The sequence below is a fragment of the Sparus aurata genome, chromosome 2, assembly GCF_900880675.1.
Source record: "Sparus aurata chromosome 2, fSpaAur1.1, whole genome shotgun sequence".
In the NCBI taxonomy this organism is placed as follows: Eukaryota; Metazoa; Chordata; class Actinopteri; order Spariformes; family Sparidae; genus Sparus; species Sparus aurata.
In genome coordinates, this window is record NC_044188.1 from 21,980,197 (window position 1) to 22,052,285 (window position 72,089).

The following is a 72,089-nucleotide window of genomic DNA, read 5'->3' on the forward strand; positions in this document are numbered from 1 at the left end:
CTGACAGGAAACGCATAAAAAGCAGAAACAAAACCTTGTCATAGAGGTTATAATTCAAAGCCCAGCATGCAATGCTGCTATGTGTGAAATATCTATCACATGGCACAACAAAATACACTTATGCATGCACAAGTGCACCAACAATGCCTTAAAGGTGTTTTGTAAATTAAATAAAGAATATACAGAGATATGCACACACGTACAAAAAGGAAATAAATCTAATAAAAAATTTAAAAAATCCAATCTATTACTCACACTGGAAGCTGAAAGGCCACATGGGCGTTGGTGCACACACACACACACACACACACACACACACACACACACACACACACAGGGGATGACAGAGCGGCCCGGAGCTGTCATGGGAGACTGGGCTGTCATTTGGGTAGGTGTGCCAGGGGACCACGAGAAGAGATGCAGCAAAAAGAAGAGGAAAGGCGGGTGGCAAGAGAGAGCAAGAGCAGGATCTTAAAAACAAGGGACCTGAAAAAAAAAGACCCATGTGAGACGACATGATTTTCTTGAACAATGGTACAGACAGTTAGAGGAATTGATTTGGAAACAGAGCCGTGACTGGAGTTGAGTGAGATCAAAAGGAGAAGAGACGAGGGGAGCAGGAGGAGATCAGGTTGGGAAAGAAAGCACAATTGATAGGTAGAAAATGGGATGTCTCAGCAGGACACTTCCCCACTGATATATACACTTGAGGGTATTGGATATTCAGCTTGATGTATTAGCCTACTGCCGTGCCACAAAAGTTATGTATTGACATCCTGAAGAGTGTGGAATTGAAAACTAATTGCAGACTATCCCCAACGGGGAAACCACTTAGGCCTGTTTCAAAGAAAATACTTGCTTTGAAAATCAACATGTTGGTTTTTCCCTTTTTAAAATATCCTGCACCTTGATACCTTAACAACCCTGTGATCAAAATCATGTCTCTTTAGCTTTGCAAGCTACTGGATAAAATGTGTTCCCTGATATAAAAACAGTAAAGGGGTTATGTCATAAATTGCTCACTTGGCACAATTCTTGCACTGGGCATTTCCAACATAAGCGTTTCTAACATCAAAAGCAGGACTATGATGAAAAACTGCATGACCATAATAAGCACATTATGAAGCGTTCCCTGGGCTTTATTATGGATCCCACTGGTTTTCTTGCAAGACCCGTTCTACCCTGCCTCTGATTGGCTTGTGGCTAATGCCTTTGTATGACAAATGCCTTGACAGCTTTGTGGTCTTGGTACTCCGTGCAAAATACATCCAACACATTTTGGGACATGGGAGAAGGCGACAAAAGTGAGTTCAACTGACAGGCACCTTATTCCTGTCAGAAACACTGAATAAATCTGACTGAGATTTTCGTGGCCGTGGTAGTCCACCCCACAACAACAGGAAGGGGGATTGGTGGGACTCTGGCCGACAGCTGAGTGCCTGTTCTCAGCTGTCCTCCCAAATCCACACCCCTGTGTGTCTTCGTAGTCCGCTGGACAAGCAGAGGAAGATTTACTATTAATCTTGGAAAACAGCCAGCCAGTGGTGGAACTGATGCAGTGAATTGTTAACTGAAGTTTCACACCATCCTCTTCAGCTTTTACTGCAGTGTCACTGGGCTAGTTAGCAGATGAGCAGTAAGGCAGCCCGCCCTGCTGACACCTGGTATTTTGGCTCTGCCAAGCCCAGAGACACGCTGGTATCAAAGAGCTCCTCCGGAGGATGAATGACTACTAGCAGAGCAACAGACTATTGGGAAGGAGGCTGACAAAGTTGGTGTGTTTACCGTGGAAACTAAATCCCATAAACCACAGTATTAGAGCTGCAAGGATAATTGACTTAACTCATAACTCAATAGTGGTGTCAACAATAATCGATTTGACGATGCATCGCAATGCGGGGCATGCATGATTCAGCATCGGTGCGGCAACGTGCCATAATCGATTATGTCACTGTTTATTTTCTGGCCTTGAGTGGACAATAAAGTTGTGAAGTTTCAATTACTTCCGGGGGCATTTCGGGAGCAACATTGCAATGACATGTGCAGCCTGTAGCTACATACTAAGCGGCAGCACTAGCTAGCATAACAACAACAGTAGCCTCTTTCCCACTGCCGTTTGCATGCGGGGATCCTGCGCCAATTCTCCACACCGTCCTCAAGCGGGGACGTGTCGGTCGTGCAGTCTGATAACTGCACAGGTCCTTCACTCAACTAAATACAGAGAAATGTCCCACAAAGCAACGTTACAGGACCGAACAACAGTAACGTAGTAACTGTAACTGTCTTTGGCAACTTATATGAGGAAAACAAATACCCCAGCTGTACGTGGAGAAGCGTCTGTCCTCCTGTCCGTCCCCCACCTGACCTCCCGACTCTTCCTCACATTTTTGCTAAAAAAACAGCATCTGTCAACGGCTAAAAACTTTAACTCACCGAGTGTTTGTGACGAAAACAAATCACAGCGACCGTCAGCCCTCCGGACCGAGACTTCAGGGAACTTTCCCCCAGAAAACAGCCTCCGTCCCCGGGAGTGACAGAGTCAGACAGCGTCCTGTTTACTGATGGTGATTATGTATAATTATGTAATTTAACGCAAAAAACTTAACTTCGTCACTTTCCAGGATGTTTGGTGGGTCAGGACCTCAATCACTACACATTATAACAGCATCTATATGATTATAAACTGTCAGCGGATTTGGATTAACAGAGGGGAACACCTGGGGAAACAGGAGAGTGATAATACACACATAGCAGCCAATAAAATCTGTTGTTCAGTATCTGACTGCTTGTATTGCCTCATGACTGATGAAAAGTTTGCCTTGTTGTGTGCAGTAGAATTTTGATGCATCACAATGCATCGCAATGCATCGTAGAATCGAATTGAATTGAATCGTTTCCTGGTGAATCGTAATCGAATCGAATTGTGAGGGCAGTGCCAATGCACACCCCTATAACTCAATATGTATTCTCAAAAATAGGGAAAAAGGCATTTGTGACCAGGTACATTAATTTCCTAAGAAAAACATATTCTTTTTTCTCTTGAAGAGTTAACCAACATCCAAAAGCATGATTTGGTAGTGTCTGACAACTCACTGAACTAACATTAATTGGCTGTGGAAATCTGCTGCCCATATTTGTCATTAGATCCTTTGAGACAGCCAGTTTTCTGGCCTCAGATCAATTAAATGAGGAGAAAACTAGGTTCGCGTTTTACACGGAATGTTGAGATTAAAATTAAAAATCTTTATTAAGGTTTGAAAGTTCAGCTGTGGCTGTGGGTTTATTGCTTTGTTTTGTTTTTTGGTTTTTTTAAAAAACTCTGCACACTCGCACAGGTCTTAATTTGTTTCCTGGTTAATCAGACTTCTCCACAGGTTGAAGCTGGGCAAAGTGGTTCTGAAGTCACCAAACTCATGCCTTTCAATATTGAACAGGGTCAGACAGATGTTAATCAATACATGTGCACACACAACCAACTTCTTCGTACTTCAAACAAGGTCTAATCAAGAGAAGTGACCTATGCTTTTGAAGGGCTTCTGATTTTCAGGTTGAAATTGGAGTGCAGAGCAAATAATCAATCAATTTAATTAATAGGTCAGCAATTATAATCCATAATTTTAATAGATTATTTGAGGCAACCTAAAAGCAGTCTTTCCTCAAACCCTCTGGACTTTCAGTTTGTGGGTCCAATATACTTCCCCCTGTCACAGAAATAAATAAAAACAGGTTACACAAGTGATAGTCAAACCAAGTCAGACTGAGACTTGCGAGTCGATGTGTTGACGCACGGTTCTGCTCTGTTTCTGTGGTTCCAGGCTTTTACATCACCTCTCACAAGCTTGAAGGGTGCAACAGCGCGGAACGTGCATCACTTGAATTTGAAAGTGGCTCAGCTCCCGGGTATACAGTTACATTTTGACGATTTCCACTGTCTTCTGTGGTTGTGAAAACAACAGTCACTTCAGATTTAATGGGTGTCTTAACTCCAGGAGAACACTAAGATGAGTTTCTTTGTCAGTGTGACAGAGTTGACATTCAGCCATGAAAGTGGACGCCGATTTCAAAGATTGTAAAGGGAAACTGGTAAGCGCGTCTCTCTGATCTGACACCAAGTGCGTGAATTTGTTGGTTGTGTGACTGTATGCAGTGTTTGTATTTGTGTATGCGATTGAATGTGTGTCTTAGTGTGGGCTATCTCACCTGTTATTTCATGCTTAGATCTGCAATCTAGGATGACCTTTTTACTTTATAAGGAACTTTTGTGGACTTTTTAACTTCAAATGAAGGGTTAGAAGCAAAGCCTTAAGCAACTTACTGACACAGTACACTCAGAGTATTTACTCACTGTAACTGTGAGCAAATACTGTGAGATTTGTGTAAGTAACTCTTTGTAAGTGTGTATGGATGTGTGTGCGTGTGTGTGTGTGGGCCCATTGGAGACTGAACCGACAAATCTTGCTTTTCTATGCAAATTCTGTGCAAAGACTTACGACAAGCACAAATACAAACAAATCTACCCTGGCAAAGATAAAGCCGGACTAAGTGCTGGATTGAAGTGAGGGAGAAAGAGGGACATCAAAGAGGAGATAAAAGAGACAGACCTGTCGGTTTCAGCTTCACACAATCCTCTGTTTCTAATTTGCACAATGGCTGCTTACAAGTCAAATGTGACTTACCGGGTCACCCATAAAGTGACGTGCAAAAGCAGGTACCTTTATTTTGAGTGAGAATACGGCAGCATGTCCTCATATACAGTATACACATACACACACACACACAGTATATAGATAGAGATATAGACACACAGACACAGAGACAGAGAGGGATCAGAGAGAGAGACAGAGAGAGAGACACAGAAGAGAGAGAGAGAGAGAGAGATAGAGAGAGATGAGAGAGAGACAGAGAGAGAGAGAGAGAGAGAGAGAGAGAGAGAGAGAGAGAGAGATGAGAGAGAGAGAGACTAGAGAGACAGAGAGAGACAGAGAGAACAGAGACAGAGAGAGAGAACAGAGAGAGAGAGAGAGAGACAGAGATGACAGAGATAGAGACATAGATACAGATGAGATACAGACATAGATACAGATAGATGACAGACATAGAGATATAGAGAGATATACAGATATAGAGATAGAGATATATATAGATAGATATACATATATATATACATATATATATATATACATATATACATATATATATATATACATATATATACACATATATATATACATATATATATATATATATATATATATATACATACATATATGTATGGGATAATGCCCAACGAGGTGTCCATAAACAGGAGTTAATGGACGACGCGGAGGCCTAAGAACCGTCCGACGGAGCGGAGCGTTTTACAATCAAAATATAAATTTTTTCACAAGCCATAAATTAGTTTACCTGGTAACGCCTGAGGGTTTGACTAATACCTGGAACAGTCATTACTCTCCAGTCAGATTCTTATGCAACGGAGACGTTGTTCACTCCTCCAGTTAATAGGACGGACCATAGCTACGACTTGGCAACGGGAGATATTCTAGTCCGCTCAGCCATGAGCCAGAAAGCTAACGCTATGCTAGCAAGATTCAAAGTCAATAACATTGCGTACGGTTGACAAACAGTAAATATAATTTGACAGTATGCTAGCTGACACGATTAGCGAGCAAACCAGTCATGTCATTGTCCCCAAATCAATAGCAAGATTTTCACGAACAAATGACCGGCCGTGTGTAACGTTACTGTGGCCGCAGCCTGAAGCAGAGAGCCGAACAGCGAACGGGGTGGTAACCAATAAGCCTCTGTGCTGCCTGTAATTGAACATCTAGTTCTGATTTTTATGTGAAGCAACAGTGATTTAATAATGTATCAAGGTTTTTACATGACCTTGCTAGGCATGTGACTGCAAGGTCTGCAAAGTTGTGGTAGTACTAGGAAAACCAACCTTATTTCTGATGATCTCAAATGTACAAAGAAAAACTGTAAAAATGACATGGATTGTTAGTCACTGTGTGGGGCTGGAATGTGGTCCTAATGTTTGCATTGTTTAAAAGTGTTTCAGTGTCCCAGTCTTTCAAAAATATGTATGTAAGGGATAATATGACAAGGTGTTCACTATTAGTTGCAGTTGTTCTGGCCCCCTTATCACGTTAAAAATAAAATAAGACTATTCATTCATATTTTCACGCGTTTGTGATCAACACTTGCAGGTTTGATTAATAGCTGAAACAGTCAGAGCCAACATATTGCTATAAAGATTCAGTGGAGGAACAGTAAATATATTCTGATGCACGTATGTTTGACAGTACGACTAGCTAGCTGGTGAGCCATGTCATTGTCCCTAAATCAATATTGAGATCTTTACAAGCAAATTAAAGGCCATGTGTACTTTTGGCCACAGCAACATCTGAAACATCAGAATTAATGTTGCTTGTGTTTTAAATAAGATGTTCACACTCTTATAATTTTGTTTTTTGTTTTCAGGTCATCATTTCTAAACTCAAGTGTCTGCAGCTAGCTGATGCCAATGCCATTCATTTTAGACTATGGTGCATTCATTTAAAACTCTGAACAGGCAGTTTCACGGAAACTACTCAAATAGTTCCATTGGTGTCTGTATATCAGACATTAATTGACATCCTGCAGCCATTCAGACTCGAATATTTGCCCAGAACATGGAATAAATTAGGTTCATTCTCCTGCCGGTGCCTTCAGTGCCTTCAGTGCCGACTCAGACTCTTGACACTGTATGGTGGCTGCCAACTTCTCCTCAAGGGAGGGTTGAATACAAAAAACAAGTTTCACCTCATTATACCCAGTGTGATTGTATGTGACAAATAAAGATCCTTCTTCTTTCTTCATCTTCTATAAAATTACAAGTGAGAAATTATCAGTCCATAATAACTACATTCAGACCTAATTTGAAAAATTATATATAAATATATTTGGCCAAAGAGAGAACTAAAAGAGAAATAAACATGTCGTGTGTGGGTATTTGAACACAACAGGGGTCAGCTGAAGGACTATTTGGTCAAATGAAGACCTTATTTGTTCTGCTGACAAGACTGAAGCTGCTCAACCAGCCGAGACCCTGATACAGCAGACAGCTGTATCGACACCAGATCACAGCACGGAGAGGATGTTCAGAAGAAGGATGATGAGGGGGAGGGGGAAAAAAAGAAAAAGAAACCAGGAGGGAAAGAAGGAAGAGCAAAGGATTCAAGAACTGTAAGGTTAACAAATGTGACATGGCTGTAGGAGAAGGAAGGCATGTGTGAGTAATGGGAAGAGAGATAGGGTGGGATGAAGAGGCAGGGAAGGGGGGGTGGGACACAAGAGGTCAAAACATGAAAAGCAAGAAGGGGAATAGAAGAGAAAGAAAACTTGGCTCACAGGAGTGTATCTAAATGAGCGTTCCTTCCGGCTAGTTGTTTGTAGAAATCACTATTACCTCCTTTTCCCGTCTCTTTTCCTCCTATCATCCTCCCTTCCTTTCCTCTCTCGTCAGCCCTTCTCATTTCTTTTTGCCTCTCGTTTCCTCCTCATCTCGCCGTCCGCTCATCCTCCGTCGTCTTAAAGGCTTCAAGATGACATTGGGCGCTGCTTAATCATTGGTGCCGTCCCCAAGCGAACTCCGTATATGACTTGACAGCCACTTGAACACTCACACGCAAACATACACGTGCGCATGTGATTCAGATGCACATTAACATACAAGGGCAGACAGACCCGGACACACATACACACACACAGCCAGAAGGAACAAATAAGATGAATGACAAGTGACATAAGTGGCTAGAAGAAGACGGGCTCCCATGAATATCAAAAAGACCTTGTTGCGAGGACAGTGGGACCCTTCCTTGTACATCCATTCCGTGACCAGTCCTGCCGACATTGTTATTCAGCTATCCAACGTGTTCATGAAGCACGGTTTTAAAAGTATGCCGTCTTAACTGGCAACGCACGTGTGTCCTACTTCTATAATCAAAAGCACTTATAATTGTGTTTATTTGAGTGTATATGCGTCACACAGTAAAGGCAATCAGACTTGTGAATGGAAACACAGATTAAGATGCAGGCTGAAGCTCTTTAAAAGGAAGTAGAAATCAATTAAATTCAAACTTTATTACACACTCAGGGTCCACATAAAGCAAAATCATTTACTATTAGAAGAAATCATGGGGTTGGTCTATTTTTATTTATTTGTTTATTAATTTCTGTATTCATTTGAGTCTACTATCCCATGGTTTCAAAGGTCAGAGCCAGTAAATTACTGTATTCTTTGTGCAATCCACAGATGAGATTTTATTAAAAGTAAAATCATGTTGAATTACTCTGAAACTCATCAATAGATAATGTCGATAGCAAGGTACATGCAAGCAATTCAGACATTAAAGATAAAAAAAAAGGTAAGCACCTCACCTATTCAACCCTTTATACCTTTAGCGTGGTTATAGTTGTGGTAGCACTGTGGAGAAGTAGCATTCAAGTTTTTGCATATTGTATTTTGAACATGTCTTATGCGTGACATCCATTTAATGTCTGCTGAAAATGCACATATCATCAAAAAGATGATAGAACTGCCCATAATCAATCCCATAAATCAATTACTAGTTTAAAAAAGTTGGCTACATCTGACAGCGACTCATAAACACGGATGCATTCTGGCATTGTGACTATCCTCCTTTGCAACGTGTTAATAACGTGCACACACACACACACACACACACACACACACACACACACACACACACACACACACAAACTGGCATTCTGACTCCATCCCTGGGCACAGCACATAAATCTTCCCTAATAACAGCGGTGGCATTTCAGCAACAATAGGGATTACACACAACCTCTGTCGAATGGTCTACCAGCCAGAACACACACAGACACGCGCACACACTCAAGATACACAATATGTTGCAAGCTCCTTAAGTTGCACTAGAGAAAGAGGGAGTCTGAGAGAAAAAGAGAGAGACAGAGAGAGTAAAAACTCTCCCTTGATTTCTCTTGTTTGCTCTTGTCGGACTGTGTTCACACAGCGCAGCCTCATTATTGGCAGAGCCTGACAGGGTTTTATTGTGGGGTAATGTGTTTGAATGTATTTTAATTTCTGCCAACAAGGTATACGTATGAGGTAATATATAGCACCTAATCAAACATTAACATGGATCAGGCATTATACTGTATAGCAGGAACCAACTAATCGAGATTGGCCTGAATCAGACATGATGTACAACATTTAGAACATGGAGATATTCAAACAGGTTGTAGGCGAGCTGATGCCCTTCAGGCTCTTGAAGACACCTGTGAGTAAGCACACCTGTGTTGTTGCTGATAATGCTTATTAGCAAAACACAACTGTGCCAGAACCAGCAGGACTGCTTCTATTATGTGATAAATGTTACCAAATTACTGTTTGGGTGATAATTTACATTTTGGGATTTTTTCCCTTCTATATGTATTTTACAAATCTGTTGGTTGTTTATGATGTCTTTGTTTGTTTCTCCTGTTGAACCTGTGTTGTTTAGTAATGCTGACACAATGTACAATGTTACAATCCCTGGTAGAACTAATGACACGAGCCACATAAATAAAACCCCGCAATGTAATTACCTTCAACTAACTGCAGTGAAGAATATGTAAGAATTAGCCACCTATCTGATTCATACTCTGAACAAATAGGGGGCAAAATATCATGAGGGTAACTGCTAACTGTAGCTGCCGTTGCTTAGTCAGCTCAGATAGAAGTAAAGCCAGCGGTCCCGATTGGAAGCTTGGAGCATGGCGGTCCCGACAGCATGCTCACTTCAGTAGATGTCTCACAAACACAACACATAGCCGTCAAAACGTCAGTACTGTAATTTCTTTCAATTCTGTTGTTTTTTTACATACTTGCCTTACAAGAAAATAATGGGATTACGAGTGTCTCACAATAAAATATAATATAAATATCAAATGTACCACACACTAGGAATTAAACATAAAAGCTTGTTTCAAACAGGGGCTTTCCTTTAGTTGACATAAATAAAAAGCCATTGAGAACTTGCATGTTCTACATTTATCTGGATTATGTTTACCTTGATTATGTAGAGTCACAGCATGTGTCCTGCACCAAGCCACACTTCCAGCACTCAAGCATATAGAAAACCTGTGTACATTTGAGTCTTCCTTTATGTTCTCCAACAGCTGGATGCTCTTGATTTAAAAGCCCACGGGAACCTTTTACTCCCAAACAGTTCTGCTTGTTGATAACAGCACTCCACTGAACACAGAGCAGCAGAAGGAAGTATCTTCAATATCAGCTGCCGGTTATTCAGCTGAAGTAGCACTTTAACATCAATTGATATCAATAGATTCAGCGAGGTGCCAGTTTCAAGGCAGCTCAGAAGATGCCAGCTCTGCTCACGCTGACTGAAATGCTAACCTTACTCTTCTGGAACACACAGGGTATTAATAAGCAGACCTGAACACACGATTGCATTAATGAAAACTGCAAAAGCACATTTTACTTTCAGTCTTCAAATGTAAAAAGCATTGTCAAGTCCAGAATAGCATCCCTGGCTGTGACAAAGACGTTTTCCTTAAACCAGCCTGTCCACCTGGCAATGCTTAAACAGACTGTTAAGAAAAAAGACAAAACGTACATTTTCTAAATGTTCTCTGCCCTGATATGCCCTCAACGGGTCTGCTGTGACAACAACACATCCCATAATAATGTACTAATGAGGAGTAGTGAACGAGAGTTTCTGAAGCATCACCACAAATAATGGAAATTTGTCAGGTAGTGTGGGAGACTAGTCACACTATTCATCACTGTCATGCTATCTCAATCTCCATCTGGCAGAGTTAAGTAAAGAATATGAGCTGCTCTGCTGCAGCAACTCTATATTAACTTCACTTTTAGCACTTTCTCACTGTATCGACTTCTGTGGCAATATAAATAGATGTTAATGACACAGTCTGGATCACTACAGAGAGCTATCTAGCCCAAACCCACAGAGAGATATTTGACTCATGGTCAGTGTTTCTGATGTTTTGGGAGGATAATTAAGGTAAAGACTGAGATCAAATGACAATTAAAGTGAGACCTGTTTATTTGCTGATTATATACAGCCCCTATTTGCGGTAATGTTAGTGATTCAAAGAGATTGCATGCTATATTACTGCTCACAGTCGCTGCTTTGGTGGATAGTTGGTGATTACAGCGTCCTAATGATTATGGTTTAAGATAATTTGCATGCTATTGCATTGACATTATGAAAAAATAATCAGGTGTTAAAGTCCTAAACCCCATAACCTACTGCCTGAACCTGAAAGTGTAACTGCTGTATTTAATTGATCTGTCATCGGAGCATTCATGATTAGATGCCTCAACTTATGAAAGCTGCGTCAGGGAGAGTTGCCGACCGTACCGGGCGTCCCTTAATGTGCGAGGCTCAATAACAGGCGATGGAGATGCACAAGAGATGTCCAGGAGTGATTTCCACACACCGCGACTCAAGACTCTCCCCTATAATTACAGCTATTGATAAGAAGCACCAAGCACTTACTCATAATTACTGGTCTCTCTGCTAGGTAACAGCTGTTGGCCAGACAGATTTCAGAATGGGATTTCTGTAAACTGAGAAGTGAAAAAAGAATAAACAAAAGAATGGAAGAAAGATGACAAAGAGGCTTGGCCATTGTGTGCAGATTGGAAAATAGACAGTTTATTAGTTGGGGTTTTTCTTTTTCATTGTTTTTTTGAGGCTCTGTGGTTATTTTGCAAAAGTCTGCTTCTTGTTGCACATTTAAACAGTGGATCCACTGGTGTACTTTAATGTGTTTTGACATTGCATATCATCACTGCAGATGAAACAGATACCTGCTGCCTTCAAGTAGCTGTGAGTCACTGGAGTAAAGGAAAAATCTTCAGTGTAGGATACTTACTGTCATAGATTACAGAGCTAGTAAGAATCAGTCATTAATCTTTATTATGACTGGCTGCCATAAAAAACATAATAGGAAAAAAAACCTTTTTGTCTGTGTGAGCATGGTTGAAAAATGTAGTATTAAAGTTGACAAAAGAAGACCAACAAAATATGAAAAGGGCTGTTTGATTTTAGGGATCCTTCACCCAAAATAACTGCCAAAATACTATGGAGCAAAAGTGTTCTTATCTGTTGGCCTACTCATGGTCGGTTGGTTGTGGACCATGCAAAACACACACTACTGACCAAACCTCCTCGTGCTGGAGCACATGGTGAATCACCAAGTTACCAAAACCAGCATCTAAGTGCACCCCTGAACAATACCAGTGCAACACTGGATTTGGCACCACCATCCAATGAGAAAAAACCCCATATGAAACAGTGAAAAAAACTCCTTCATGAAGCCATTACATCTTGAGTCACTTCCACTGAACATTGGGTAGTGTAGGTCAGTAACACCTTTCTGAGCACAATCATGGGTTAAATTTAGCTGGAGCATGGGCCAACACACTTTATCAGGGTAGATGCTTAACCTTTAACCTATACATTTTGACACTTTCCTCAGTCTTAGTGATTCAAGTGAACACTTAAACATTAAAGATCGGCAAAGAACATAGACCTAAATTAGTTTGTGTAAGAACTTCATCAGAACTTTCACAAGTTTTCCCTTTTCCCTTTTAAGCTACAGAGCAGATCCTCCCCTGCCTGTCAGTCAGTCAGTCAGTCATACATCACAGATGGCAGAGTGACAGGTGGATGACGAGGTGAGGAAAAAAATAGCTCACATAAAAAGTGACATGATTAATAACAATGTAAATTGCTCTGACATTCTGCTTGAACAATATTTTGATTTGGCAAAATGGTGCTATAACTTAATGTAATAGTTTGTGGCAATCTTTGGTAGCTAACTGTTACATTAAGCTAGCTGGCAAGCTCTAGTACAAGGTTTGAACAGAATATCAGAGCAGGCATTTGGGGTCTTTGTGTTGCCTCTCAGAGGAACGAGTAAAGATTTTTGTTCGTTAAGCTTTGTCAAGCTCTTATTTTCTCTTAGATAATGTGTATATGTTGCCTAATGTCTTCAAAACTGTATACTATATACTGTATACATACATTTCTGTCATGTTCTTCACTTAAATGTCACAGATATTGTACATCTTATATAAGTAGAGATGAGGCAAGCGTTATTGGAAAGTATCAGGGTGACCTGACCAAAAGCTGACTGTTTTCTTCGATGAAAGCACCTCGTTAAGCAGAAAGTCTTGTCTTCCTGTGTACCCCAGAAAGTCAGTTGATAGCTCAAAGCTGTTGACCTCCCTCTTAGATCTTCTTGAGTGAGAGAATACAACCTGAGATGAAATCACTAGTGAACTACTGAACTGCCTGCTGAATCATGGCATTGATGGTGTTTTTCTTAAAGAAGTCAGGTGGGATTTTGCTCAGATGAAGCCTGTGCACTAAAAAAATAAAATACATTCAAAATGGAAAAGTTCCCAGGCCTCATAGACTCGCTTTGTCTGATCCATAAGTTGAAATTGTTGATATCAGATGAAGTAAAGACCAACAGTTTCACTTAGTTTCTTGATAAGTTGTACTGTCCGTTAACCTGACTTCCCAGACGTCACACAGAACCATCTGAGAAGTTGCACTGGAAACTTTTTGGAAAGGGGTAAGCACTTTTTAAAACTACCTGGCAGGCTTTTAGATGAACTGTCCATCCATTAAAGGCTAACTGCAACCAATAAGATGAAAAAACCAAATGAAGTAGAAGAGGAACGCTGCCAGCAGAGCCAGTTGGTTACTAAAACTCTTGCCCAAGAAGAGCACAGACATCTCACATGTCTGCCAGTAGTTCAGAAACCTGCAAGATGGATTCTTGCAGAATCTCATGACCTCACGTGATCGCATGATCTTGTGATCCAGCTGTCTTGATCACTTAGCATAAGGTGTTTGGACTCATCTTTCAGAACAGTAAACACTGTTAAGATGATGTTGATGCTACAATCAGCTCATAGCCAACTGAAGATGCATGTGAGGAAGGAACAGAAAAGTTTAATTTAACAGTTATATTAAAAAACTTCGGCACATTTGAGGCGCTCAAAGGCCTGTCTAAGGCTCTGCAGTTCAGAGACCTTAGACTGTCTCAAACAGTCAATCTGATAAAAAGGCAACTCAAGATTTTCAGTACCATAAGCAGGAACCTAGACATTACATTTAAAGGTGTAATACTACCGAGTGACAGCAGGCAGACCATATTAGATCTCAGAAAGTTCTGTAAACTGTGTGTCTGTATCCTATATTTGATCCACAAGACACAAGAGAGTACTTACAGAAAGATTGTATTGTCATCAGCTATAGTTATGTGCACTGCCAACAGTATTTAGAATACCTTTCACAAGAGTTTTCATATTCTGGCCTTGAGATATTTTTCTTTTAAAGTATGTCAAATGATACCAGTCGGATTGTGTACCATGGCAACCCTGAAATCTCAGAGCACCCCATATAACAATGTGAAAAAATGTAGCCTGAGTATGGTATTTTATTGCATTAATATGATTTCTTTATTTCAGGAGCAAACTGTCCAAGATACCAAGATGTAGACTGAAGGGTTAATATAAACTCAATCTTTGTGCTTTGGGTGGACAAATTTGTCAAGGACTTGTAATGGTGTCAGTATTATTTAAATAAGGTGCTTGTCAGCACTTTGAACAGTGTTTGAACTGACTTCTGATATCAGAGTAGAGGTTAGGGAGCCCAAGTTTACCTATGACTTTTAGAAACCCATGTGACAAAGTTGTGAGAGTAAGCAGGATTTTAACCTCCACCACGAATACCTTTGAATAAAGACTGTCTGAAAGTGTGTCCCATTATCCCTATTTGAACAATTATTGCATCTTGCCATCTTTTATTAAACATTGCCTTTCAAGCCCCCTTTCCAAATATGGCCATTTGATCAGCTGTAAACTAACGGCCTTTAGCTTTGAACAGGTAATGGAGGTTGAAGGAGGAAGCTTACCACCGTCAAAAGATTGAAAAACACCCCTTCCAGAAATTCCAAAGTTGGCAAAGTTGGCAACACAATGGTAAGTTTATATTCAGATATTTTCCTGGGTCTTGTTCAGGCTTTGAGGGGTGTGTGAACCCCACAGTTTCACAGTTTGCACTTCTAGTGTGGTAAATAATACGCAAGTGATAACGGTTTTCATCCATTCTGTCTGAGTTTGGTCTTTAATATATTTTAAAAGAACCAGCCACTTGATACATCTGAACACCCATTCAGACAGATTTCTCTGCTTCCTGGTCTCTTTCCAGTCTAATTGAAACTCCATTCGTCATGTGTTTCGCTGCTCTGATTGGTTGTAGGTATCTGATTGCATCCAGTCTGCAGGTCCGGCAGGTGTAGAAATAGGTTGTCATGAGGCTGTAATTTTTTTACTATTTGAAAACAGACCAAGCTGCCCCGGAACTTGCATGTGTCACTCAGATTTACGTCACATATTTCATTTCTCTGACTGGTTGTGATTTACTTCTTTCAGCCGTAGGTCCTGTCTTGTTGCTCCACTTGGTCGTGGAAGTTATCCATTTACATCCCAGGCTTTTTAGTTTTCCAGACTAATAAACATTAGCAAACTAGTCTGGCGATGTGAGGCCAAGCAGCTACAGTGTCTCAGTTTTGTTTTGAAGCACAATGAGATTTTTATTCATGCTGCTGTTTGTAAAGGGTAGTGTGAGAAAGACGAGAGATGGAGACATGCAGAGAAGTGAGCCCAGACAGGAAAGGAGGATGTTTTGGGGACAGCAGGAACAATAGACAAAAACGCACAGGAATCCAGCTCATCTCGGAGGAGCAAGGGAATGCACAAAAAGCAAAATAGATTTGTTTGTTTTCAAATGGCCACCGTCGCAGCGGGCATGAGGGAGGTGCAAGGCTCTGCTCTGCTGGGACACAGAAACAGATGATTGTTTACAGCGAGGATGCTGCTGTTGCCTTTGTTGTTTTCCTTTAATTCACTTGTTCGTGCTTAGAAAATAACATTTGCTCTGAAGCATCCGTGACAATTACCTTGGGAAAACACTTTTTTATTTTTTCTGCCTCTCCATCTGAAGAAGCTATGGTGGAGATGTGGGAAGATAAGGCATACATTTCAGGGATATAATTGTTACGGTCCCTATTTTTTCTCTTTTTGCTTTACTGCGGTCTTCCTGGCTGTCTTTGTCTGTCTGGCTTTTTCTTTCCCTCCCTTTCTCCCCTGCTATCTTTTAACCACCTTGTCCTGACAATACCCTCTTGTCAAAACAGATATGCAGGTCCCGGTGTGGGTAATCAAAGGGTGAGAAGAGTTTGTGTCTCTGTGCAGGGGTGTGACAGAAGGTGGCAAGTGAGGAAAAGAGAAAGAAGCAAAAGAAAACTTTCCAAGACTACATAGCATTTACTGCTTTATTCCCCCCCCCACCCCCCCCAACTCGCGTAAATCTATTTTTTGTTGCTTTCCTCTCTTTTTCACCTTTGAGTGTCTGCTCTGCTTCCTGCTCTGATCACTGTTACAGCTGTGTGCAAATAAATTGGGGGGTTTCATTAAGAAACTGGCAATTAACCAACTCCATTCTTCAAAAGAGGCACAGCTCAGAAACACTTCGCTTAATATTAGACCTATGCTGACAGATTCCTCTAAGGTTGTCTGGTATGTTTGCACGTATGCGTGCAAGTGTGTGAGTCATACACTGCATAAAGGGCAGAGTGCACCTGCCTGGAAGGAGGATAGCGGTTCTAAAGAAAACACATTTTATCTACCTCTTGAAACGAGTGCATTTCAGGGCTGATGAGGGAGATGGGAGGGCCTGGTGTCACAATAAAAAACTGAAAATATAGACACTGGAGAACCAAATCTTGGACCTTGAAGTGCTGCAGAATTCATTTAAATGCTTAAAAGACGACAGAGAGTTGTCCACCGCGCTTACTCTATGGCATACAGAGCTACAGGACAGAATCCGACAATGTCTTCTTACATATTTTATCAACCGGCTTCCAATAACAACAGCAATCTCGTAGAAAAGAAAGAACTGCATGACAAAAAAAATAAAAAAAATAAAGCAATTATACATTTTTGTTTTGTTGATTCTTAATGAAACTTGTGGAAAACACGACACAGCAGCTTGAGTTCAAAATATAAAAATGAAGTATTTATGCCCAAATAATTGGAAAATTAGCACTTGGAAAAAAACAAAATCAAGGTTGAGAAGCACTACGAGTTGTTTACTCCTTAATTATCCTGCCTAATTTGATAGAGCCACAACTCATGATCGTGAAGTCTAGTTGCTTAATGTCAACTCCCATACGTCTTGAGTCAGTATGACTAAATAGCTTTTTTCACAACAAGTCTAACATTTTCAGATCATTAACAACTGAGAGACCGTTTGGCTCATATTGCAAAAAGCTACAGATTAGTTGCAGGCAAAATAAAATAGAAAATAATCTTGAAATTGGACTGCATACCATGACACATACATCATAATGTCAAGTGTTTAACCACAGGAAAAGAAAATACATATGTGCATGTAGTCATTCACAGCATGGTTTGTCATTAATTGCACCTGTGCTTTGTATGCTGTATACGTGTTCTCATTCCAAAACAAAATGCTTAATGCTTCTGTATTTTCTCCTTAAAAAAACAAAAAAATCTGAACACTTTACAGTGCATAACAGTGTAACTGTAATGCCAGACTTGAAGAGGAAGGGAATCATGTGGTTCAAGCTCACTCACACACAACTGTAAATATATCCACTTAGCTCAACCATGACACTCAATAGCAAGGCCGTGATACTGAGGAGAGGATACGATTCCTATCTGCACAGACAGCCAGTAACCAGTGTTTAGGAAGCAACCGACCGAAAGGCTATTACTCAGTCATGCATTCAGCCCTCCTTTACTATCCATCCTTTAACAGGCATTGACTTCCAAATGGGACACGCATTGACTTCAGAGAGGACTGTCTCTGAGAAGTGTGGCCTCGGAGGGGGACAAGTATCGACTTCAAAGCACACATGCTTTGAAACACATTAGATTCAAATGGGGTAGATTCAATACAGCATTAGCTTTAAATGAGTCATCCTCCGTAGGTTATTGACTTCAAACAGAGAGGTGGTGAGCGGCAATGCACCGGGTTACTGATATGTGATGTAAGTCACCCAGGAAAAGGGGTGGGACACCCGTTTGCTGCTGAGAGAAATAGTGGAAAAGTCAAACCACATTTTGACCTATTTGATCTAAAGAGCAGTATGGCAGATTTAGGCGAAGAACTACTTTTATCAGAAAAAGGATTGCTTTATTTCCAAGGCCTAATGTGCATACAAGAGTGTTTCATTAATCAAGTATATTTTCAGCAGATGTTTTGATTGCCAACGGTGCAAATTGCAAATTGCAAAAAAAAAGCCATTAATCCGAACAAGGTTTCTCGGGTAAATTTAAAGATCAAGGTGCTTAACAGCTTGTTAATAGAATGATGTGGAATTTGTAATGTTGAAATGGAGATAGCCATAAGGGTAATTTGTTTTCTTCATTTAATAACATGGTAGTTTGCAAGTGATTTTGGTGTATTTGCGTGCTTACATTTTTGCAATCTTATTGCAGGAAGACACAAGAGCGGACGCTTTAGAGGAAAATTTAATTTAACGAAACCATTCCAGAGAGAAAAAAAACAAGGCAAAGAAGCATAATGCATAGACCCACCCATTCTGGCGTTTAAAGTCGTAATTAATATTCCGTGTTCATGTTGCTTTGGTCTATTAGATAAAGCAAGAAATCTCTGCAGAGGTCTGTAAACTGTCTGTAACCCCTGTCTTGTTCTCATTTGAGCTGTCAATCACACAGAAAATCACAGGCACACATACACACACAAGAAAAAGAAACACAGACAAATAGCCGACATGAAATCACACGCACGGCACACTCTCGTACACACTCATGTTCACACAGATACGCACGCACAAACACAACACAGAGAAACACACGCTCGCATTCCTCACAGCTCTCTGCAGACTGTGACAAGATCAATGAACATGTTGGCAGACAACACAGCCCAGTGTTCGGGGCCACGTTCCCATCTTCATGAGTGTGTGTAACGTGAATCCATCCTTAAACCTAAAATACACAGAAAACCACTGTGCATTCACAGATAAATAAAGGGTCAGAGAGCCTACAAGCTCGCGATATTCCTCCAGCTCTGGCCTCTTTTCCTTTCTCTCGCCGCTCTCATCTTTTCCGTCAGTCACACTCTCACCCACGGCCCCTCACCTCCCTCTCCAGTACAGTAAATCTCCCCTCTCCTGTCTTCCCGGCTGTGAGGGTTCGTTGGAGAGGCAGATAGTCAGTGACACTCCCAGCGATGCGGCTGGCCTGATGCTGGCTCCAGCTCTCCCCCCGGGGGGATAAGAGACTGACTAGAAAACAAAAGCATGCACACACATGCATGGACACACAGACACACATGCACTTTGGATTACTACTCTAGCGAGAATTGTCACTGACTGCATTTGTACCCTGACCTCGGGCACAAATCTTTCTACAGACTAAACTTGACCTTCTCTGTTCTATCTGAACCAGTTGTACTCTCAACCCAAAGTCCTGGCTTTACATGTAAAAACTAAATATAAATAACTAAAAGTTTGCAGTAATAAACGGAATAAGTGCAGATCGGTGTTTGCATTATCACACATGTCACAACGTAAATTCAAAGAAGACAGAGGCAAACAGGAGTTGACCGCCATGCTACAGCACAGGCACAGTGGTGCCAAATGCTAATGTCATCATGCTCGCAGCCTCACAATGAAAATATCAACATGCTGATTCTCAGCAGGTACAATGTTCAGGATATTTGTTTTATCATTATAAATGATTAAAAAGTAAACACCAAATACAAATGAGGCTGATGGGAATTCCATTAGTTTTGCTGATATTTGGTCATAAATAAAAAGTAGAAATTAAAACATTGATTTGATGATTGTGCTAAATGAAAATAGAGAAGGAGCCACTACATTAATTATATTAATCCAGAGGAAACATGATTGAGTGCAGTACACGTCAGGACAATCAAGCTGATAGTTGTCAAGACATGTTTCTTCCATAACTGGAGAGCGGTTCAAGGTTCAAGGGGCCAGAATTTGCATTATGGTGTTTGTTGGCAGTGTTTTGCCGCAAGCGTGTAAAAGAAAAAAGTACCTACTAAGCGAGTTCAGCTTCTGTTTTCCAAGCTTCACACTTTGGTTTTCAACATATGATTGTGTTTCCATGAGCACCAACATCATAGCTGACAGGCTGCTCATGCATACAAAGCATAACCTTTTCATTTAAATTAGTCTGTGTGTCACAGCTATTGACTCTGTTAATGTGTGGTGACGCAACACTGGTTACCTCATTTCACATCTGACTTTTCAGCAGAGCATTGTGAGGATAACCAACCGGAGAACGAGGCTGACCCGGTCACTGGAGCTGCCCGTAGCTACAGTTACTAATACACGCTTTTAACTTTTTCAACCTTCACATTTATAATGTATACTGTTTATTCGTATTTTTTTCTTATCTGTTTGACCTTCATTTTAAAATGTACAAATAGACATTAAGTCATTGCTGATAGACCGCCTTAGCCAGTACCTATCCATCTGATTCACTCAACAATTATCATTTACATGCACCATCTAATTCACCCAAGCCCTAACATGGCCATGGTTATCTCGGCCTAATACAATAAGTGCATTCAACGTGTTGGAAATATTCCCTTTTCAGCTGAGCACTGTGAGGACAGTGTGCGGCAAACGAGAAAGAAGAGGTCATTGGAGCCGCCTGAGGCTACAGGTAAATTACTCATCTTTTCCTATTGACCCTTCCATATATGGACTCAACTGCAGTCATAGAATTAGAATTTAATAAGTGGATGATGAACTGCGTCGTACCTTTCGTTTCATCTGACTTGAAAACTGCGCATCATGACGACAGTCATGAGAGAATGAGGCTGACTGGATCCTTGGAGATGCCAGAAAGAGAGTTTCCGATGGATGGATAGATGGATAGATGGATAGATAGATAGATAGATAGATAGATAGATAGATAGATAGATAGATGGGATTCTACAATGAAATGTGACAATATCCATACTCACGCTCAGTAAAAGGTTTTCTAATAAATCATAAATTATCAACTTCCCATTAAGCACCGACTAATCTGAGTGCAGATGTGAATACATCCCTAGTAATCTGGTCACCAAATTCATTAGGTTCAATCTCTTGGCACCATGAATGTCTGTCATTGCAAAACATCAAATATCTGTAGACGTATTTCAGCCCAAACCAAAGTTTCACAAACACGTATCTGCAAACAAACTCGAGAACATCAGGGCGTGGCTGTCAGCTGGTTCCGGTTTGTCCAGGGGCCTTATGTTCACTGAGTCGGCTTCCTGTGTAGCTGCTCCAAATGGGATATGACAGATGCAGGGTCACTGCCTGCGTTTATGACACAGGCACCGAAAAAGCAGAACAAAAATCATGCCGCAATTACTGTCACTTCATGGCTGAGCTAGCTGTACGCTCACCCCAGGCTAGCCTAAGGTAGCCCTAAATGCAATGATGATTCACTGACTTTGAGCCTGTATGAGGACAGGAAAAAGAGCTGTGTGTATGTGTGTGTGTATGATCATTAGTGGCTGTGTAGGCTGCTGCCACGCCAGCGGGGTAAAAACATTACCAGTGGGGATTTTCAGAAGGACGCACTTAGAACCAGCATAGCGAACACAGACAGACTGCTCCGTCCACACCAGTGTGCATGTTGCACGATTGTTTATGAGCGCACAACCCCCGTGTGCATTTGTGTGAGTTCATCGATGGCTTAAACGAAAATAAAGTGAGAAGTGAGAGGCTGTTTTCAGGCGATTAGTCTGACCCCCAGTATTAGCTCTTTATTTCCCTGGGTAGCTAAACATATTAGACCATCCTCGAGCCCCTTGAGCTGTATACACACACACACACAGACACACACAGACACACACACACAGGCACAAAGGTAGGCTGAAAAACATGCATGTAGTAGATCGGAGAAGTAGAAAAAATTGTGTGGAAAGATAAATGAACGTCACATACATAGTAAATTTGATTCTTAAGGTTATCAGCTTGGAGGGTAACTCGTCTGCAAAAAAAAAAAGAGAAGAAAAAAAGTTGTAAGCCCTCGAATTCTAATGCCCGTCACTTTCCCACGGAAATCCGGCATTTTAATCCCAGATCGGCTAAGTCTAGTCGCCTGGAACAAATAGCATGGGAAGGCTGACAAGAAGATGGGGGGAAATGTCAGGAAATCCATAGGAATTCTATATGCTTGGAGTAAGCCTTGATGGGAACTGCCGATTAACACTGCACACGTAAAATACAGTCAACGTCGTGATGACGTATGAGTGGCACTTGGATAAACGGAGATATATATAGTGTAAGGAGTTCTTCTCAATATTACTCGACCAACTTAGAGGAAGAAAAAAAAATTGAGGATATCAAGGGGGTTGGTGAAGTCCCAAATGCATAATTTCCCTCCTTGAGCCTCACCTGTTCTCTGAGGCTGAAAGATAATATTAGGAACGCTTGAGCTGAGGGTTTTATCTTAAGGTCAGGTTTTACATATCATATCCACACACACACACACAAGGATCATGCAAACATAGTTGTTAAAAAGTTGTTGAGAGTTGAACACACAAATAGCTGCCCGTGTGCACGAAAAGCTGGGTACATTTTATTTGCAGTTTTATTGATGTGCGTACACATACGTATGTGCGCACACGCATGCTGTCTTGGTCAGACCGGCGTGCGCACAAACACGTGCACGCACACTCCCTGGTGACAGCACCTATCTGCCACCCACAGTAAGTGACCTGGGTTAAATATGTAATGACTGCTTGTCCCACACTCAGGATTAATGGGCTGTGGAGAGACGAGATAAAGGCACATCATTACCACACACACGCACACGCACACACACACACACACACACACACACACATATAGGGATAAGAAACATCATTAGCAGTGGTGGAATCTTGTGTCGAACAGTTGAGCTTTGCTAAAATAACAATTACGATATTTTACATTTCTAAGCAGAGATTCTCTTTTTAACAGACTACTTTGCTTTGCTTCTGGTGGTTTGGCAACACAGTAAACAATGTTTAAAAGCTGGATGAATCCACTGATTTGATTTCAAGGAATATGGAATGATTAATAACGATTACAGACAAAAATAATTGAAAGGTAATTTCCTATGCCAGGAGAGTGGTTCCCAAGGGTAATACTGCGGCAAATGTTACAATTAATTAACTTTCTATCAGCATACAGAAAAGGTCCTATTATTGTCAAATGCATATCTTTTGGCATAATTCTAAATAAATCTTGCAATGCACGCCCAATGGTAAGAACACAACTCAAATTACCTCGCTCATTTCACCTCTTTCCCAGCCGGCGCACTCTCTTCACCAACGTTGCCTCTTCCTTCCACAATATGCCACATCACACACAGAGTATGTGTGCCCCTGATGGAAACTGACAAGCCAGTCTACCTGTGTAACAGTTCAAACAAAAGGCTTGTTCAGAGAGGTGAAAATTGAAAAATGCTGCCAGCACTGCAGGGGGATAGTATTAGCTTTTCTTTGGCGGATTATGTGTTATGTTAGATATCACTGATTGAATGTTTAATAGTTGAATCGGCAAAGTTATTATCCCTAAATCTTCCAGAGAAATGGGGCCCCAGCAAGTTGTTCATGCAGTCAGCTTTTGAGAGGGTTTGTGTTTTTTGTACAGCCCGCTTGAAACGCATAATATGTCATTGCTGCAACTATCAAAACAAAACAAAAGACTTTTGCAGAGTCTTGTGTGGGGAGAGCTACTACCCAGTAAACAGCCAGCGTCGCATTGGATTGATTACAGATGGGAGGAGAGCTCAGAGATGATTTTTTTCATGTATGGGATTAAAAAATGCACTTATGTTGCACTACAATGTACTGTACTTTATGAACGCAACATTACAGAGAGGAGAGGGATAACAGAAGAGAGAAAGCCGGAGTCCCTGGTGAGTGCTGGGTTTAGCGATTGTCCTGAATGCAAACAAAGAGAGACACACACACACGCACACACACACACCCCTGATGCACGTCGTCGCTTGCTATCTTATGGCTTATGTACAGTAAAGTGGTAAAGTGTTTGGGCCAAACACTCCCGTGGGTAATGCATTTAAACACAAATGATCCTGTGGTCTCGGGTAATGGTTTTGAACACACCGATAAACAAACAAGCACTATTGCTGATGAAAATCTATCCAATGTGAATTACGCACGAATGTTCACGGGAATGTTTACGTTTAATTCACTAAACAGTGGTATTTCCTCCCTCACTCTCACTCTCTATCCCAGATGTTATAGCAACAGACCTTTACCTTGAGTAAACTTGGGTACAAAGTACAAGAAAATATAACGGTAAGTATTTAGTAGCTTTTAGACATTTAAAAACAGAATTCTTACATATAATATCTTTAAATTAAGTCCATCATTTTTCAAGCATTATTAAAACCCATCGTATAGTGAGAGCACAGTGTGGGCAGCCAAGCTGTTTAACATGGGCAGGCACAGTCTTGAATCATCAACAAGATGTGTGCCCTATCATATTCAATTATTCTCCTGTCTCTCACCAACTATTTTAAAATGCTTTTTTTTCAAATTCCAAACATTCTATTTAATCATAAATTTAAATTTCCATTATCATAAATAAACCAGGCACACACACAAACACACAACATGCATACCAAGGCACCTGTTCTCGCACATACATGCACTTTGTGAACACTTTGCACACACACACACACACAGTCCCACACTTTGTATTCTGTGCTTCTTCATTTGTCCCGGTAGATGTGCTGTGTGCATAATCTCGTTTAATGATATATAACAGAAATAAAGCTACTTATTGCATTATTAACACTTTGGTGCTAGGGGACTCCCATGGATTATTTTACAATCATAAGGTGATACACTGCATGGTCACACACACTTTACCAGGTCCAATAGGAAATACATGCGCAGGTATTGTTGCCTTTAGATGAACGCATATAAATATTCACAAAGAGTGATGTGACATGCTGATATGCACAAAGCACTTGGTCATGAATGAGAGTGACTGGCAGGTCTTTAACTGCGGCTGAACGACAGTAAATCATTCAGGAGATGATGATGATGTTGGCTGTCTCTCTGCACGACACCTTCTAATCATAAAGAGCATGTGAAATAACAGGTGGAGGAGACTGTCTTGTAAAGAAATGGAAGGAGATGGCTGCATCTCCAAGACTATTCAAAGGAGGACCTGTGTGTGTGTCGCCCTGCAAAGCTACTCAGTTACTGAACCAGCCGAATTTATAACAAAATACATTTACTTGTATTGCTTTGTATCTTGTGTGGTGTTAACTGGTTTCTTGATAGCGCATTTTTCACAGCGGTCCAACTTTGTAAATGAAGATACTGTCATAGGTGATTTAGGTGACATTGTCTTCCCTGGAGACTCCCTCTAAAGCCATGACACAGAGACACCTTTCACTTTATTTTATATTATCTATTACTCTATAAGGTAAAAAAAAAAGTTACATAATGTTGCTTTATGTTCACTTTTTTACATCTTAGAATATCGATGTGCAACAAGAAGGTGCAGGGTTCAAGTCCTGGCCCAGAGCTGGCGGTTGGTCCTGGCTGCCCACTGCTCCTCAGAGATGGGTGAAATACAGAGAACAAGTTTCACAACATTGTACTGTGGATGATTCTTCAAAAGTTTTGAATGGTTGCAAATTGAACCACTTCATTCGCACCCGTTTTTTTTTTTGTTACCTCAGAGGGCAGGTCCTCTACAAGCCAGCGACGTAGCAGCAGGGCCTATAATGTAGCACTTTAGCCACTTCAACTGTGTTGTAGTGTGTCGCTAATTTAGTAAAAGAGTTAAATGGAAACCTCAAGCACACTGAGACAATTTGAAAGTGCAGCTCATTCCTTTGTATGACACTATATCAGGGAATGTTTTTGTGAACCAATGAAATGTAGCCAGTCTTAACCACAAGCAGCAGTTCGAGCTATTAGGCTTTTTATTCTTACACTACCCAGAGGGACAGTAAACAGGGCTGCGCACTTCCGCTACAGAATTCAAGGCTCCTGGGAAATCTCCATGGTGACACTGACAATAAGTCCTGTCTTTTCTCCACCGTTTGCCTTTGAGTGTGTGTGTGTGTGTGTGTGTGTGTGTGTGTGTGTGTGTGTGTGTGTGTGTGTGTGTGTGTGTAACATGAATGCAACATGCTGGTGTTTATCACAGCTCATTAACACAACAACCAAAAAGTTAAATCCTCTTACGCCGATGATCTGCATTTAGATTTACCCGAGTGCTCTTGGGAGAGGGACCTCAAACACACACACACACACACACACACACACAGGAATACACAGCCTGATAGGTTACACTCAGTGTTTAGATTTATCCTAATACTCCGGAGAGATTCTTACTCATTATGCTGTGGATATGTTGGCTGGTGAGACGCTTAAGCCGAGGCCAGTGCCGTGAGGCCACCTGAGAATTTAGTCTTGGCTCCATCATTGCCTCTTATTTACCCAACTCAGGCAGGGACCGACTGCATCTGATAGCAGTCTGGCCACCTCGTCATTTTGGAGCTGCAAAATCAGACACATCAACATGTTTTATGCATAAACACACAAACAGAGTCACACCGGCAGACAGAGATACGCATACACCCAGCCACCCAGCCACACACACTGACACACACACACACACACACAAACACACACACATTTATTTGAATGATGAAAATGCAGACTCAGGAGAGTAGAGGTGGCTGAGATGAGATGAGTCGGCACTGCCGTTGCCCATGGGCCTCTCTTACGGCTAGATACGCTCAGATATTGAAGTAGACACACACACACGCACATACACACACAGATTTGGCTCAGATACGCAACAAGATGGCACCTCTCATTGAATTGATATCAATATTTGGCCAGAAAAGATATTTACACTCCCCTTTAATCATGAGGAGCAGATGGCCCAAGGTCTGTGAACTGTGTCCATCCCTTTAACAGAGCACCAAGTCCCGGCGGTTTTTACATGCAGTGAACTACGAGAAGGCAGCAGAGAGGGCAAAGAGAGACGAGAAAAGGGAAAAGAAATGAAGAAGGAGAGTGGTGCCCCACGGTTTCAAGGTAGACATGCTGACAGTCCTAACAAGCTAATTAAGGGAAGCCAATGTAGATGGGTGTTTTTTGTTTGGTTTTTTTCATCTCAACTCCGCAAAATAACAAGTAATCTCATTAAACTCACACATCAAAGAATGCCAAGTGACATCTTTATTTATGGAAGCAAGTTTATTTTTTAAGAGTGTGTTACATGAAAAAGAGTGGCAAACATACAGTCGTAATAGTATGTAGCTGAATCCCTTGGTAAACCATGGTACTGTGTTACCGGAGAAGTCAGAGGGGATTGTGGAGAACCTTTAACAGGGACCCGTCTCGCATTTGTTTCATATGCGGCTGAAGAATGGTCAACTTCTCTCTATTTTGCCTGTCACCGGAGGCTTGCACTCTTCTGATGGCAAAAATCCCCCAAATTACTCAAAATGTGTCACCTAGCGGATCTCTAGGACTGCTGCATCAACTTCAGATTGTACCTCTTTATTTCTGTATGCCAAAATAAATAGATACAAAGAGTGCTGTCAGATCTAGAGAGAAATCCACCTCTCTCGCTCGCTTGGATCGATTTAGTGGCATCTAACCAATCTGTAATCAAAATGTCTAAACTAGGCAGTGCTCATAAACCAAGATTCTGTTACTACACTGCCTTTTTCTGTTTTCAGAGACGGAAAGATAGAGAAAGAGAAAGTTTGTGAACCACAGGAAGTAGTTGCCATACTCTTCCTGCATTGTGAAAATGGAGGCTGAAAAAAAAAATCTGATCATGCTGTAAAACCACGCAGTGCTGAGCAAGTCAGCAATCAGCAAAACCATGATCCAGTTCATTGTGTATTTCTTGCCTAAAAAGTTTTCAGATTACACAGAGTGCAATTACCTGGACATGCCAGGTACCTTCTGGCTCTTCCAGGTTAGGAGGAATAGCAGGAGCCCTTTTCTCTGATTTCTTTGGTCATGTTGCGACAATTTCAAGAATGTTCTTGCCTTTCTACTGCATAGACAGCCCAGTTTCATAAAAGGGCCATCTTTCCAACAGTGAGTCAACGCACTGGAGTTTTAAACCAAGGGTATCATTCATCCGACTGCAGAAGATCTGGAGCTCCAAAGAAATCGGACAGAAGATAAAGCTGGGACGCCTCAGCTCCAACATCAAACCTATATCACTGTAGGGATCAGAGATGTGGAGGACAGCCAAGATCACCATGACCATCTGCCAGATATTATCTGCAATTACGTTCTCTGGTAAAGAACGGGGCAACTGTCTGTAGAGATCATGAGAAGAAAATTGGGATGGATCAGCCAAACACTCCAGAACACTTAAATTCTAGCACAAGCCCTCAGATGGCACGCTCAAGGCACAAAGAAGAAAGGTCGGTCCAAGAACATCTGGCACAGAGACCTGAAGACAGAGAAGCAGAGCGGACTAACATGAAAACAGCTGGAGAGAAAATCTCAGGACAGAAGACTCAGGTGGATTGGGGTCTGGGCTCCATGAAGAGACTGAGACGTGTAAGTAGGTAATTAAAACTGCAGTTTCTTTAAAAAAAAAAAAAAAATAAAAAATTCTAGTGAAGATGCGCAAGTTTGTTTTCACACCACCACTCATGTTACATCACAACCACGAGCTCCCCTTCTTCTATCGTCAAAATCTTCTCTCAGTTTTGATCTTCTGTCTTTCTCCGCGCATTCTTTGGTCCTCTTTTACTTTTTTGCCACGCTGAAAAGCTGTCCCTTTGCAATATGCCGTACCCTTTATGACTTCCTCACTTCAGAAAAGACATGAAAGACGAAATGTATTCATGCGTCAAGGTTTTAATCTAGAATTCACATGCTCCCCCCTCCCGCTCCCCGCATGTATGTGCACATGCGCGTGTGTCTATATGCGTGTACCTGACCTGAGGAGTTCAGAAGGAAGAAGGAATTTCATGTTTCCATCTTTTTCTGAGGCGCCCTCTCGCACTTTGGGTTGACAGTCGCTTTGAGGTATTTGCCACTTCACTTATACTCACAAACCAGACCAGACCGATTTCCAGACACCACACACATGAACACACACACACACACACACACACACACACACACACACACACAAATGCTCACAAATAGATGCCAACACACACTAATCCTAGCCCGGGTGTTGAAATTGCAGTGATACATTTCTATAGAATTGCACTAGAAGGCAAAATTGCATAAATGCAACTTGGGAGAAAACCTTTTCACCGTTCCGGGGATTAAATCTTCCTTCTAAGCCCAGATCAAATATCTGATTGTTCAGCCTGCTGCTGCTTCAAGGTGAAGCAAATGCACACACATGCGCAAACATTCCGATGATATAGATTAATCCATTTCATTTTTTTCCCTGGAATCCTTCATTCTCAACTTTTATCATGATATACGTTTCATCCGTTTCATCCGTTCACAAAAATCCATGATCATTTCCCCTCGGGGGCTGCGAGAGAGCTTTAATTGCACGATCTTCAATTAAACATAAGCCAATATCCCTGAACAAAATCCTCTTTAGTTGGTCTAATACAGGTATCTTAATGCCTGTACAGAGGAGGAGGAGATGGAGAAGAAGAGGATTTCATGAGGCAGAGAAGATCAGGGTTAGATCTCATAAAAAACTTATGGATTTAACTACCGTCTCTATATCCATCTCTGTGGAAGTCTCTTTTTTTTATCCCTGCCTTTTGTCTCTCTTTATGTTTGTTTCAGTCTTTGTTGTTTTTTTCTCTCTCTCTCTCCATCTCATTGTCACTTTCTCGCCCACATTGTTTTTCTTCTCCACAAGCACCATATTTGGCACAGGATAATGAACTCAGCCTGCATTTGACCCATTCGTACCAGAAACCTGAGATCTACGCCAGACTTTGTGGAAGTACGAAGAAGATGCTGCTATTCAGTTCATTATAACTAGAGGAGGAGGAAGTAATGCAGGGTTCCTGTTCTATATTTGGTCACTGTATGAAAAGTTAATGCATCACCCTATATGTGAACTCCACAATCATGTTCAATGTATCTCTAAGATTGAGAGAAGCTGGAAAAAATCACTGCGATTCTTGTAGCAATTCCTGATCCAGTAATCCCAACCGAAACATTTTTACAGTTTCACAGCGCTGCAGAGCCAGAAATAAATCCCAAAATAAGATCAGATCAGAGCAGGGTCAAGAGGCCAGGTCAGCTGCACTTACCCTTTTAAACCAGCAGCTAATTGTAGAATTGTTTTTCTTTTTTTACATTTTGGACCTCTGGAATTGATGATTTACTTTTGTGAACCAGTCATTCACTTTTCAAAGGTTTTCTGCAGTCTTTGAAGACAGGTGGAAGCAAGATGGCAACCAGGCAGGTAAATAGCTACCATTTCCATCAACCCAGTCACCAGGATTAACATTGGGATCATATGTGTCTGCAAACCACGGACATGTTGAAACCATGTTTTGTTTTGCTTTTCATGTCAAATTTTCAGTTTTATTTTGCGACAACACTGCTTTTGGGCTTTTTAGGGTCACTCAGGAAAAAACGCTTGGTCACGGTCAGGTAATGATTATGTTTGTTGCCACGTAGATGGTTAGAAAGTGTCCCATGGTTTGTCGCCTGCAAATTTAGATCGCCCTCTTAAATAGTGGTCTTACGCTTGACAACCGCAAAACCTCGCTGAAATATACCAATGTAACATTTTGCTGACACTTTATTTCAGCGATTGCCGTTTCCATGGTTGTCCTATTTCTTTTTAATCAAGGATTCATTTCGATGAAACTCAAAATTTGTTTTGACATAAAGAAACTGAAAAGTCTGAAAATAGTAGTGAGGAGTGAGGTTAGTCAACCAAGTTTGCACATTCCCCTTATGCCACTGTCTAAGTGGCCAAATGTATGAGGACTTTATGTCCAGTTTCTCAAAGGAAGACTGACAGATTGTCCAGGTTTGTATGGGAATTATACCAGTGGTGTGGTTGTAGTGCAGTGCAATGTTTTTATGCAGTTCACCTTGGGTTGATCATCCAATTTGTCAAATAGGCATAAGCAATAAGACTATGCAAAACATATCTTGTATATTCAGGAGAGATGATTAAAATTCATGACTTGAAAGCCATTTTGACAAAGAATTAGACTGTGATGTGATGCATGTACTGCCTGCACCATATTTCATATTTAAAAAAAGAGCAAAAATCAAGCATAGTGTTAGCAACAAAACATTTAACGCATACACACCAGGCACAGGTAAATACATGGGTTTCAACACATATATAATATACAACATGCACGCACACAGACACACAAATACAAATACACCAAAACACCCATGATGCACAGTATGTGTGAGGGTGTAACAAGATGGCAAGTGGCGGGGAACTAAGTTCCCTATTGAGAGAAATAATGAACAGGTGTCCAAACCACAAATGTCAATTACTGTGTTTTTGTCTGTGTGTGTGTGTGTGTGTGTGTGTGTGTGTGTGTGTGTGTGTGTGTGTGTGTGTGTGTGTGTGTGCGCGCGTGGGCACGTGTCCTCCACAGGTACGCCTTTGCTTAGATTCACTGTCTGCAAGTCTGTTCTTTCGCATGTCCCTGTTTTTGCTTGCAAACTCCCCTCACGGGTCTGAGAGAGAGTGCAGGCTTGTCGTATTGTTGTTGGCAATGAGAAGGGGGTGACCTAAACTTCCCATTCATATTCTAAACAACATTAGTATGCAGCCAAAACAAAGGCGGATAGACTATAAAGGCTGTCAGAGAGTCTGGATTAACAGCCAGTGTGAGGAAGCCGTCACCTTGCGGAGGGAAGATTGACAGCCTTTGATTGCATTATTATGCATCAATCACACATTCATCTTCAGGCACAAGTTATGCCGGCGAGCACAGGGGCGTAAACTTTCACAAGCGCAGACAAATAGATAAAACATACAATCTCGGACGCTCGCACACCTACACAGACGCATTTAACCAGAGTGCATTCACCACAATATGCACACACAGAAACACAAATAACTTGTAGGTCTGAGTCACGTTCACACCTCTGTGTCTCTGCCTCCTCCTCCACCTCTTATCACTACCTCTGCTCTGTTGATCAGCCAAGTCCCATTGCCAATGTACCAAGAGTGGACTGGCAAAGTTCCCCTTAGTGCAGCGGGCTCAAATCGAGCCAGCAGCTGACACTCGACAAATTATTGGATGCTTTAATATTTAGAGACTAAAAGTGAAAGAGCAGGGTGTGTGTATATTAAATGTTTTCTCACTGGTTTGTTTACTCGCTTGTTTAGACGACGGCCCGAAGAAATCTTTGCCAATATGTAAAGCCTGCCTGTCCATGCTTGACCAGGTGAAACAGCGCGTGCTGTAAAGGCACACAAGGTGACAGGTATCATTATCATTGGCTCGGTAGCACAATTATAATGAATTTTTAACAGCTATTCAGCTCACAGCAGAGAAGAGATCAGTAGGCAGAAAAATAGGACTTGGTGTCTGGCTGCAAAGTCGGAGGACAGAGGCGCAGGTTTGTGAGTCACCACATTACATTTTGTAATTACCTCTTTAATTATTTATATCACCCATGATCTAAGATTGTACACACACGCATTTGGAGGACAGGGAACACGTGGGGGTGTTTTTAGTGATTATCTTAGCGAAAGGACAAATTGGGGTGCTCGGATTTCTTTTCTCGAATCATTTTTGAAAACACAGTCACACTCGCGCTGAGGCTCCCCTCGGTCTTCAAAGTGGGATGTTGAACTAACTTGACAGTGAAAGTAAATTGGTGCGGACTCGGAGATGATTTTGGAAAAAGTTTGTCCCAGGTCTTCATTTAATTACTTTCCCTTTCGATAATCTTGATAACCCATGACAAAATTAAATTACTTTTTCCACTCAACTTTGCCATTTTGGATCTTGGAACTGGGGAATGTATGCTTAATAGAGTATATTCACTACCAAGTAAAGCAACTTCCCTGGTCTTGCTACTTCGATGGTTTGCAGGGCTTCTTCCATTAGAAGGGAACTTAATCTATGTCTACTCAGAACTCTTGTACAACCATGTGCATGTCTGTCGGGAGAGATTCTTTTGCTGAATTCCAATATCAAGACCGTTATGACCCCAGACACCATGTACTGTGAGTCATCTCCCTATTTAACGCAGAGTTTTTTACATTTCAAAGCACATTTTTACACATTTCAGTGGCAGTTTACTTCTGCCGTTAACCTTTATTGCGATCATTTCTCCTAATGAGTTGCAAACCATAAAATCGGTTTGACAAACAACTGCAACAGCATCGCACGACGAGGTGATGGGCAATGTCAAACTGTCTGCATAATGTCTGCGAGTGTGTTGGAATAGACTTAGTGTGAACTTTTGATGAAAAGCTTGAAAGTTCAGGTCACCGTATTTCCTCACCAGGCACATGGAGTATATCAGCAATCCGGATTTTCCAGATACATATAAGTCCAGGAGTAGATAAAGGCCCTTAGGTGTTAAAGAGGTGGATGTAACGTAGTCAGAAGGGGCCAAAGGTTTAATAGGTAAAGCGCTTAAGCAAATGATAAAACAAACCCTCTCTGGTCTTAATGCCACCAAGAGTGGAAGTCATCAAATGGATCCAAATGCTAAAATCATCTTGTGAAGGGCGTTTGTAAGCTTGACACAGAGCCATTTCTTGCTATATGCGGACTATGCGAGTGCATAGGGCACCTGCACCACTAGAGGGCCCCCTCGAGTTGTGATTCCGACCTCAATATCTTAGGAGTGACCCGATGGAAAAGGTGTGAAACTTTTATTCGTAGCACCTCCGCTGCAGTTTCGGCAAGCCAAGGCAATACGTACGCCCGCTGATTAGTCAGATCTAGTCTCTACAGTGCCGCGTTGCTATGAGGACCAGTACTACTAAGCGAGGAGAGGCGGGGCGAGTTACGCTGAGCCGCCGGTAATGGCGTCAAAACGAACCTATTCATCTGGTTCAGAAAGAGATAAAAGAATAAACTAGATGAAGGAAAACACTCACAGGATAAAGGTAAGGTTTTCTTTCATGATGTGGGTTGAGGGGGTAGCTTTAATGTCGACTTTTTAGCGATCTTAAGTGTTTGCTTTAGGAAAGGTCTAAAATAAAAATGTATGTGTCACATGTGAATGCCATAAGATTGATTGACTGAAGTGACACTCGTTTTAGTGAATTATAGCAGGTCCAGAGCGTTGGCATTACATTTGGGAGGGAGGGTTTGTTGTTAGGCAGATGTCTGTCATGTCTGCTGTATCCTCGTCCAGTGGGAGCTGCTGTTCCCTCATAGGCCTCCTATGCATTTAAATATTTGCCACATAACATTACTTTAGGATTATTTTAGTGTGTCCTCAGTTTATAGGTCTCTAATGTGAAGTGTGCTAAACAACACACATATACATATTATGCCTATTGTAGATTATTATGGACAATTGTGGCAGTGGATTATTGCTCTGAGTGGATTATTGTTAACTCTACTGAGTCAATTGCGTCTTTCTTTACCACATTTATTAGAATATTTATAGTGACAATATACTTTGAACAGATTTGCCTACATTCTTATGGTTTCGTTATGTTTTTGATGTATTACTTTGTTTTATTCAAAAGAATCATAATAACACAAATTAAAGTAAATTTAAAGTAAACTATACTATATATGACCGTTCTTCCCACAGAATATAGGTTAAGATTATTTAATCAGTTAGGCACAAGTAGTCCACTTTGTAATACCCTGTGAAATAAACACAAAAACATTCCTTCAATATCACATAGTGCTCATCAGTCATATATCTTCATTTTATAACTCTAACAAGTACAATGTGTCAAAAACTGCTTAAAAGTGACAACTTTGAAATTGGGTGCATGCTTTACAGGGACTATGATTATGAATTTCTGCATTAGTGTAAAATAACTTAATTATATAGTATGAATATTTGCTTAGGATCTATTTTGCTTGGTAACCTGAGGAGTTTTGTCTTTGCAGGAGCAATTCTAAAATATTTTGGAGCCGGAAGCAGCACGGCCACCTTCAGCACCACCGGACCAGGATGTTTAAGTTTAAAAATGTTTTACAATTTAAAATAAACCTTTTTGAGGAACACTGCATCAGTTGCATTTATTGACCTATAGAGGATCCCCATTGTTTACCCTGTATCATTATTTTAATCAGTTCAACTTGCTTGGGTGGGTCAACTTAAGATGTTTGATTTAATTTGAGAGAGGTTTTCACGACTCTAGCCTGTTTTCCTCTTAAAATGTAATAGATTGTTGCATCTTTGCGGATCACCTAAAAGGGTTAGGAATCTACCCATCATAGTTTGACAAAAGGGCCCCCAAACAGCATCTTGCATAGGGCCCCCAAAAAGACAGAAACGGCCCTGGCTTGACACCACTGGATGTTTATAAGGAGAGCTCGGGACATTCCAGCCTAAAAGGCCTATTTTCAAGGCAAACCATGATGTTTTCCAACCCCTAACTAAGTGATTTTTGCTCATAAACATAACCAGAGCATACACACAGAAATAGAAAATTAAGTAGCAATGTAGCACCATAAAGAAACACGCGGTTTGAACTTATCTGTGGTTTTGCAGAAACTCCATCCATCCTGAGTCTGGCAATGTTTAAGGAGTGCCTTGCTGCATTTGTTGAGTACAATTTTGCGGTGTTAATGCTTTTAATTGTGAACGAAACTGGAATGTAAACACAGTGGGATGAAAAACAAATTCTGTTATAGTCTCCCCACCCATCCTCCCAATTCCCTACTCATTGGTTTAATCAGGGACAGTGAAAAATACATTCAGCTGTAATTAACCATCCTGTTCTGTGCACCGCATTGATTAGACATTATTTAAGTACACGAGAGGGAGATGCAGGATAAGGGAGATGGGACAGCGAACAGAAGGAGGAATAGATTCAGTGGGCCTTGCTGATGCAGGTAGAGTCAAGTCACTGAACATTAACCAATTAGGAAATGGGGAAAGCTCAGGAAGCCAGCTAATTCGCAGATAATCACTGTCGATATGTGCAGGTGTGCGCCATACATATAATCCAGCGCTCCACTGACCATAGCAGATCAGTAGAACTGGAGAAGTTGTAAGGAATGAACAAAGTAATAGTGTCAATCTGCATGAAAATGCAATAAGATTGAATTGGGAGATGTCGCAACTCTTCAGGCAAGGAACTAAACTGAGGCGGTCATGGTAGAACGAAATGTATCTGTGATAACCCCTAGGCACCAAGGAGTAAAAAAAAAGCCCAGTTCACAAAGGACTAGTATCACCAAGGGACCAAAGCAAGGTCTGTAATTTATTCAAATTTACTAACACGTCATCCCCAGGATATGATGCTCAGCATGACATCGTTTCAGAAGCAAAGCATTTCCTCTTCGGGAGCCACATTGATAGTTAAGAGTTGTTTTGCCCACTTTCATTGTCACAAAGCTTCAATACAGCTGATCTCACAACATAGCATTTGTCTGCTGCTCCCCATATTATGAACCGTGAACAAATTCCATACTTGCTCAGTTTTCAGAAAAACTATATTTTAAAGAAAATCACTGAGATGCCAGTTCGCACAGGACACATGAAGCTCATCTTAAGACTTTCTTTATGCGGCTCGTCATTCATACAGTATTTCTCTCTCTCTCTTCTCCCACTTCCTTCATAACTTCGAGCTAACCATGGGTGTTTGCTCTATCAGTTTACCCCACCAGATCATGCCTTGATCTTCTAAAGCAAATCATACTGTTGGGGTCAAATCTGTTCCACTCCTCTCTCTCAAAACCCGTCCACCCCAAGCGCTGCAGGTCCAAGCTTATCAGAGGCCCAATCTTCTTCACATCTACCCAGACGTCAACCATTCTCTTCATCGGGTCACCACCACCACCACCAGTGTCAAGACTCCATCTATGATTGCCTATATTGTGTACAGGTTAATAAACACTTCTTAAGCTAACTCAAGCCTCTCCTGATTGAAATGTTAAAATGATAAAGATTCCTGTACATAAAAGAAATTGTACCAGGCACCCTCAATGGGCCCACTTATGGCGTGGCGTGATTGGCACATGGGCGGTCCGCTGCAGTTTGCCAGATCTGAGCCACAAGCAGTTTATTCGCCTTAGTCTTGGCTGACATCTGGCTCAGCTGTGGCCTTTTTGTGGCGAAATTGTGGAGATGACAGATTTTCACAGGATTACCTTTGCAATTATTACAAACGACTAGAGGACTTCTAGCCCTGTGCTAACAGGGCATTAGAGTGTGAAAGCTGCTAAATGCATAGGTTAAAAATGGCTAATGCTCTCAGATAAATGATGTTGTTACTATCTCACTTGCAGATCAACACACACACACACACACACACACACACACTCAGTCATAATTTGTAGCCTGTAGTTCTTCCTCAGTAACAACCCCCATGCATTACACACTGTACATGCGCCCCTCTGCCAACCCCGCTGTAAAAAAGATCTGATGCTCATTTTGAATTCATCCTTTTCGGGCCTGTCACTCCACATGTACACTCAGTCAAAACACAGGGTTTTCTGAGCCCATAATTTGTGGTAGATAACAGCTAGTGGCCCAGGCAGGTGGCTATTAGTCCTGATAAATTATGAATCGGCTTTATCAACTGTCTGTCTCCTGCTGGAAATAAATTAGACCCGGGTGGCTGTACTTTTGGACTGCACAAATGTTTTGTATATAATGAGGTTTTTAAGTGACAGAAGGTATGACTGTGTGTATGCTTGCCTACATCTGTCTGTTTGCATTTCTTTGCCTGTGTGTCTGGGTTTGAAACGCTGTCCATACGAGTGATGCGTTTACCTGTGTTATGAAGCTAAACTTCAGGTTACAGCTCACGCAATAGTGTGTGTGTGTGTGTGTGTGTGTATGTGTGTGTGTGTGTGTGTGTGTGTGTGTGTGTGTGTGTGTCTACATTTGTTAGGGCGTGAAAGCAGTGTTGACAATAACTAGACGGTAATGGCTCTCTCCTGGTGGGCCGATTCTGATTGTGTATGATAAAGACAAATGAGCTGACAGCAAAGAGCTTTGCTCAAACCACCAGACAATATACACATCTCCATCTACTATCCCTTCCTCGCTCTCTCCCACACACACACACACACACACAAACCTTAATGACACGTTTGACTTGCACTAACCAGAGTCCATGGGAAAAGACCAAGGTGGGCTCATATGAAAGTCCAATTAGAAGAGACAGTTAAAAGCGTTAAAGGATAATTACAGCAACGCTGAGTGTTCAGCCTGTTTTCCATGAGGCCTTTCTCCCTTTCTGTCTCCCTTAGCACACATATCACTTTCATTTTCAGCTCCAATCAAAATTCAAACAACACCTCTGAGAGGGCATCCTGCAGTGATGTTATCCGGAGAGGTGTTTGTGTCAACAATGTTTTTTCATCAGAACTCTTGGAAATGCACTGTTTTGAGAATGAAAGATTTATTTGTCAAAGTTTATTTAATGTTTTTCTATAATTCCCATTCAGAAAACCATAATTGAACAAACAGGGCAAGCAAGGGGCACATTTACTGCAGTGAGGAAGAATGTACATTAGGCCAACGGTGTTAGCATACTGCTGCGGTGGCACTGATATATCATTGTGCCACAGTCAAAGTCAAAAGGCTAAACCAAAATGAAACGGACTGGAGGCTCCCTGCCTGCCAAGAAAGGGAGTAGCAACATGTTTCAGACTCAGGCCTCAAAGCTCAATCAGTGAACTTACGTTTGTTAAGTATTTTTCACTTCAGCTCTGTCACTTGTTTACCAAAAAGTTCTGATATTGTTGATTTTCTATCTATCTATCTATCTATCTATCTATCTATCTATCTATGCTTCTGTCCTTCCATATTCTGTTTATTTTCTATCACAGGGTGGGGAAAATGTATTGGTGTCAAATGGCATCAAATGACAATTCTACAGCTCAATAGCGGGTGCTATCCTTCGGCTAAATTGATATCATCACAAGGGGGAAATTGCAATGGGAAGGTAGATACGGGCACACAAATCGGCCCACACACATACGCCCGCACACGCATGCACACACACACAGATGCACTGAAGTGATTGCTCACTCCGTTCAACCCTGACCTCCGCAGTTATATCTGGTGCTCCTGCAGCCCACTTTCTCACCACGGAGACGTCAATCACAGGGTTGCATGGCGAGAAGGTTAGCGGCTGTCTGTCAGTTCCACTGCTCCGACTGCCCACAGGCGCCGACCATGTACACACGCAGTTTCACACACACACACACGCACATACATACTCCAACATCCTCTTGACAATCCAATGTAAAGGTCTTTCTGTCAGAATCCAATAAGTGTTTAGAATCCCTCTGTCCCGCCCTCTATCAATCGATAAATCCACACACATTTTCATTTAATTTGGGAGTCACCTCAATCCAGCCAAAGATAGCAAACCCTCGCTGATGTCTCTTCAACCTGACACACAGCATCTTATTGTGACTGATGACCTCTCCACCACAGGAATCACTGGACCACTCTGTGCCCACAACCGCACATGCACTTGTGATCAGGCACAGAAATCTCCTCATTAAAACAATATCCAAGCATCGTTTTGTCATCACGAGCATTTGCTTCACCCTCATTAATATTTGCATGGGGGCTAACTAGCGTACCTGCCTCGCCCTGTTCTCTCCATGTACCGTGAGAGGAATGGTGTTGTTATAACTGCATCTTCACATCCTCTCATTTGCCACTAGCAGCATTCTCTCTAGTTTGCACAGGAAAGTACTAAAATGGAGGAGAGCTTTGCCAGGGGCTGCGTGGCTCTTGCAATTAACCTCCAGAACTGCAAAGTAAGGGAAATTAGTCTTGACTTCAGCTTTAATTACAAAACAGCAGGGAACTGCTGCACACGGACGTGCAGGTCACACACACACAAAACAAACGTACAAGCGCACACACGCGGATGCCTCTATGACTTGTCCATCTGTGGATCGTAAATATCCTTTGCATTGTTAAATAAACCAAAAAGCAAATAAACATTTGCGCAAAAAAAAACTTTCAAGTTAAATTTGTATTCATTTGAGAGTGCTTTTAATTCTGCTCTACAAACCGCTCCAAAATGGCTCCTGACGACGGTGTCATTTGTCAAGTCATAAGCTATGAGCAAATTTGCACAGAAACATAATATATTCAATCCCAAATATTGCAGCTACAAATGAGACACTGCAGAGTCTTTACAAATATTGGTATGCATATTTCATGTTTTGATTAAGGTTTCGTCCAGCAGAATCTCAGCATTTTTCAAGGTTCTGAAATGCATAAATATTAATAAATGTAAGCCCCACTGTCTTCTCTTTGCTCTTTTTGCATTATGAATGACATCACATAACATTAGGTTGCCGGGTAATGATAAGAGAACAGTGGTGCTGGTTTGATGAGTTATGCATGAAAGGACTTCTTTCAACCCTCCCCAGTTTCAGCCTCGGCAAAGCTCGTTTGCTTAAAGCTATTTTGATGTGTGCCTTTGTGAGACCTTTGTGTGGGCCTTTTTGACTTTCCAAACTTCACATTCACAAATTCAGAACCCATTTACATAGCACTGCTTTCTGCCTGTGCCAAGACACTTGTGCCTGAGGATGTCCCTCAGTGATTTAGGCACGTAGTGTAGTGCAATCTTTGTGTTTGCTGGCTTGTTTTTGTTTGTTTTGTATGTAGGAATCTGTGAATTGGCACTTACCATCTGACTGTTTAGCATTACAGATGCATTTATATGGTAATTTTGAGGACATGGGGACAATGTAGCTGCTCATACTAAAGGCACGCTGGTGGATGATGCATGCAGCCATTTCTCCCCGACATTTTTACTTTTTGGCGAGTCAAAAAAGCTTCTGAGAAAGCATCCGAGCTGTCATGAACCATAAAAAACTAAAAGTTCTCTGACACAAAGAACAAATAAACTCTTCAACATGGGAACATCAGAAGAAAAGGAGGGGAACCTGGCACAAATTCTGCCGCACGGGGATGTGTGTTTTTGCGTCTTGTAAGCATTCCAAAATCATACGTCAGTTCGCGAAAATGGTTTGAAACTTCAAACAACACAGTTCACTGAAAGCAGGCTGGTTTAAATGTCTGGTAGGTGTATGGTGAGGCTCTGTCCCGACAATCTTTGAGTTATTTGAATGAGCTTGTGAATCATGACAGTTTTGTCCTGGTACCATCACTCAACATCTGTTTTTTTGTTTTTTTCATCACAATTTCACCAATTTAATTTAGTCTATGTATTTACAGTAGACTGGGCTACGTAAACAGTGAGTTTAAACCCATTGTGACCATCACTCATTGATTTGACTTTGATTTGAGGATTGACTTAATCAATCAAGTTTTTCTCATAAGCTATTGAAACCACTGGAATTGCCCCCTGCTGGCCATTTAAAATAAGTTGAAGGCACTTGGGCATTGGTTTCACTTGTCAGGCAATGCTTGAAGTCTACATTTAATAAATACTATACACAATTAGTATCAGATCAAATCTGGCTGTCCTGTGTTTCCATGCAAATGATTTTTTGACTCCTTCACCGCTCAAGAAACATTTCTGGGATTAAGAAAAATGCATTCTCCTTGCCTAGCATCTGGAACAAGATCTGTCTAAGGTCTAACAGCCAACACACATCAGTGGCCATTTTGTGCCTGACCCCTTGCCCGTATATCAGTTGACCTCCAGTTAACAGTAGCCATTTTGTGACTGATAACAACACAGTTTCTGTCTCCGTGGGTCAGAGAACACTTGGTGCTAAATGATTATTACAGCAATGCATTACAGTGAGACGATAATTGCTGTTCTAACCAGAGTCTGTCATAACGCAGAGTCTGTGTGTATGACTCTGTGCTTTATGAGCTGAGGCACAAGACTGACTATTCAAATATCATCAGCCTGAATGATGGCCACGCTGGAATTCACATGGGATATAACACGCACTCATAGTAAGACAGAGAAAACCATACTGGATGTACAGCACTTACAAAGAGAGAGATATAGACAGGGAGACAGATCAATAAAAAGACACAGTTGAAACACAGTTGGAATGTCATGAGCTTCCCCCCTTGTACATAGACAAGTCGATATGATTTCATATTAATACAGCACTGTTGCAAAAAGTACCCAAATGTCATACTTGAGTGAAAGTTGAGCTATTGTATAAAATATGACTTTGGTGGAAGAGAAAGAGAAATGTACTTAAATGAATGCAATATGCCACCTGGCAAATTCATACTCAAAACACACGGGGGGAACATACAACTAGAGCAACCGCTAACTGCTGCTGTCGGAAGCTGCCATAAGCTAGTTAGTTTGATTAGTCGTGCATCTTGCAGTCCAGATGGGAGTTTAGACCACCAAGGGAGTGTTGGTGTTTACACCACCACAGGAATGTTCGACCGGAACAGGCTGTAGCTAGCTGGTTAGCATGCTAACTTCAGCAGAAAGTCAAACTGTCAAACTGTTATTTCTTTCACATTCTGTTGAAATATTTCAGGTAAAATTCTCACATATTGCAGCTTTAGGTATCAAAGTTATTTCCTGGTTAAAGTTAAAGTATATTATACAAATGATGAATTAAACGTAAACTACGGGTCTACTGATTATCAGCCTGGCAGATTATTAGATCCGATATTCAACGAAAATTTCTGATTTTATATGATTGCAGTTAAAATAAAAATAATTTTATAATACACTACTTTGGCTCTGATGCACCGTACAGTCTGTGTGAGCTTCAAGTGTGTACATTCATCATAAGCACCTGCTGTGTAAGTCTGTGTTCCCTGTGCTTACACTTACTGTACAGTTTGCTGTACAGTTTGTACTGTGTGAGACATCACTGCATGTGTTCTGCACAGGATATGTCTAATTATATTTCTAACAGCAGGATATCCTGCACACAGAGCAAACACACAAACATTAAAGACAGCGATACAGTTCATGCCTCATGGGTTATACCGCTTCTCCATATAATAATAATATAATAACCTGTCTCCCTGTTTTTATTGCAATTATATTTTGTTATATATGTAAACCTGGCTGCAGGAAAAACGCAAGTATATACAATATACAGGGAGCAACACAAATGATCTCCTGAACCCATGCATGCAAAATACTTTGGTGTGAAGCATTATCTTTTTTAACTAAACACATTTTAAGTGATAGGCCACTTTGACATGTGAGACATCAGGTCTCTACTGAATTATAAATAGTATTATATAGTATACTTTTACGTGCTGTTTTAGTAAAGATTCTCTGAAAATCATGTCTTAGAACTGAGAATCTCACAATCCTGAATAATTTCACTGGAACCACCAACCACACTAAAGTGTCATACTGTAAATTCCATTAAGCGAAGAGTATTGTAATATTCTCGCAAAAATTTGAATAGTGAGAAGCTGACGTGGACACATCAAGCCAGATTCACAGGAAGTAATACTGTATAAAGCCTGAATATGAGGTGATAAATAGGAGGGAAATGAAATGATTTGAGCCCTGACAAGGACAAATACTGTGTGTGTGCAGGCGTGCGTGTGTGTGTGTGTGTGTGGGTGTGTCTATGAGAGAGAGGGAGAAGGAGTCACATTTTGGACCAGGAGGCGGTGGCATCTGCTAAAATAGTAGGGGGTTTGGACCACACACACACACACACACACACACACACACACACACACAGGTGAGGCGAAGCGAAAACGGGTGAACCCTCAAGCTGGCACTTGACTTTTTTTTAATGCATATGTCATCATAAAGGAACAAACCATAATGAGGTAGAAAAGCCATGTGTACTGTAACAGACAGTTAATGCGCTTATCTGGGGGCTGTAGGGGGAGGAAGAGCAGGGTAATCTGAAGGTTGCCGGCTCGATCCCCCCCGGCTCCATGTCGAAGTCTCCTTGAGCAAGTTTCAGAAACCTCAAGTTGCTCCTGATGAGCAGCGTATGAATGTGTGTGTGACTGTGTTGTGTGCTGGAAAGCGCTTTGAGCCGTTCACACCTTGTGAATATGCCTTTATCTCTGGGGTAGCTCTGCCCTTCAACTTGCACCTCCTGGGTCAAGTTGGCATTTCATAATAAAAGCAGAAAGCATATTCAGTGAGCGAGGGAGCGCCTCCGACTACCAGGAACAAAGTTAGACTTGGTGGGTGGAGAGAAAACAGAATGAATGTGGACTGACAGTTCACATCACCACTGTGTTCCCTGTTGTTAAGGCACAATTCAGTAACTGGCTCGGGTACTTCAAGTTAGTATGCATGTGTCTGCATGCATAAACTTTCCGTGGCCAGGATGGGACAGAACATTTGAAGCAAAATTGAATAATCTGAATGCATAAAAATGTTGTCTTATTCTACTGGATTAACTTGACAATAAAAAAGATATGTGGTGAGTCTGTAAAAGCCATTAACCATCTCATTGTTGATGTGATCGTTCCTGAAATGCATGAAGGGAGAATCAGAGTCTGCATATGACTTACTGTATTATTCATACGGTGCGTTATTTATGAAACAGGCGTAATGTTGGTTTCGGTTGTCTGATACACACATTGGGCAGCAGGGTGACTCGCGGGGCTTTTCCTTTGGTATCTTTAGCTGCACCGAGTCAAACTGTGCCATGCTGATTCGCTTTTGATCAGCAGTTTTTCAACGCACCAACTTGAGCTGTGCCGCACCCGAGATGGACCATCTCTGGAGCAGGGCCAGAGCGCACCTGTCCCACCTCTAAGCCGGCTGCTTTGATTGGTTGTCGAGCCCTCTTTCTTCCCATCAAACAAGACCATCCTGCGATTTCGAGAGTCATGGTATTGCATGAAGTGGCCATGTTTTCTTTTTTTGTTTTTTTTTGTTGAAATGCATTTCCCTGCTGCTCTGGGCTGATTCTAACAGAGTCAAATGGATTCAAGCTGAGCCAGCACATGTGTATGGAAACAAAAGCCCCATCAGTGGTTAGCACTGTCACATCACAGCAACAAGGCTCTGGGTTTGATTGCTGGTTCATGACAGGGCCTTTCTGTGAGCAGTTTTCATGTGAGTGTCCTCCTCATGTTCCTGTCAACTACTGGAGTTGGTCCCTGGGGCACCAGTTAAATGAATACCCTACTCTGCTATACTTAGGGTGGGCAAAGAAGAGATTTTTGCTGTACGTTGTATTGTGCACAAATATGTGTGTGTGACAAACATGATTTGATTTGCAATATCTCTAATTCTGTAGTAACCGAGGACCTTTGTCGCTCTGTCTGTTGTCAAAACCAAGGCAAACTAGCGCTCTAATGAAATTTGTAGGAAGAAGGGAGGTTAATTAGGGACAGCTTTATTGGGTGAGACAAGCGTGCAGAATGAATACGGACAGTGTGTGTAGGAAGTGAAATATGTCTCTTCCCTTTATACATACAAATGTAAATGCACAAAAGTGGTTGCAGCTTCACTTTGGAATCAGGACTTATTTGAAATAATAATAAATCCAGTGGTTGGCATGGCAGAAGATGGGACAGAAGATGAGAGAAGAAGCACTTTCTGAGGGGGAAGAGTTCTCTGACTTGTTTACTCTGCACAGTTTTTCATTTCATTTATTAGGAGGCCAAGCCGGAGGGGCCGAGGGAACGCGTATGCTTGCATAGGAACCCTATTGTAATTGTAAAGATTGTTCTGGCTAAAAGTGGTGCTGCAGGCTAAACCGTGCAAGGGAGGGCGGTGCAATTTGGAGGGTTGGTCCAGACTCCTGCGAATATCTCAGACACAAAAATCTACATATATCCGCCTGCAGGGGGTGCTATAACCTAGGCCAACACGTTTTTGCCTATAACTCCCAAACCGTATGTCGCACATTCAAAAACCTTGCATCCTCAGATTCCCTGAATGGAGCTGAATCACTTTGCAACTGGCCACGCCCACTTCCGGTTAGAAAGTTTTTCCGCAAAATTGCAAAAACTGGAAAACCTACTTTTTCAAACTCCTCCTTGGGATTTTGTCCCATCTGCGTGAAACTTGGCACGTACACTCTTCAGCTGGACCTGATCTAAAGTTATCAAAAGAATTTTGCTCGGTCAAAAAATGCGCAAATTATTAACGAACAAATTTCTATTGCTAGCTATAAAGATGTATACTCTTTGATATCTCGGTCAAACTACATGCTATTAACACCAAATTTCAGTTCCTTGGTTGCCATGACACTGGGAAAGGATGAGCCCAATTTGGCGAATTTTTGCCACTAGGGGGCGCTAAAAAGATGGGAACTTTATATCTCTTGAACGGCTACACTACCTTTTACGAAATTTGGTTGGTATGATGTAGGGCCAATCCTGAGGCCATATCTTGAAGGTGGTCATGACTGGTCAATGTGGGCGTGGCTTAGTAAAACAAATCCCAATTGGCACACATTCAGCCTTTTGCACTTCCAGTGCACTTCCCATTACAGCGAATACCACGGCTCACACGTTGGCCTGTGTCTTCACTTTTGCCCCGAGCCCGTCATCCTTTGGGCCAACTTCCGTGGGCTCTGCGCGGGATCCGAGTCACACGGGGGGGATTGGCCCCCATTCATAACTGCTTGCAGTTCTTGTTTCATTTGTTGTCTTGGAAAAAAAAACTGCTAGCATACTTGTATTCTGCAACTTTTAGCAAATACCAGAGGCTGGCGTGAGATATTTGGGTGAATAAAGACGTGTTTCACACTACATGAACATTTGAGCTACGATAATAGTGATTCATTTTTTTTTGTGCAATGTGGCAAATGTGTCAGAAAATACATATCTCTGTATGTGTTGGCAGTGAGGTAAACGTCTTACTTTTTCAACACTGCTGTGTAAAAACATGATGAGGCAGAAGAAACGTGCTTCGGGCCTGTCTCTAATAACATTCTGGTGTTTCTCATTATTCCAATAAGTCACCACCTCCAACTTATTAGAGCTTTCACTGTTCTGCCGCAAAAATACCCCAAAATAATCTGACAGAGATCAGAATATATTACCAGTGTTGGAGGAAATGAATGATTACAGTCCTGATAAGGTAACTAGCTCCTAAAGTAACCCGCCCCACTCCCATGTTTGTGAAAACATGTTTGTGTGCTTGTAGTCAACTACATTTGCATGTTAATACCCGCAAGAATATTGATGAGTCCGTGCAAGAGCGTGCGTGTGACCGAGAATGTGTGTTTTCTGAATGTTTCACACCCTCCTCCACTCATTATAGCCGGACGTGTCCACGTGTGGCATTTACCTCTGACCTCTGCTCCACGGCAGGCACAATTATGGAAAGGCCAGCCTCTTCAGCGGATGTCCATCACATCCACTCCCCTCTCTTCTCCTCCCAGAAGTGGTTAAGGAAGGATCCTTACCACTTCTTTTTCTCCCCGCATCATACCCACTGGTGGCACTGATCCGAGGAGAGACAGAAAAAAATACACTGGAGTCAGTTTTGACGTCAAGTTTAATAGGGTGAGGCTTTATCTTTTCATAAATTCACTCTTCTTTTTTTCTTGCATTCTCATCAATTGTTTTTATGTCTACCCCTTTTCCGTTTCTCATTTTATCTCTGATGCACATTCTCTGCACTTTAAATCACAGATTAAGAAAAAGTTTTCCAAGTCCAGGGACCAAGAAAAAAGAGAGAAAGATGAGCAAAAGAACAAGGGATGGGGGGGATGGAGATAAAGACCAGAGTGAGAATGGAAGCCTGATTGGGGGCAGTCACAGGCCAGCTTCCTGTCCCTCTCCCTGCCTTTTTCTCTCCATCCTCCCCTCCTCTCTCCCTCCATCCGCAGGTAACAGAGCTCTCTCCTGGAGAGGAGGGGATGATGAGATTAAGAGAAAATTACACCGAGTCCTTCTCTGTGACAAGACAAGGGAAGTGGGGAGTCTGGGGAAACTTCAAACAACTTTTGAGAAGACGGGGTCAGGTCGGAGAGAGACGGGCCGGACAAGAGCGGGAAAGACACATACAGAGAGGGAGGAGGACAGAAAAAGCCATATGGGATTTGAGGTCATGGGAGATGAAGGAAGGGAGGCTGAGAGAGAAGTAAATTAGAGAAGAAACAGGATCTCTGTGTTGACCCCAAGACAAAGAGGGGGTTATTTTGGTGGGGAAAAAAATATTGTCACTTAGTTAAGGGCCATGAGACCAACAGCGAGGCACCAACTTCTCTTGCAAATGAACTCAGTTGCTGACTGTTGAAGGAGGATCCCAAAACTTCAACAAAAGTTGAGAGTGACTGGCGACGGATTTGTCTCACAGCAGTTGATGAAATGACTCCCTGAAAAGAAATTCTTGCTGCGTTAAGAATTTGCCTATTTGTGGTGTTCTTTGGAGTAGAGTCACTTTGTGATTTTTCTTTCTGAATATTTGATGTGCCTTGTTAATTTGTGACACAGTTAATTAAATCTGTATGCCTTTCTGAAAAAAAAACAGGCCGAAACGTGGTGATGGGGATTACATATGAATTAATAGACTGCAGCAATACGTAATGGTAAAGAGCAGGAGAGTCAAAATGAGGATGACCACATTGGTCTAAAATCTATTTGTGTTCTTGTAAAATAAACTTTTCTTGGAAAGGTAATGAAATGTTAGTACATCCCGGTATCATCACAATGCCTGTTGCCATTCATCTGATGGAGATAGAAAAGCATTGACACTCAGAACAGTGCTAACATTGGTGACCCGTGTTCCTACCCTGCCAGTCTGCACTGATGTTAGAGCGATTCTGAATGCAACGACTTCACTGCTGGACTGTGCCATTGTTTGGGTTATGCAACATTAAAATCAAAATGCGGGACTGTCATGAACAAATCAGCCATAACAATGAGTTCTCATAACCCTCAGTGTGAAGTGTGCCTCTGCAGATCCTCAGTTTGGAGGGCGTCATTTTGACCTACCCCTTTATCACAGCAAGAATCGGGACAACCTATCCGAAGGCCTGAATGCACAAAGTTGTAGGGCTAAGGGGTAAGGGCTAGTTGAGACTTGGGTCACCACTGGGTCTTTGAATTGCTTCAGTATGAAATTGCGCTCTACAAAAAAACTTGATTTCCTGTCTGCATTTGCAGGACTAAGCAATATATATCAGTTGAGACTGGTTTTCATTGAAGCTCTTATATTTCACTTTACCTCCTTGTATTCTACCCAACTTTCTAAATGTGTAACAAATAATACTATAATTATATTAACAGCAAAATCAAATGAGCATTAGAGTTTATTAACGACTTGGTGGTGAATACCCATGTGTGCAAAGTAGCATTTATTCAAGGATACATTTAAAAATGTATCCAATTTGAATAATTTGATGCAAAAAAAGAACTGTGATGTTTGCACATCTTAAGCCTCTCTGGCACACAAAGATTCACTAATGAATCACATGTAAAACTTTGTTTTTTTAGAGAAGACAAGAGGAAAGGGACCCACAGCCGTGCCTTTCCATCAAATCAACTTTTAATGAAACGGGGAAGTTCAGAGGAAACAAGAGATTTCTTTTAAAGAGCAACGACATATCCATATCGTCTCAGAGCTGACTCGCACTCTATGCACGGCTGCCCCCCTAAAATCTCGGTGGAGATACGGGTGAGCGGGAACAAGTCTGGTTGACAGAGTGGCACAGTGTATTGGAACAGTGGAGTGTGTGTGTGAATGAGTGTGGGTGTGTGAGACGGGGTAATGTAATTTGCTTTTGTTTAACCCTGAGCTGTAGGGTCTCTTGTTTTAATAGAGTTGTAGATTAGTTTTGCTATCCCACGTAATTGGGTAAGTGATAAGCATACTGCGGTATTCCTATCCATTTTAGTCCACATTCTCTCACTCTCACTCTCTCTCACACACACACACACACACACACACAAGGGATGCATGTGTTCTGTCACACTAAATTGCAGTTGAAGTTGTTCAGAATTGGACTGGGATAAAGGAATAAATGCAATAATAGTTCAATACCTGTAATCCGCCAAGTGTATTATCTTCAGCAGATTATGGGCATGGGTGAAAAGTGTTGTGCTTCCCATCTGAGACAGTAGATCATGCTTTATCCCCTTCATTTCCCCAAGCTAAAAGCCAACTGTGGCTTCTGCTGTGTTATTCCAGCTGCAAACAGCTCAGGCACGCAAATTCAACGTATTCAACAATATCTCCTGTTAGGAGGCACAGGCATTCACATCTGCTTTTTCTTGACTGAATGTGGTTCTATCAAGGGTAAATTATACCGAAGCATGTGACGGTTTAGGTTTAATTGATGAAGATGTAATGAGATTTGGGTAATTAATATATGAATGCTCATGGTAAAAACATTACCATAACAGATGTACTTAAAGCTGATTTTCAGTAAATACAAACACGCTATAACATCTTCATTATTGTTAATATTGCAGTGTGATACACAATGTATCATGCTGGTTGTCTGCAGTATCTGCTCTTTAGTTACTGCAGGCACAGCCCACAACCACCATCTGCCAGAACTCAGGGTCATAACACACCTCCGCTCAAAGGTAAGCTGCCAACGTGATGCACAGAGTGAGGTGTGTGTGTGTGTGTGTGTGTGTGTGTGTGTGTGTCTATGTGTGTTGTCCTACCATTTACAGAATGGAGACATGATAGTGCCTCTTATTTATACGTAGATGATTGGATCTTGAGCTGGGATATCAATATATCACTTTTGTGACATCAGATATTGACTTGAGATTTTTTTTACATATATATACATAGATATATATATATATATATCTATGTCTATATATAGATATCTATATATATATCTATTATGACGGCCCACATCTCCTAGTGTCCTGTGTTGCTCTGTTGGTGTCATGGTGGATCATCGGACAAATGGCTTGCACCTGAAGAGGCAAGGAGCATAGCACATAAAAGAGCACCTCACCCAGAGTGTGCCCTCTGGCTGGGCTGCCTCTACCTCTGTACCATGGCTTACACTCAGACATGTTTACTCTTTTGCTCAAAGATGTTATAAGTTAAAATAAAACCTTTTGATTTTGGCACCTTTTGTGCGTGTGAGCTTCCTCCGTTGTTACAAGCCTGAGCCGAGTTTGTAACAAATGGGGGCTCGTCCAGGATCAGATGTCCTTTAAGAAAGTTTTGGTTAGTACTTCTTCCTCAGTTGGCTCTTTTGGGTAACTTGAATAAGAGAAAAGTACCTTTATTTTGGGCTGTTTGTAATATCAAAATCATTAAAAAAAAATGTATCAAAATATATGCTAAATATCTTTAATTGTGCATAGTAGAGGCGTTTCAACTTCCTCAAGTACTGTAGATCAATTAAACTAATGTGAATCATTGTTTAGTCATCAAACAGTATCTACAATACAAATGATGATTTATGATTAATTAATATTATTACTTAAAACATTAAAGGTAATCACCACTTTACATCATCGCATAGTTATTCATTAATATAGAGACGCTCTAATGTCTTTAAAAGATATCACGATCAGGGCTGCAGCCAGGATTTAAGAAATCCTAAGTGGGTCCAGATTGCACTACAAATTACCCTACAAGCACCTCTGAAATGTTTGACTCATCAATTACTCATCTCCCTGTGATGGTGTAAAGGTCAGGCTGTATAAAAAGCCTTTTGCTCCGTCTCTGTGCTGCCAGTTATGTCGATCTGGTGGAGAAATCTTTTTTTTACATTTTTCATTTTAATGCATTTCTATGGAGCCCCTAAAGGGACATGGGGTGAAAAAATAAAATAAAACGTTTCCTGTGCGCACAAGAAAGCATCTCTTGCGCACAAGATACTTTCTGGTGCGCACTAGAAAGTATCTTGTGCGCACGATAAAACGTTTTATTTATTATTTCACCCCATGTCCCTTTAGGGGCTCCGTAGAAATGCATTAAAATGAAAAGGCCATCAAGGTATGATGATGTGTTGGTGATTTTACATCTTGACAGCTATGCTATAAGCATATTCTGAAAATGTAAAAATAGATGTGATCATTTAAATAATTTAAACAACTGGTCCCGGGGATTTAGTTTCTTGTGCTCACGAGATACTTTTCTCATGAGCACGAGAGACTTTTCTCGTGAGACCGAGAAAAGTTTTTTTTTTTTTTTTTTTTTCCCCCCCCATGTCCCTTTAGGGGCTCCGTACATTTCTGTTGTTTGTCTGAAAAACAATCATATTTCAAACAAATACTCCACATAAAATGCCAGACTCATAACGTACATATTTGTGAGTTTAAATGAAGAATTTAAACATCAGCTTCCTTGATGGCAACTAAATCCCCGGGACCAGTTGTTTAAATCATATAATTATTTAAATGATCACATCTATTTTTACATTTTCAGAATATGCTTATAGCATAGCTGTCAAGATGTAAAATCATCAACACATCATCATACCTTAATGGCTGAATAAGTCGAAACTACATGACCCTGGCAGAGTAATGTACAGGATTTTTGTTGTACAGTAGCAATTTGGATAGGTTTGGTTTAGTTTAGGAAAACATTGTGGTTTGCTGTAAAATCACTAAGTTACTTCTGTATGTTCCTTTACAAACACACATACTTTACCTTAGTAACTTATGTCATGTTATGTAGGTGATGTATCTGCACTATGTTTCTAAGTTAACATTTTCTATTTTATGTTGTCTAATTTCATGCTGTGCTAATGACCTGGTTAGGTTTAGGCACAAAACTACATGGTTAGTGTTAAGAAAAGATCCCGTCTTGTCTTAAAATACCTGTTTTGATAGCCACAAACATGGCTGAAAATTGTACCAAGGTCTCCATAAAAACATCTGGTGATTTCACACTCACAAATGATAAAACACCATCTAGTCAATGACGTGGCAGACTTCTCTCAGAAAAGGCTACTGTGAGAACCAGTGTCTTATGACAGATTATTGTAATGATTCTTCCTTCTTCCTATGGCTCACTGTGAGTCAGTTACTAGGACAATTTCTCGTGCGGGCCAGCCACAGTACCAAAGTGACCCCTTATGCCCTGCAGTGTGAGTTCTCGAGTATGTGTGTTTGTACAGGATGTGCGTGCACGTGTGTGTGTGTCTGTGTTATTGTACAGAGAGAACATAGGGCTTCAAAGACACAGAGTCAGGCTGCAGAGCTTTGACCAGCCCACACTGTTCGTATCAGAGGCCTAAAATCACCTCCACTCTGACTTCACGGTTTAAGGTGCGAATCTATAATTGACCTCTTCTTTTACCTCAGTCTGCCTGGCTTCATGGAGAAATGACAGGAGAGGAGAGAATAAAAGGAGAAGAAGAAAGGCAGGGGGGCTGAAGGGTGAGAAACAGAGACAAGACAACACTGAGCAGGACAGGAGTGTGAAAATGACCAGCTTGATAGTTCACACAGTGTACAGCATACTGTATCCTTTCCAAATTGAGTACACACATAGCTGCACAGTGTGCGTATGTGAGTGCGTATGTGTGTGTGTGTGCGTGTGTGTTTGATGTGTGTCTGCGTATCATGTTGATTTCAGCATCCAAAATGGGACATGAGAGGGACTGTCATTGAGCTCAACAGGGGGCTTTTGGGGGGCTTTTTTTGTTTAGATTTTTCCTGAGGTGACTTGAGACCTGGCTGTTCAAAACTCTAGCTTGTGTGTAACACTGCAGGTGCCAAGTACAACATCTCTTTGATGGAGGAGCTGCAGATGCATGAAAACATATGCAGACAGCACACAAACCTACACTTTATACAAACACACACACACACACACACACACACACACCACTAATCTGTTGGAGGATGTGCAGCTGCACTCACGGCTGCTTCAGTGTGTTGGAGAGTAAGTTCTCAGGAGACTTTCAGCCTTGTGCGTTGTTTGTGGAAATATATGTGCACATAATCATAAGCCCATCTACATTTGAAACACATTACATGCTATATACTGCTGAGGAATGTTGACAAAGTTAGCAAAACAGTATGAACAATATGAATTTGGTTCTATACAGCACGAGGAATCTGGCTTTTGAAAAGTTGATGATTTCCAGATCCAACTTTCATTGGCATTCTTTTCTGGTTAAATTTCAAAGAGATGTCCAAGTGTGTCATGTTGCCAGCTAGAAACGGATGGATTAGGGGAACAAACAAGATATGAAAAACATCTTATCGTATTTTAAATGGACCATGACAAAGATGACTATGTTATATTTGATCAATGGTGATGTCATTAACACTACAATAACAGTAGCATTTAGTGGGCAGTGGTTGGTTGGTTTGTTTGTTGGTTGGTGGCTGCTTGGTTGGGTGGTTAGCTTTCTGCTTGGTTGGTTGACTGGTTGGTTAATTGGTTTATCTACAGGTTTACAAAAAAACTGCTAAACGAATTTCCACTAAACTTGGACAGAGGATGGGTATCTGTCCAGAATACACAACATTAACTTTTGGTGCAGATCTGGGTAAGGGACAGGTGGTTGGTTGGTGGGATGGTTGGATGGTTTATCTCCAAGATTACACAAAAAATACTTAACAGATTTCCATGAAATTTCGGCAGAAGATGGGTATCGGCCAAGAATAGACTCCATTAACGTTTGGTGCGGATCTTGATAAAGGTACAAATCCAAGATTTTGATAAGTGATGAGTGCAATGTTTGGATGGTACATTGACACTAGAGACCAGAGTCCGTCCTTCATCTCACAGAGTTGTAGTTTAGTTACATTTTTGTTACTTAAACACATGAGGTAAATTAGGCAAGCCAGTCAGTTGGAAGGAAGGTTTGTTTAATGGTTTTGGCTACATATTGAACAAGTGACTAACTCCCTCCTCAAGTCTGTGTTGACTTTTTAAATATTTATCAGCGTAGATAAGGTGCAGCACTGTCTCTGCTCGGCTTCCGCACTCAGTTATCTCTGATTGAGAGCGGCAGGTACTGTGAACCGCAGGCCACACAGACATACTGGTAAGTACTATGAAGCCAATTGGTGAACTTTCTGACTACCATGTGTGAAGAGCAACACATGAGTATAGTTATCAACCCAGTTGTGTAAAAATTGCTAATTCCCCTTTTTAAGTTAACAGTGTTGCCAGTAAAAGGTAAAGGCCATGATCCTCATTATGATTTTATGGTGTCATGAATAATTCTGTTAACCTCACCTACAGTGGACAAGTTGGACTTTTCATTAACATGCCATTACATTTTATAACAGTGTTAAAAGCATTTAAATACCTGAAAGCAAATTTTGTAAGACTCAGTGCTTTTTGTGCCTTGGTGCTACAGCTACACCACTGTCACATGGCGATGTTTTACAGCAGTTCCGACCAGGAGTCTGATCTGGATCATATTTTATAAAGAAAATCTTCTCTGATTTTTCCTCTGAAGCCCCCTAGCTGCTCCGTCTTAACACTCGGTGATTGACAGGTTGGGGTGATGTACAGATAGCTTTACTAATAACTGTTGCTGCTATTATCCAGCTCACTCGTGATTTGGACGGCTGTTGTCAAACTGCCCTGTGTCAGTCTCACTGGCTGTTATCGGTCCCTGTCCATATGTGTTCACTGGGACGCTGGTTCTGGTGCCATTTCCTGCGCCGCTGCCCCGACAAGCATTCTCCAGCTTTGTAGTTTCCTATTCTCTCTCTTCAACTCTATTCCCCCTCCTCTTAAAGTTCTTCTATAGTTTTTTGCTTCCACTTAAACTTTAGAATTTTTTCTCATTTTACCAAAGTTGCCTAAAGCAACGTTCAAACTTTCTTTTAGAGGAAAATAGTAACTGTAATAGTAAAAATTAAACCGAACTCATCCAGCTCTACCCCGGCTCATCTTTCTTGTCATTCACATCCTGTCATGTAGATTTGAATTCTATTTCTATTTCTCTTTACTGCGAATCCCCCTCGGTTGTCACTTTTAATTCCATCTTTGTCTTTGATTGTACTTTTGTCTTTCCACATTCTTTTATTGTCTGAGTTGAACAGGAAATGTGACTGTCCATGTTCCCAGAATTCCTTTCACAGTCTTACCAGAGCAATGTACCCTGACTTCAGTGTTAAATCCAGCTGAAAAGGAGCGTAATCATATCAGTGCTGAGCAGCAAAGTGGGTTATTTGACGGTAGAAAGAGAGACTGAAAGGGACAAGAGCCAGACTCATTGCTGCTACAGGGGAGAGCTAATTCGGCTTTTTCAAAGGGCATGCAAGGGACGGTATAGAAGAAGAAAAGAGAGTCGGTGAACAGATCTGTTCAATTCCATCTTAAAGCCTACACTGGACATGTGCGAGAGGGATTAACAAGGATAACAAAAGGTTTTAATGGTGGAAATTTAAGAGAACCAAAGCTTTCGTCTGAGTTTGTCAAAAAGGGGGACAAACAGACAAAAAGAATAGAGATGAACAGACAGACAGACAGTTAAAAGATTGAATATCTACCACCATCTTCTCTGGTTCTCTCATTAAAAAGCCAGAGGAAGAAATACGTCGAGGAGTAGGGCTCATTCTTCACTTTTCTGCAGTCTCAACTGAATGGCCTTGACTGTGTGACTATGCCTTTCCGTCCCTGATCCTGTAGTGAAAAGACTGAACTTACAACAGCAGACATAATTAATACCCAGCTGAACGGATGAGAAAAAATTGTTCATGGAAAAATGGGGATAAAAGGTAAGTAAACCAATAAGAAGTGAAAGAGAGGAGGTTGATTCAGTATGTCCAGTATGCTGAGATGCAGTGAGTCAGTGCTGTCCAGTGATGTATGGACAAGCGCTAACTAGCTCTTATCTCAACTTTGAAAGCAGACATCGTCATTCCGGGAAATATTGACCCTGAGAGATAAAACTACTGATCCTTCATAAGTCAAATGCCAGAACTACATGGAAATCTGCCAACTGCCACTGTAATGTCATGGAAATCTGAATATGAGGTGGCTGCCATATGACATGAATCAGAGATTACACATACTGTTTTAAAAAAGGGAAGTCAGCGAACAAGACTTAACCAAAAGGAAAAAAAAACTTTCAAACATAACCTCCCTTCTGAACCTTTGTGTCATCCCCCCATCACTAATAGTGGCTGTTCTATGGTGTGTCCACCACCAACAAGGCCTTATATGTGAGTTTGACTGCCGGATTTGTGTTTATTCCATTTACTTGTGTTGGTGTTGATTCACCGTAAACAGCCGGTTTACTGTAAACTAGACATAAGCTAGCTAGCAGCGGTACGCGCCGAAGATGCGCATGTGACTGAACTCAGCACACTCAAGGGATATTTCCCCTAGGGCTGGGCGATAAAACAGTAACGATATCTATCGCGATAGACACATGATCAATATCAATAGAAAATACGCCAATAGAACATTCGATAATTTCACTGAACTCCGTTAGAAACAGGTGATCTGCGAGCGGCAAAATACAGTGTGAGGCCCAGTTGCTGGACGAGAGGTTTATACACACAACTGTTTACTTTCGATCAAAACGAAACTTAACAATTTCAGACACAGACACAGACTGTAGAACCTCCATATCCCTACGCATTAGCGCAACTGGGCCATTGTGCTAATGCGTAGGGATATGGAGGTTCTATGGTTGAGAAAGTGTAGTGCCAAAAGTGAGACCGACTATAGATATGTACTTTATATGAGCCCACTTCCAAAAACCCCGAACTATCCCATTAACATATTGTCAAGCAGCAATGTCAGCTTCTACACTACTTTGTCTCATGTCTTAGGTTCTGATTCTGAAATCTTGAAAATGATTTTTTTCTTCAAAAATCTCACCTGTAGTCACCATTTAAAGGGTTATTTTTAAATTTTTTCTCATTTCAAATGGGTAAAAAAAATATCAATAATTATCGATATCGACTGATATGAAACACTTATATGGTGATACATTTTTCAGCCATATCGCCCAGCCCAAATTTGCCCTCCCCACAATTCCAGTTGGCAGACACATAACACCCGACAAGACAATAGAGGCCACCCCTGCAGATTTCTGCTGCAGTCAGTTTGATAAAAAGGAATGAAGATAGGTCCACGTTTTGATCTAAAAGTAAAGAATTATCTCAGTTCTCCTCCAGTTCCGGATCAGAGCTAAATCAGATGAAGGTCCGGCCCTCCACCAATATCTCTTCCTAACTCCTTCGCCCTGCCCACCTGACAGAGCACCTTGCAAACGTCTTTTGAGAGACCTCGAGTGGCAGAAATTAAGTTTCGTGTTCTTAATGATATCGATGAATACTGCATGTTTGACTCTGGTGCAGCATTTTTTTTTTTACAGAATTAACAAAATACCCACTGCCACTGGCTCGCTGTCACGCTGTCCTTGTCCCTCACCACCCACACACAGGCCTGAAGCCATGGTGCATTTTTTAAGACTTAATAAAATCTAAAAGGTTAAGTTAGACTGTTATGTTGACTTGGCATCCATTAATAACCCGTGGACGGACAAAACCCCTGAGGCCTTTAACACAAGTAGCATCTTCGCAGGTATATTAGCTCATTGAATATTTTTACAGTAGACAATGTTCTCAAGTTATCATAAATTAAAAATGTGGGCTTTGAGTTCCAAACCTGTGTTTCAAATTCTGCTGCCATGTCCACCTATCTGCTAACATTTACAACACTCTAACGCAGAGCTATTCAACTTCAATAGCAAGTAGGCCGAATATGAAAATCACTGAGGGTTTGTGGGCCACACAGAATATTTTTCAACTAATGGCTAAAAAGTAACTCTTGATGATAATAGATATTATATTAGTATAATGTTGCCATGAATGACACGAATGACCCATATCCATTTTCTTTAACTTTAATACTTTCACATAAGGAGCTTTTTAACCAAGGTCCATATTTATATTTTGCTACATTCAAGATGAACAAAACAAAGCCATCAGACCAAAAATAAATGGCTCACAACATAACATGATATAAACAATTCCAAACACAGCAGGTCCATACCCACAGTCAAATGTATTAGAGCTGAACAGTAAAACAGACAAACAAGATAATTAACATAACTGTTGTCACAGAGTCAGCATCACATGCCACATGTGATGTAAAAGTAGCATACATCACACTGCTGTCATTTTGAGCCTGTTCAAGTTAATGGGAAAAATTACACTGCCTTGTCTTTGCTATTTCAACATAGTTTGGCTAATAGGTAGTAAGGGCATCCTAAGACATTCATGCAACTTCTCAATGGTCATGGAGCAACGTGCCTTTGTTTTGATGGCACTGATATGAGAAATGCTAGACTCACACGTATAAGTGGACCCAAACATTGTCAGTATTAGCAAGGCCACTTTCCTTGTTGCGGGATACTGACATCACCGCTCAGCTTTGCACAAAACACAGACTGATGAATGATGCAGTGTAAAAACTGCATATGTGGAGCCTCACCACCAGCCCTTGTAATCTGCCGATCATGACTGGAGCGCCATCGGTAACCAAAAGGCAAACTTTCTGTAAATCCAGCTCATGCTCGTTAAAAAGTGTGACAATCTTCTGAAACATCACCTCACCTGTGGTGTGTCCCTCCAACGGAATAAGCCCCAAAAGTTCTCCTCTAAGGCGCACTCCGTCATGAAATCTGACATAGATGTATAGCTGAGCCATGTCAGTACAGTCAGTTGATTCATCCACAGCGATGGACATAACATCAACATTTTTGAGGTTTTCCAAAAGCTTCCTTGAGACATCCTTTGCGAGTAATTCCACTCTGCAAAGAGTTGATGTGTCCAAGGGAGGAAGTTTTTAATGGATGAGGTGTCGCTTTCCTTTACTTCTTCATCAACAACCAATTCATCAATGACAGCAAGCATGCGGTCTTTAACCGTCTCCGCCTCGGTAAAGGGCCTCTTCTGTCTGTCCAGGCTACATGATGGGATGCTATCATAGCCCTCTCTTGTTCGTGCAAAAGCGACCGAGGGCGACTTGACACTGTTGAAAAGACGCTAGCAGACACTGTACCTTGCCTCTCCGTTCCTCCGAGCCCTCTGGAAAACTGGCAGAAAATGAGCCATGATTTGACTCGTAGTGCCTCTTCATGTTGTATTCTTTCATGACAGATATGCAATGGTTGCTCGTTGCTCGTTACTCGTCGTGACGGGCAAATAGCTGACTCTGACCTCTTCACCTCTCACCCGTGAGCTGAGCGCAAGTGCAGAGCGAGTGTAGCAACCAATCACAACGCATGCCTGTCCGGCACATAGGTGCGTGGTTTAACGTGACATAGATATTTTCGAGTCAGATCAGAACCGTCGTTGAAGTAACTCAGAGCTACCGGTATACCATAATTTTATTATATCACACAAATCACACGCTGTGATTTACTGGCAGTCTTGCGGGCCATAAAAAATTTCAAAAGGGCCGCATCCGACCCGCGGGCCGCTAGTCGAATTGGCCTTCTCTAACATATCGCATCAATGAGAATTCAGCGCTGTAAAACCTCCCGCGGCACCCAGGACCGAGTATGGATTGATGGGAACGGCTGGAAGCAGTTTGTGGTTTGATATACTATACCCGGCACAAATTACTTTCAGGGCTGAAAAAATTCTTGCTTCACTATGTTTTATTTACTAACACAGATTATGTAAATGAGCACATCTGCAGTTCAGTTAATCAGTTAACACAAACTGCCAATTAAGTGCTGACGCTGGGCTACGTGAAACATGTCTTGTGCAGGTCTGAGAAGCCAAAGAGTCCATATGCAAAATAACATAATTACATTTCTTGTATTTTTCTGCTTTTTGTTGCGGTTCTGTGGTGCACTTAACATCTGCCTCCGGTAATTTGCGACAGCATCCTCTCCTGTTGTCACTGAAGTGGTTTTTCGGTGTCACAGAACCACAGCAATTACTGAAATGTTGATTTCTAATCCCTCTCTTTCTGTCTCCTCTGTCTGATATACTGAAACAGCAATGTACATATTTGGCAAGCGCTCCCGCCTCCCCCGGAAAAAATCTTTTGGATTGCTGTCAGACGCTGTTGGCAACTCCGAATTCTACCCACTAATAATGTCTGCTATGAATAGAAACAATTGCCATGCCTACAACAGTGTGGCGAATTTTACACCTGCTTCTTCCGCACCTTAAATCACAGATGCAATTACTTGTGCTACAGTGGTCAGTCAGCAGCGATAAATCAGCTCCAGTGGCCATGTGTAAGCTTCCATTTCCTCCTCTCTCTCTGTTTTATTTTTTTAACATAGGCAAGATCTTGAAAAATATGTTGCCAACCATTATTCTTAGTCTTGCTGCTCTTTCGTCATTTTGTCACTGCATTACTTCTCTTGTTAAGAGCACATTGTTCTTATTATTTATTCAGAATATTGAATTATTGGCCCCTTAATCATTTCTAACAGAAGACTACTGCTAGATTTTAGTTCAAGGCCTGCAGGAGACGTCATTTAATAATAATTCAGCTTTCCCAAAAGATGACTAGATGAAGCTGTGATTGCGAGTTCATACTTACATTTAAAGAGATATGCGAGGGGGAAGCCAATAACTTGTGAAGAACGGGAAGAACGCAAGGTTTTCAACAATATTAGGAGTGTTTAATAATAGTCGTCGTCCAGAATAATTCAGAGACAAAAGGGGGAACTAATACGTTTTCTCAGAGGAGTCAACAGTGGGATGGATATATCAGTAGTAATTACTTTACACATCTCTGCAGCTGATTCAGGCACACTGAACAGAGCCCATTACAGCACAAATCTTCAGAAGCCCGGGATGGAAGTTAATGACCTGCTGCTGTAAGAGAAAAGAAAGAGCAAGGGGGGACTTCGGTCTGAGGAGGAGACAGAGAGCGAGGAATGGGGACGATTAGGAAGGACAGATTGAGCAATACCAACAGCAAATGGCAAAGAGAAAATGAGACAGCGAGAGCGAGAGAGGAGAGGAAGAGTGATAAACAGATGAATTGTGGGAAAGAGACAGCGCGACAACGGGAGTCGAAGTGAGCAGTTATATATAGTGGTGGCAGCAGTGACGGGGCAGACGCAAAAGGCGGGAGAGACACGAACGAGGAGACAGAAAGGAAGAGCGGCGTGCCATCGGGACGACAGGGAACAGCCAGGCGGCAGCGGGGAGCAGATGAAAAGCGATGGCAGGCATCAAAAAGCCGAGTATGCAGGTCAAGGTCTCCGCTAATCATTAGAGCTCAGTCTCTCTCCTACACACACAAATCAGGATCCAGACACAGATGATTATGGAGACAATACTGTCACGTAGATGAGGCCAGCGCAGTTTTTTTTATCGGGTTGAGAGGGAGCATGAAGAAAGACATCCAGTGCAAAAAGAAAAGAACGATATTTTTGGGTTTGTTGTCAAAATAAAAGCGGCTCAATGGCGCTTCCAATGTGCCGCAGTGGACCTAAGTCAGTCTGTCCTTTTAAATTTTTGCACATTTTCACTTTTCAGAAAGAATCTAAGGCCTCCACACGAGTGGTGAGATAACACGGAGAGCTGGATTTGCAGTGTGGTCAGTTTAATTGTTTCAGGTCCTTAAAAAAAATGATTCAATTAAGCCAAAAATAGCAGAGGCCTGTAGTTTAAATATGCTATCCCTGCTGTGGACTTGTTATAATGTGATAAAAAAAAAAGTGGGACACAACTTATACAAGTGAAATGTTTATGAGTGGATGCAGTATGTTTTTTTCATATCATTACATATAATCGTTAATGAGCATTCCTCACTTCTCTGCTGGAGAAACAGAGCGTATTTATTTATTTCGCCCCCTTTAAAGTGCAATGCAATGAATGTAGCTTCACAGCACACAACAATAGCCTAATTGGCCACAAGATAAATCAATACGGGCTTTAAGTACTTGGCACACACAAAAAAAGAAAAGTTTGGTATTTTTTAATGATGCACATGGAGTCGATACTTTTCTGCAGCCGACAGACAAAACAACAGCCTCCGCGTTTTGGTCGAGAGCATGTAATAGATATGTAAATGGTACTTTTGTGCTTTATTGGATAATCAGAGCTGTGGCTGTGCAGATCCCCAAGACGACGGGCCGGGGAATCTGTACAGATGAAAGGCTGCTGCAGCCTACACTGTGTCTGGGCCCTCTATCCCGCAGGTCACAGGGGAAATTTGTCTGTATTTTCAGGGCTTTGTTTCTCTCTCTCCCAGTAAGGCTGACCTGTTACACCGACAGGTCATAACACACCAACAGCTCGGAGACAATTCACTATTCACTGTAACAGTAGAAGCCGCGGGGACGAGCAGAAACGTGTGTGCAAGCAGGGGGAGCGCGAGTTGCGGAGCCTTGTGCTTGAGGTGATGACGTGCGTGAGTTTGTTTAAATGAGGAGAAGGGCATAGGATGTCAACCGATATGCAACACACACATCGTCAAAGATTGACCTAAAAGGTTCTTGTGCATCAGTGCCAGTAGTTCCCAAGCTCAGTAAACCACACAGCTTTAATACATTTAGTGTTGCTGCTTCAGTTGCATCATACAACCGGGTTCTTTAACAAACCTGCTTCAAGGCACTCAGCTATCTTAGATCTATGCACACTGGAAGTATAGAGCGGGGTGGAAGGAGGCGTTTTATCGATGCGCGGATGAACTTCTGAACTGCTGCTCTAATGAATGGTTAAACGCATGACAACCTAACACTGATGGTTACGGATGAACTGCAGGAATGTGAAATTTCGAACTTCTAAGGTGCCAAATAGCTACAGAAGAGTGAATAAAAGGAAGGGAGAGCTAACAGTTCAACCTCATGGCCTCACTGTTTTTTTCTTTATGCCCGAGTTACCCCTAACAAGAGAGATTGCATTCATGCTCACAATTATACACAAATCATTCTATGTAAGAGCGGTGGAAGAAGTATTTGCATCATTTATTTGAGCAAAAGTAGCGACATCAAACTACAGAAGTATTCAGTTACATTCAAAATCTCACTCAAAAATACAGATGTATCATCAGCAAAATTTAATCAGAGTATCTATAAAGTATTTATCAGTGTCATATGGGGCAAATTTGACGTCCATCTTGTGCTTTTGGGTATTTGTCTATTAATACAGCTATGAATACATCTACCGAGCTTGTAGAAAGCTGCAGACGACAAGTACCTCTTTATCTTAAAAACATTATTATGATCGCCTGTTTTTTAGATACGTGCATTTGCGAAGCAGCGCTCAGCCAATCTGACATTTGCTCTATTTTCCAGACCTTTGGGAAAAGATCATTGTTCGGCTTAAAACACCCATTTTGTCAGGCACAAACATGGCTTGAAATGTCCTAAAACTTTGTAAAAAAAATTTTTGGGGGAAATTGTCCAGAAGGTCTCCTGGAAAAAAGCCAATGGTTTCACACTCACAGATGCTGAAAACACCATCTTGAAATTGTGGCTCACTGGCTGAGCAGCCTTCTCCCCTGGGTGTGAGGCAAAATCATTTCTGCAGTTCTAGCTGGCTGATGAAGTCTAAAGTTGCAGAAAACATTGAAAATAGCAGACATAGTTCAGAGACAATGATTGTGGCGACAATATGCAACCGGTTGCGTAATCAGCGATTGATCCCACATTGATTGAAATTAAACCTTGAGGTCACACAGAGCAGTATGCTAATGACATGCCTCAATCAATACCACTTCTTGTACATCTGACCCTGTTGACATTGAAGCAATTGCTCCTCATTAATAAAGGTCTTTGGTTATGACCAATAAAAAGACATTCATGCACTGAGCCAGTATGTTCCTCCCCCTCCGGTCTGTTTTAATAGTGTGATTGTCTCAACACATGTATGTGTGTCTGTGTGGTTGTGTGAACATTTACATATGTCCTGTTTTAAAACTTTTTTTATGAGCTTCATCAGACAGTGAGAGGTCACCGTAAAGGTTACCGGGTTCGAGCTTATAGTCTCGTTAAAATGTTTTATGGGAAAGGCTGAGCAGTCATGCATATCACCTTCCCGATTCGTTCAATGAGACAGACCACGGCAATACATCTAACCAGAGACAGTTAGAGCCCGGGTCCTCCAGATACTTCTTCATTAGCCTCAGGCAGCGCCCAGAAGACACTGTGTTATTTGACTTTGCTTGAGACTAATTTTCTCGTATGCTTCTGTTTAATTTTGATTAAAGTCATCCATGTCCCTTTTTTTTTTATTTTAACAGATAGTGCTGCACAGCTGTAGCCCAGAAACTGTTGCCCACTCTTCAATCCTCCAGCATTCAGTATGCAAAATTATAATTTATCTTTTTTGTGAGTTTCTTCCTCAATTTTATTTATTGGAATGACTTATTCATGATTCGGTGCCATGAATGTGTTTTGTTTGTATGCTAATGTAAATTGAAATAAATATTATTTGGTAAAAGCTGGATTTATTTGGGATTTAAAAGTTTTCAGCAGATTAATTCTAGTTATTTATTCATTTATTTTTCAAAACAATCAGATTTTCAATTTTTTTTCTCTTTGTCACCTCTTCCTGATTTTGTTTCTTGTATGATCCTGATGACAACCCCCATGCGTGTATGTAACCTTTCATTGACATGAACTATAGGGTCTACCACTTTTATCTCCCTGATCCAGGCCGTCCTCATAAGAAAAAACAACAGTATAAGTCGACTGTGAAAGCAGTTTATTTTTTTTACTTATTACGATCTTATTATGACCTTAGTGCTCTTTTTTGACAATATCGTAGTGCTAAAAAGCAGTTTATTAAGACCTTTATTTACCTTTCTTGTTGGTCTGGGACCTCTAGTTGCCATAGGAATTACTATGCCATTTAAGGTGGGTGAATAAAGTATGAAGAACAACAATTCTGCATAGGGAGGATGTCAGGGATGAATGGTTGGGTCAAACAAGCACAGGACCTACACCCAGGAGACAACTGTTCAGTGGGAAAGCGAAAGTCAATGGTGATATACTGTAACATTGTAGTGAAGTTACGTAACTGAAGCAAAGTAGATAAAGTAGGCAAGGTGGTAACTGCAGTTAGGTAACACTGTTATTACCCTAACCAAGGAGTTTTAATGCCTAAACCCACAAAAAACGTGACAAAGTTCTAGTATGTGGTATGTTGCCAAGGTCACTGGCAATTGACCTATTTGGTTATTATGTTTTGAGAAGGTTCCTCAAATCTGAGGGCGCCTTCTTTTTAAACAGATTCTTCAATACAGTTATTTCACCACATATACAGACAGCTTTAAAACATATATCTCAGTATCACAGTTTGTGAGATTCATATTATAGTGAAACAAACATGTGAGATCGTTGTTTCTTTTTTTAATCAGGTCCTTTCTTGGGTGCACATTTGCCATTCAAAATGCTTAGAATAGTAAAAGAGGACAGCTTGACTGGGTGTGTAAAACCAGATTCCACAAAGTTTCCTGATGTAAAGTTCAGTTTTGGAAGCAGGTAAAAATGCCATTTGCGCACTTTTGTAGAATGTATAATGGTTTATTTATCACTTGGATTTTATTGGTTATTGCCCCAAAATACTTCACTGCCGATCCCTTCCTCAGCCCCTTTTTAAACTTTTAACAATTTAAATACTAGTCTGACTCACCAAATGTAGACTTGCCATCGGGTGCCTGTTTCAGTGAACATTCTCCTTCCTTTGCTATCTGCCAGTTAGCATTGCTAAAATCCCCATCTCTACAAGGAACAACAGAAACCACCTACAAGCTAACAACCAACATTTTGGAAATGCAAGCTAATGGTACAAGCCTAAACGAGCTAGCAGCTTCTACCTTTGTGGGAAGTTTTCAACTTTAATGCCTGGGCTTCCTTCCCCCATGTGGAAATGTTCTACCAAAACAAGTCCCTCCCAACTCTTTCTTGCAGTGGCACTGTGGCTGCATCCTGAGCTTTGGGCCTCCAAAGGCAGTTGGTGAATGGCTTGAAATAAAACGCACAAGGCGGAGAGTTTTCTTTGCTTTTTTGGTCTTTTTTTTTTTCTTGGCACTACACCAGAATCATAATGGGTTCAGCCAGACCATTGTCCAGTGCTGGCACAGCACAGTGCAGACATAGGTCTGGCTATGTGAGACTATTAAAATACACACCATGTACTCATTGCACTTCACCTCACTGACTGTGAGGTTGGGTGCATAATTCTGAATACGCTTCAGCCAATATTTTTGCCATGATTTAGTATGCAAGATGCACATACGGTCAGGCCGCAGTCCTTCAAACCTTTAAAACAAGTAAATGGGTAAAATAAGCGCACGGGAAGTGGTTGACTGAACAGTAAAATAAAGCCGTACGGTCAAAGGACTTTGCCCTCTCTCTGCAAGCAGACAGACACATGGGGTGAAGAGGAGTGCATGTGTAGACCCCAGGGCTCTCTTCTGACTGTATGGTGGTGCTACGATGTGGGGAGTACTTTCCCAGCATGCCGTCAAACCGGTGAACCCCATGAAAGTTCAATGTCAAGAAATAGAAAAAGAAAAGTGAAATCCAGATACATTAGCACATAGGTCTACTCAGATTGACGTATCTGTACAACTACATACAGCACACAGACATTTACTAATTGGGACATCTGTTTAATTAGTTTGATGAAACGAGCAGAGTCACTGAATTCCGTGTATTTGTAACAGAGGAAGCAAATAGGTAAAAGGTAGGGAGAGCAAGATGGAGCTGATGAAATGGAGAAAATGAAGTGAACCGCTTTAATGTGTGACAGAGGAGAGAGTGAGACAGATAAAGGTAGATGTAGGCCTTTTTTCAGTGTTAGACCCAAATGAGAAATTTCATCTCATGTGCTGGGTCCCAGGCTCATTAAAACATATCACTACTCTTGTCATGTGGGGACCCAGAAGGAACACGTCTGTGACCCGTCCTGGTTCCCGACTATTAAAAAAGATTAAGCTAGAAGAAACGGGGGGTATAATGATAAGAGGGGAAGAGAAAGGACAGGAGAGGTAAAGGGGATGTAGTGGCAGACATGCAGCCAGCAGAGAATGGAGTCTCAGCCTCCCCCTGCCTCCCCCTTTTTCTTCTCCTCGTTTGCTGCCATAGGGGGGGAGGTAATGTGGCATGAAATATGTACTTAAAGCCGAGCTGAGGTGCCGCCATAAAGAGTACGAGATTGTCTGGGTCTGTCACATGCATGCGAGCCGTGTGTGTACACATAAAGTACTGTGTGTGTGAGAGTGTGTGTGTGTGTGTGTGTGTGTGTGTGTGTGTGTGTGTGTGTGTGTGTGTGTGTGTCTATGCGCCATGCACTCTTGTGATTTGTTCATAGGTTTTGAATCAAATCTGTGTGATAGTGAATGTGCTGCCGTGTTAATTCAGATGTGAAGAACAGCACCGTTTTGCGTCTATATTTTTGTGCGTGTGTGTGTGTGAGACTCGCAGCTCCCACCATCTCACATTCACACATTGCAGGACAAAGATTACTCCTCCGCGTTAGGTGGAGGTGTGAAGACATTAATATAAACTGAAACACACTCAGGTGTGAAACTATAGTTGTTTTTATAACTGTTAGGTTGGCAAGGTGAAGAAAAAAAATCTTTGTAAGGTATTTCTTTTTGTCTTCAAATTTAAATAAAGACTGTGCACTCAGTGATCACATGCACTCACACCCAAACACACCAATTCTTGTATTTCTATTCTCATGATTTAATTTCCTATTCATAAACACAATGAACACCTCTATCTGTTTAACACAGCGGCTACACAGGAGCAGTATGTTAGCAGAGCAGCAGCTTCAGTGCTCTGTCTGTGCATCCACACAGGGTGCATTCAGGCACAGTGTTGAGTGGAGGTCCCCCAAGTTTTGGCAGAGCTTAGAACCCCAGTACGCAGTCACTGTAGTTACACACTAAAATAAACCTGAAGGCTAAAAATACACTTTGGGAGGCATATGTGTTTAAGCATGTGTAGCATGAGCGAAACATGATTTGTAAATGTAACCTCCCCTAACACTGTCTCTCTTTAACATTAAAAGAGCATTTCGAAAGATATGGCCAGAATTTTAGTTTGAAATAAACAGTATCAACAGATGAAAAACAGTGTGATGTGTGAAAGGTACCTTTTGTGTTGAGATGTCTACTTAAGTTAGCATGCTGACCAGTTAGCCCTGGCCCGTCCCGTCTTCTAAAACCACTTTGTAGCTCAAGAGCCAATTGTCCAATGGCCCCTCCTAGTTTCGGATGGGAGGTGTAAAAGCACCGAGTTCACTACTTAGTCTAAGAAGTAAAGAAAATAAACTGTCATGAAATGACAAAATGAAAAAATGTCATGCAGATATTTCCATGCATATTTTCCCGGTAAACTTAATTTAAGTTTCTCTTTTACCCAACTAAGACCAGCTAAATTGCCTTGTGAAATCATTGTACAACACTCAAAGGCTGCACGATTCTGGAAAAAATGTGAATCACGATTTTTTTGCTTAGAATTGAGATCACGATTCTCTGGCACGATTTTTTTTCACAAAATGTTTATCGGAAAATAGGAGCATTTGTTTGTGATTCAGCTCAAGATATAAAATGCTTCAGAATCGCCATGTGTGGAAATGAGATCACATGTATGTGTGAATCGAGATCGCGATTTTTTAACGATTTTTCGTGCAGCCCTACAACACTCACAGGTTTTGGTTTCTTGCCCACTGACTCTCTCTCCATATCTCAAAGATATGTCTACTAGGATCTGTTATGGTCACTATAATTAACAGGATTGTTAGCAGGGTAGCATCCCAATAAAATGTGTCAATATCCATACTCATGATGAATGATAACTGATCAACTACTTCCTGTTAATCCTAACCACTTTTGGTGTAAGCCCCGTCCACTCTGAGCCCAAGGATACGTAGGCTACCAGACGAAAGTGTTATTTGTTCTTTATCTTTCTCTTGGAAAAACAGCAAATACACATAGTATTTTTCAGTTTGTTGAGCCATGAGATTTAGTTCCCTGAACTTAAGGTCAAATCCTGTTTAGTTATGTACAACCTGTTGCACAAAACCAGCATCCTGACCATTACATTTCTACTACAAGAAGTGAGGACTGGCCCATTTAATATAAATAAAGTAAATTAAGATTTTCTGCATTTCCTGCACCTCAGTTTTTCTGTCTCCATCTCTTCTCCTTTCCTGTATCCATCCTCTACTTGTATTCCTCCCACATCCACTTCTGGGAACTCTGTCCTATTAATTGGCTGCTGTCATTAATCTTTCCAATTATCCATCCATCCATCCATCCACCAATCTATCCATTCATCTTCCCCACAGTTCCTCTTCTCCCATTTCCAGATAGACATCCTCGGTGTTCGCTCGAGCTCGGCTCATCTCAGCTACAAAGAGAAAACCCCAAATCATTATTGATTCCACTCTCATGAAAAATACATTTTGCGCATTAGGATTCAGTCTCAGCCTTCTTTCTGTATCCCCACCGCGTCTGGTCATCTCCTAGTCTCCTCCCTCCATTCCTACACCCCTCCTCTCCGCCATCCTCACAGCAGGTGAGAGGTATATTTTCCTTCCATACATCTGCCGAGACTTCGGTCCTCTGATCGATCTCCCACTCCGACCCTCCGGGTCCATTAGGACTTGTGTTTATGCTGGAAATATCAATACTTCAGCTCCTCAGTCTCTGTCTATCCCCCTATCCTTTTTTAAAACTTACTCTCTGTCTTCTAAGCTCCCTTCCCTCCCTGGTTATGCCCTCTCGTCATCGTGATTTACTTTTCCCACTTTGACACTCAGACGTTTATTTCTCCACAAATAGCTCTGCCACATTTCCCTATTTCTTCTTAATATACTTTTGTTTGTTTTTCGCTCCTCTCAAAATTGCCTTAAACTGTAAGAGCTGAAATTGCTTTTCCTCACACAGGGCTGAGAGAATATAAACTGTAGGCTTGTCACAAACTTTTTTTTTTCCTGCTAACTTACAAGCTCCCACTCAGTCTAGTTCCTGTCCACAAATCCACAAATGCAGGCACAACAATACGAAAGCCACATATATTTCAATTTACCCTTTTTTTCCCTTTTTTTTCTGGCAGTTCTTGGTCATAGAATATCCCATTCTGCCTGTCTGCTCTGCATGGAGGAGTAAAACAGATAGAGAAAGCGCACAACCCAGCAGCTGTTTAAAATCTATCCAGCCTGCCATTTCCATTGGATGAGCCTGTTTAAGACGGTCTGGCTTTGTATTTTTCCTGCTAGCCAATTTGTTTTTGCTCTTGGTAGCCACATCCTGTCTCTATCAATATCCTTATGATACTTCAATTTGCTGTGTTTTCCGCCTGGCTCCCCCATCGGTCCCTCGTAACTGGTGTCATACTGGCTGTCGCCTCAATCTGTGCCGCCTGCATGCCTACCTACCGTCCGGACAGTAACGTCTAGGAAATAGAACACAAAGGCAAACACTGGCTCAAAAGGAACGTTTGAATGGGGGATTGTTCATGTATAGCCTCCTGGAAAAACATACACATAATTGCTCTTACCCAATTTATTGTAATTTTGTCAATTATGTCATCTCCCCAGCATACAATTTCCAGATGAGAAGTAAAAGCCTCTGTAACTCTCTCCAGACAACAACATTGTTTGTTAAGATAAGACTGGCTGTATTTACTAAGTAACAAAGCTACTGAAATATGGTTTAAAATGGTTCCCTTATAGATTTATGGTCTTCCTTGTGCTTCCTGTAATACCTATGAAAGCCATATTTCTGAGATGAAAGAGGCCACTGAGAGATGGATTTAATATTTAATGTTGTGCATCCACTGCATTTATCTATTATCTATTATTATTGATTTAGCTCAGGGTGCAGTTGCAAACTTGGGTTCAAGAGCACCTGTAGGTTTTATAAAAGTGAATCCAATTTTTCCTATGACCTGATATTGTAAGTTCCCCACATTTTTTACTTTAAATTTAAAATCTGACTAATATTTCAAATGATGTCATGAGTACAAAGCAATTTATTCATCATTATACCGCACAGGGTTACAAATGAATAAATCACAGAACATATATACAGTTATTTATATACAAATATTCAGCCAGAGCACCAATTGTCCATTTCCTGCGACCGGACCTTCGCCA